The sequence below is a fragment of the Leptosomus discolor genome, chromosome 10 (assembly GCF_034619465.1).
Source record: "Leptosomus discolor isolate bLepDis1 chromosome 10, bLepDis1.hap2, whole genome shotgun sequence".
Taxonomy (NCBI): domain Eukaryota; kingdom Metazoa; phylum Chordata; class Aves; order Leptosomiformes; family Leptosomidae; genus Leptosomus; species Leptosomus discolor.
In genome coordinates, this window is record NC_141400.1 from 18,265,580 (window position 1) to 18,324,463 (window position 58,884).

Sequence of the window (58,884 nt, forward strand, 5' to 3'; positions counted from 1 at the left end):
TTTCGATGGCCAAGGCTTCTCCGGCTGCTTCAGGAACTGCTTTGGAGTCCTATGAGCTTTTATTAAGAAGGATCTTTGTGGTTCGCAGTCTGCACAGGTAGTAAACTACATCAGAATTAATCCCAAATATATTTTTAAAGAAGTAGAAAAGTTGATTTTTTTCTTTTTCTTTTTCTTTTTTTTTTTTTTTTTTGTTTTTTACAGAACAACCTGGCATTTTTAAAGTTTATTTTGAAATTGAAATAAGGATGAATGGGGCCTACACTGAAACAGGGATTGCAGCTAACAGAACGTCTCTGTATGGAATACAACAAGGAAATTATTTCCTCAAGGTGGAAATTTATTGCTCCAAGGTGGAAGGCAGAGTGTTTTAAAGAGGTTTTTAATTAATAAAGGGAAACGTGCCAAGAATGTGTTGCATGTTTGAGCTCTCTGCATTAAATACTACAAACCTGTTGAGGGCTAATTTAGGCTTCAATTAATAAATTACAATACACACAGAGGCATAAACAGCCTCCTGCACCTTCAGCAAAATGCATTTAGACAGCCCTATCGCATTTTAAAACAAATTTTAGGCAACGAGGTGTTGTCTCTCGGGATGCCAAGCAGCTCAAGGCACTTGTCCCTTCAGGTCAGGACGCAAAGGCAAGTACCAAATGCCCCTGGAGCTGGAAAGTAGCGTCGCGGAAGGGCGTTGCAGGATATTTATAGCATCCCTGGAACAGGAAGGGACTGTGAGAGCTCAAAGAATTTCCCTTTTTGGTATTTTTTTTCCCCCAGTAATGCCATTCTAGGAATTCTCACCCAAAGCCAGGCTGTTATTTCTCAGTGGCCCCAGTCCCTTAGGTGTTAAGTCCCACCAACTTCCATCAAAACGTAGTGCTGCACGGCCCAGACTTTCAAAGGCATTTAGGCTCTTAAACTTGCAGATTTGTGCCGAGTGGGATTTTTTTTTTTTTCAAAGCACCTCAACATTTTAAGTGTCCCAGGGGGAAATGGTGCCAAATCTTATCCTACAGGTTTTCTTCCTCGTGGTCCCCAGACGAGGCATCTCCTGGCTGTGAGTTCCACAACTGCATAATGTGAGGCTCAAACCAACAAACACACACTTACCCGGATTTAAATGTCTCCCCATTTTACCATGTATTAGTTTGCTTTCTTACAATCAGCCAGACCAAGCTGGAGCACCTGATCCCCCCCATGCCTAAACCATTCATTATTTCATACGCTTCTACACGTCCTCCCTTCTCCCAGCGACAGAGAATAATTAACATATAAAAGTCTGGTGATAAGTGAAGTTTACGATCCAAACTAGAGGAATGAAGGCTCAGAAGTGAACATTATAAGAGCCCTGTGCCCATAAACTTCCCACTTCTGGTGGGCTACCCAGCCAATTAATTACAGGCAGAAATGCTGGCTGAGCATTCATTGCCCACATAAGCTTCTTGCTGAAAAACAAACCTCCAGAATCGTCAGGAGAAAACTAAGTAGGAGATGGTGTGCTGGAGAGAAAAATACACACAGACCAAGACTAGGATGTGACCTATGTTTTATAGTTGGGGTTTTTTTTGTGTGTGTCTACTCTGCTGTAGTAAAAAAGATCTCTCCTTTCCTTGGGGGAAGGAGAAACGGGGCAAAAAACCAATGGCCAAGCCATGGGCTTCTTAAAAATTCAGGAAAGAGCAGTTTTCAGCTTTGCTCATGAACTACCACGAGCATCAGCCCCTCTCGGGCCAGGTGGCCCCCAAGACCTGGGTACAGCAAAGCCTCCCCCGGCTCCTGGGCTTGGGATCCCCCCTCTCTGCTGTGACTTAACTAGGGAGCAGTGCTCAATCCTTATCCCACTGCTGTACTTGATGAGCTCAAGTACGCAGAGGGTCTGGAGACCTTTGGTGATCCTCTCCAGGCAGGTGCCTGTGGCAGTGTCCCCAAGCAAGACCTGCGGGATGAAGGCAATGAGGAGGATGGTGGCGCCCAAGATGTTGTAGCCGCTCTTACAGTAGGGGACAGGCTCTGTACAGACCTTCAGCAAAGCTTGGTGGTGTAAACAGCAATGAAGAAAGTATCGATGACCTGGAGAGAGGAGGAGGTGAGCCCAGGCAGCTGCCCGTGGCTGCCAGACCCTATGCACCAAGCCAGCACTTTCGTATGAAATGTCCCCAACAAGGTCACCCTCTGCCCACGGGGACCGTTTCAAACGTGAGCCGAGATCACCCCACCACAGTCATCATCACGGGTAACTGCCCAGCAGAGGAGGGTCCTGGCCCTATCCCAACACATCACACACTCTATCGGCCCCTCGGAGCTGGGCACTTCCCTGCACGGAGCCTGCTCCTGCAGCCAGAGCTCTTGAAACCTCCGACGCTCATGACTGGGTTTCTTGACATTAGCCAGGCCTCGCTATATATTACTGGGATATATAATTAAGGCTCAGAGGTTTGCGTACAGTAGCTGGCTTGTGTAAGACAAGAAAATCAAGGAGTGTGACCAAGAGGGATTTTTCAACGTGAAAATTGAGTATTAAAAGGGTGCTTAAACCAGCTGTGCTAAAACCGCGAGGGGGGGAAAGGGCTGCCACGGGAAGGACCGAACAATTGCATTTTAAGAACGATAATTATCAAATAAGTGAAGGGATCTGAAGCTGAAATGCATTTCACCCAGGCCCTGGGCTGGTGCAAGCAATGGCATGGGGCAGGACAGCGGGCTGGCAGCCACCCTGGGCGGCCATGGAGTCTGGACCCCCACCCTCTCCATCCGTTCTCTGCTGGCTGTGGCACGTGGGAGCGTGCCACCACGCCTCACCTCGAGAAAGGTACTCCGGCACAACCGGCAGCGGTAGTTGGTCCCCACAAGCAGGGAGATGGCATTGATGGAGGATGATGAAGACCATGAGAGTCGCGAATTTGTGGGTGCTCAGCAGCCTGCACAGGGAGGCGCAGAACTCGGTGTCCTTCCTCTGTCAGAAGCAACAGCAGAGCTGGTGGGAGCTCGTTCAGTGTGCTGTCTTTTTTTGGTTGGTTTTCCCACCCTGGCAGGCAGACACAACTGGAGATCTTGCTCCTGTCCCAATCCTCCCTTCATCCAAGCAGAACTGGACCTGAACCAGCAGGTCCAGCGGCACAGGCATCACCTGGGGGGTAGCTCTGCTCCAAAAGGGCGTTGCTCCACGTGCACCTGAGCCAGCAGAAGGGAGCATGCCTTGCACCGGCCTCCAACAGATGCTGGAAGGATCCAATAAGAAAACTGGAGGAGATTTGTCCATTCTGGGAAGAGTCTGGATGCTCCACGTGTCGCTTCCATGATGGCTCCGTGAAATAGCCGGGTGCTCCTTCACTTTCCCAAGTGACCCTTGGGCGGGTGAAAGGGTGGAACTTGCCATTGTCTCACCCTGGCACTAGTGTCTAACAGCAAAAAAATGCTGAGTGCTCCTACAATGAGGTGTGCATTTGAGCTTTAGGTGGGGTAATCCTCCTTTGTGCACCCACCACCAGCCTGGAAATGGTGCAGGAGTCCATGCACAGACCTCTGCTCTTTCTGGGAACCCTTCCCGGGGCTCCAGCATCCCTGCAGCCCGCAGAGGCTGGCCTGGCTCCAACCGGAGGACCGCTGGCAGCCGCAGCCATGCCTGGACTGTTTCCAAGAAGCTCGTTTGCAAATGAGTTGTCAGTTCCTCACCAAAGGGTCCAACTCTGCCACAGATCTTCAGCACGAGCAGCGCTTACGTAAACACGGCCTTTGATGTCAGTGGGATAACTCACATCCATGTTTGCTTCTTGCCTTGATTCTTTAGAATAAAGAGTATTAACAACTGCCAATTTATTTCAATGAGTCAGCATCTCTGTGCTTGCTAGCCTGGACGCTCCGTGAGCACTTGTTCCAGGACACACACATGTTTGGCTAATCCCGAGGTGCAGCTTTGAATAAGCCACAAATATTTGTTTCTTGGAGCAAACAATTGTGAAAAACTGAGACTAGCTCATGCAGAAGAACTCATTAGCTTTGGTTAACTGGCAACCCCTTCATTAACCCAAGGCTGCAAAGGCCAGAGGAGATACACGCACCTATAAGAAGATGCAGAAAGCGTGGGGCTTCCAAAATTGTGTTTTGCGTGATTTTGAAAAGCACTTGTGGACGAGGGAAAGGCAGAGCAGGGCTGAGGACCTGGCAGGCTGCGAGGCTGAGTGTGAAGGCAGTGCTGGAGCAGGAGTAGGGGCAAACCCAGAAATTGTGCTCATCACTGAAAACCAGGGATGCTCGGAGCATCCCTGACCCAGGGCCAAGCCATCTGGGGGACATAAACCAAACTAAAAACTCCAGTCCAACGGGATCTGCTCTGTGGTTTCACTCTGCTGAACCCCCGGGGCTCCAGGTGGGGCTGATGTGGAGCCAACAGCCACCAGCATAGCAGCCTGGACACATCCCAAGGGATGCTGTGATCCCTCCAGCCCCATCCTGGAGCCAGGGACATGTCATAGACAATGGGGAAGCATCTGAAAAGTAACCACGTCAGTTTGTCCTTCCAGCTTCGAGAATGAGGATGAGGACATGTCCTCGTTAGCCTTCAATGTCCAAACTGCCCCGGAGGGGAGAGGATAATTAACAGAAAACCCTCCTCTTCTTCAGCCACTCCACCCCCATGCCTCGGCCACCAGGCTGGCCAGCCAGGAGGAGGAGGAAGGGCAGGAGGAATCCCAGCGCAGTCGGACTGAGCCGTAACTCACAAACCAAGATAGACTTTTATTTTCCAACACGTTCCTGCAGAGCTGCCTGTGGGACCCCCTCCCCAGAGCCCCATCTGATGCCAGTGCCGCCCCTTCCAATATGATTTCTGCAGTTTACTGGACCTGAGCTCCCACTTTGGGGAAAGGAAAGGATTATTCACTGGCCCTGTTTCAGAGACAGTCCGGTGAAGGTGTGATCTCCAGCCTCGCAGGACCTGAGCAGCGATCCCAACCATGTACCATGCCGCAGGCATCTTTCCTACTCTGCTCTCTCAGCCTCGAGTTTTTGCTTTTTAATTTCCTGTGGCCATGGAGCACCGTCGGAGGGTCTCCCAGGCACAACGTTTCCCACACGCCATGGACAGGGTTGGTGGGGGGGGACACAGTGAGTTAAAACAATCTCAACTCAGGGGTTACCTGCAAGGACAAGGCTGTTTCATGATGGATTATCCAAATACTTCAGCCTTAAAGTAAAGAAACCCCCAAACACTCCAGGGGAATACCTCACCTGGTGGCTGCCAGCCGTGAGCTGAACCTCGCAGTGAACAGGGAAACGTGATTCATTGGCAGGAGCAGCAGCATCCCGCATCGGGGTGCGACCTTGCAGGCCCACGGGGAGCAGGCACCAAGGAGACACCGGCACAGCGGAGGAAGCACATGTTTTGTGCAGCCGCTTGAGCCGTATCACCCCAGAGCAGCACAGCTCCAGCAACACCATCACCTGGAAAAGACCCAAACCCTGCACTCCGGCTACAGAGCCGAGCCGATGATGCTCTTCACAAGAGAAGGTGCCTTAGGCTGAGTTTCCTGGCTCCAATCCAGTGCCTGTCATTAAATCCTTGCTGTATAAATGCCGCTGTGAAGTTCCAGCTCAGCTGGGGAGACTGTGCATCCCCTCCCTGTGGTCCTCAGCATCCTCCACTCACCACACACCAGCAGCCCACGTGCAGGTGGAGAAAAGCTGGGGAGATGCAGGAGCACGGAGCGGCTGCGAGCTGGCTGCCGTGGATTTAGGGAGCGACGGGAAGGGGGTCAGGGCTCCTCAGCATCATGGGGCTCCCCTGCCCAGCTCTGCGGAGAGCAGCGAGTCGGGGATACTGCTGAGACGGGGTGGGAGGTGGAGTTCAACAGGGGTTCATCGCAGAGTGGGGATGCATTTCAGAAATGCTGGGAATCCTGTCTGAAAAAAAAAACAAATCCGAAACAAAAGGTGCTTTTCGAATGAGAAATCCCCGGTGCCTGCAAGGCAAAGCAAAGCCCAGGAGAGCGGCACCGCTTCCTGACCCAGGCAGGGAGCAGCCAGCAGCAGCCCAACAAAACCAGCGGGGCCAGGGGCAAAGGCACTGCCTGGGAGCCCCGGCGGAACCCGTGGCGTGAGCAGCCCTCTTCACGGCCTCAGCGGAGCCAGGACTGCACTTGTGAGGCTGCCTCTGCAGTCAGCCCTCGCTGGAAAAGAAAGCAGAAACCGTTTATTCACGATTTTTATTTTATTATTATTAGTGTTGCACAGCAATGCTCACAAAAGGCACTCGTAGGTCTGTGGGATGCCCCAGAATTTAACAAGAAATTGTGGCTAAACAACTGTTCACCTAGAAACTCTGAGCGTTTCCAAGCCGTCCTCCTCTTACCTGAGTATTCTGGCCTCTTCGCCTGTCAGGGATCCTCAAACCACCACGGCTGCACAGCTCTATGCCATAGCTGGACAGTGCAGCTCTCCGGGCTAAATTAGTTGGTGGGGATTTTTTTCCTTGGAGTATGTAAATAAACATCAATATTCTAAACCAAAGACCTCCCAGTAACTAAATATTATTTATCTTAAATTTATCTTAAAACTAAACAGCCTTGTCACATATGTACAATAATAAAGAAACAAATTACGAAGGGGGAATTTGATTTCATTGGTTTTATTCAAAGCGCACGCATTACATATCAATTTCTAACAACAGAGTTTTCACAGCTCATTAGAGATGTTGTCAAAACTTTGGGTGAAGTTCGTTTCACTTCCCCACCAGTAACAGGAGACATCACAGCCTGGTTAGTTGTTTTAGTTTTACTCATTCCTCACAACAGTGACCATTTTCAAACCATATCAGGGAAATCCACCGCTCCGCTGGGGAAAGGCACTTGTAAGCAAAGAACATCTGAGCACGTAGCCTGAATTGGGGTCTTTTTAGGGATTAACTTGACATCCCAAGTAGGGTTACTGACAATAAACCCCAGCACCTTCCGTCTTGCTTCCTGCGACCAATTAGCACATGACAGTGCGCTTGCTGAGGATTAACCAAAAATACCTTTCTTATTTTATCGATGCGAAGACTGGCGTGGCAGCTCGTGGCATTCTGCATCCCAAGTATCCGAGAGACCACCCACCTCGCGCAGACACCCGATACGGATTTTGGCACCCGCGTCCCTCGCTTCTCGGTGGCTGCGCTGCCCGTGTCATTCGAGCAATGCACTCCGGCATTTTGGAGGTGTCAATCTCCCGGGAGTTCCTCACCCAGAGCTGCTTGCAGGGCATGATGGTGCACGCTGGGGACACTGGATTGCAGAGAGAGAGAGAGAGGCCCTGCTGCAAGCCTTAAAGCAGGTTGAAATCTCCCTGCCGGCAGTGGAAATCTGCCTCAGTGAGGATCACGGGATAAAAACAAAGACTTCGAAACCACGGAAGAAATTATTTCAAACCTTGTCAGTGGGATCTGCAGCCCTTGGAACAACGTTTGACATGAGTAAGTGTAACTATAAAAAAAAAAAAAAGGGCGAGCATAGCTTCAGGCGAGCCCAGCTTAGCAAGAATCCTGCTAATGCTGCTTCCCTCATCGCCGGCAGCTCTGGCCAGTGCTGCGGGCGCCCGGCCAAGCCACCCCCCACCCCCCCCCCCCCCCCAAATCGGGCAGGTACGGGAGCGTTACAACACACATATTGGCTCAATCCTGCGAGGTGCTCAGCACTGCTTTGGCCCAGCCAAGCACTTAAAGTGCGTGCTTCCTTTAATGGTGTGAGTGCTGGGAGCTCACGGGGACTTTTTTTGTATTTGCTGGGCCAGAGCTGAAGTTTTCAGCAACTGCAGGATGTGGTTCTGCATCTCAGATGGGGGAACGCTTCTCAAGCATGCAGCAACAGTATTCTGCTCCTTGAGGTCCCTTCCAACCTGGTTTTCTACGATTCTGTGACACTTTTGCTGGATATAGCTGCTAGGTTGCGGATGCCAGAAGGGCAGATGTGTTCAAAGAGCTGTCGGACAAGCCCAGAAGAAACACTGAAATGCAAAGCTGTAACTGCTGGTTGAGCTGCAGCTCCAAGGAAGCCTCAGCAGCAGCTTGAACTGCTCTCCCCAGCGTCCCCTGCACTTGTCACTGGTCACTGGCAGAGATGGAGGTACCAAGCCAGAGGGGACTGACCCGGCCTGGCTGCTCTTAAGTGCTGAGATGTACCAAGCTATAGGGGGGAAGGGGCCAGGCACGGGGCAGGCTCCCCTGCCACCAGCCTCGGCTCCCATCGGGAGCACCGCCACGTGTGGGTGGGCTCCCGCTTTCATTCCAGCTTGTTTTAGTTTGTAGAAAAGGATTGTTCAAAACCTATTTGTTGCTGGTTTATCTGCTACATCCACGTGCAGAGCCAGCGACGGCAAAGGACAAGCACAGGCATCCAGAGGGGTCTCAATACTGAGGTCTTAAAGGCCCACAAAGCTAAGCCACTCTTGTTACAAAATACCTTGTCTCAGGGGTTTTGTGAAATCAGGGTCACCAGGAATGAGGGATACCATTTAAACACAAAATGGGTGGACATTGTGTTTAAGTGTTTTACATCTTGGTTACACTGAGGCAGCAGCTTTGTCAATAAACTGAGCCAGCTTCACATCTCTCTTGGTCAGTCCGCCGCAGTCGTGGGAAATCAGAGTTATTTGAACCTGTCAAAAAAAAGGAAAAGAAAGGGGTTACAAAGGCATTTTGATCTCTGCCATGTAGGCTGAGCAGCAGTTCATCGGGAATGCTGCGTGTCTGCGTAGTGAACGGGTTTGACACGATGCTCCCGGCAAGCAGCGAGCTGGACGCTCCCTGCTCACGTAAACGTTGTAGGTGAGGAGGCTGAACAGGGCCTGAAGTCTCACCAAAGCGAGCCCCCTCGCAGAACCAAACGGGCTTTGCATTCTTGGGTTGCATCCAAGACGAGGTGTCTGATTAAATAACTCGCTCTTTACACTTAAATTCCACGGATCGGTTTCATGAAGAACCTGGGCCAGTGCCCAAGCTGCCAGCAGCCGAGTCAGGGGCTCACGCGTTTTGTTAAAAACCAGCACCCTGAAGGTGAAAAAATTGTTAAGCTGGCTGCAGATTAATTTCAAAAAGAAAAACAAACGGACTGGTGCATTTTGCTATGACGCAGCTGCCTGCATGGGTTTGTTTAGACTAAGCCAGATGACAAGCTGGGCGTTACTTTGTCTCGCCTTTGACTGAGATTTTTGGGAAGAGAGGAGAGGAAAGAAAAAAAAAAAAAAGATAAATTCCGAATCTTCTGGAAAGCAAAGAAAATCATGAAGAGTAGGTGACCAGGACTTTGTCCAGTGATCATTCAGTGTCTCTTTAAACAGGGTGACCTGAAGGGCTGATGAGGAGGAGCCTGTGCTGGGATGCCTCTGCGAGGGGGGAGAGGTGGGGATGTCCTGCCCTGGGGGTGGGGGTTCTTTTCAGCATATTTTTAGCGGGATTGCCATATATTTGCCAAATGCTAAAACAAACATTTCGATATGATGCAGTGAGAAGCATTAGAAAATAAAAACAAAGGGGGAGCAACAATTTCCCCCTTCACACAGCACCTTTCTTTCAAGGGCTGTAGTATTCTTGTGACCCTTGTAAATACAAGACCACCATCAGTTAGGGAATATTATAAACCAATTTTATAAGCTGCTATGTTGAGACATAGGAGCCTAGAATTTTTTAAAAATCAAACCTAAATTGAGACTGCCAGGCTCCTATTTAGGTACCTACACATTGATGGTCTGCTACCCTACACCGCTGGGCTCCCGATTATTTGCACAGAAAGGAACGAGAGCTGGTGAGCAGTTTCAAAACAGTCATTTATTCAGGCTGGCCAATCAAGAGTTTAAAGGCTTCTATTTTATTTTTAGATCTCAGCCAGAGAGGTTAAGCAACAGGACCAAACCATGCAGCTGGTAGCAAACAATTGCAAAGAGCTTGATTCCTGGGGCCATAACACCACCACAAATATCTCAATATGTCTTTGAAATCACAAAAACCTTCATAAAGACAGAACCTCTTTGCATTCCCCTACCTCTTCCCTGTATGTAAGCTATAAAAAAAAGGCAGAGAAGATGGTCCAGGGGTTTGGTCTCCTTAACTTGCCAAGGCTGTAACTAGGGCTGATGAACACGTTACCTTGCTGTAGACATTAAACCATTCCGGGTGGTGATTCATCTTCTCTGCTTGTAGAGCCACACGCGTCATAAATCCGAAGGCCTAAGGAGAGAAAGAGCAAAGAGGAAAATACTCCTCCACCTGCCACGACTGGCAGCAGATCTGCAAGATTCACTCCAAAACCTCAAAAACTCCTAGAGGTGCTCCAGATTGCTGCACCTCGGGCTGGTGTGGGTTGAAGGAGCATTGCACCTTCTCATGCCACCCATGCATTGCCTGAGACTGCTGAAATCATCCCCTTCAGACCCTGGTAAAGCACTGCTCGGTGTTACTTGCTCCAGGACTCAAAGCTGTTGCGCAAGGGCAATGATTTCATCTTTGGCATCCAACAGGGATTTTAAAGATCCATCCCAAACCCTCCATCCCTTACTGCATCTTAGAAACATGCCATTTCTAATTAAGCACCATGCCACAGTATTACTGGTACCGCTTCCAGAAACACAGCCTTTCATGGAACTATTCTGCTGTTTCTTTTACTGGGGGGAGAAAGGCGGCAGGTGGGTTTGCCCCTCTGCTTTATGAGAAAGTATTTTCCCTTAAAATGAGTTAAAATAGGCTTCCCAGTCCTCTGCCCCTATATTCCACACGGCACGCTCCCCCAGGACGCAGGTTTTATCACAGGCTCAAGAAGAAAATAATAGCAGGGCCTTGCCAAAATACCTAGGAGCAAATCACTGCATTATAAAGAAAATTAGAGTGTCCATGTAAATCAAGAATGCAATTACACAGCAGGGCCCGAAGGGCCTCGGTGCGTGAGGAGGACGCCTCTAACTCAGCGGGCTTTGTTCATACCGAGCTCCGTACATCGGGGTTCAGGACGCGAATTAACATGCAAAGCTAAAGTAACATCCACGTTATAGTCTGGTTCGTATTATAATACAACAAGCTCCACAAAACTCTACCTGATTTAGGTAGTTTTGTAGTGCTAATTTATGGAAGAGAATGTATATAGCCCGCATTCCACCAAGTGATGGCCATTTCAAACAAACATGTGGTCAATGAATAACATATAATGGTTGATAATAGTTTCAAGTCTTTTTTCCTCTCACAAATTACAAAAACCTTTAAGTAAAAAAAAAAAAAGAATTGGTGCCTGGATGAAGTATGACTTTGTTAGTCGCTTTGCCAGTCAAATGAATGCAAACGTTATAATCAGGGAAAATCATTCCAATGAGGTTTGTCATTTGGAAATCACCAAACTGTCAGCAATTAAAAAGCTTTTTTCTTTGACCCAAGAGCATTCCAAAATTCGGGAAAACCTAACTTCCCTTGAAGCTCTCGCTCGGTTTAGTTTTACTTCGAGTGAACAATTACTTTTAAAAATTTGCAAATGTTTCAGCAGCACGCTTTGAAGCAGAAAGCTGCAAGTTGTGCATCAGATGTTAGCAATGATTTGGAAAAGTTCTGCATTAATAGCGCTGAATGATATTTGACTGAAATGTTTTTAGGGTGTCCATGGGCTTAATAGGAATGCTATTTCCCACACAGCAAACTATACACAGAAACATCCCCAAAAGCTTAAAACAGCAATGCATCTGCAACCAGACTGCCTTCGTACAAACAACAGCAAGGGAAAAAAAATAGATTAAATTTATGAAGACCCCTCCCAGCTTCACATATGCTCTACCACTGTCTGTCTGTCCAGGCCAGGAACTCACCCACCTCTGTGTATACGCAGGTTACGCTGCACAAACACAATTCACTGATTCTGTGACAATAACCATCGCTCCAACAGAAGGCAGACAGAGCAAACTACGCAAGCAAAGAAGTCTACTAAATTAATCTGCTTTGCAGACCTTCCTTCAGGCTTTGTGACGACAAATCCTCCTGACCAGTGGACCACCAAACCCTCACCGATCAGTGGACCACCAAACCCTCAGCGATCAGTGGACCACCATGCCAACCCACTGCCTCTTCCCCTGCAGAGTTGAAAAAGTCTCCAGCTGGATAAAATGGACATTGGTCTTAAAACTCTCCATCTTCCTGAACAGTGCTCAATTTGGGGCTATCCAAGTCATAAAAAGGAATTAATCCTGGCGTGGAGGACCCTCCCCAGGACAGGTCCTGCTGCTCGTTGCTCCAGCTGACCACGACTGTCCCAGCCAGGGCCATCTGGTGTCACAGTGAAGGAGGAAGCACACACCCATGAGCCATGCCCGCCTTCGTGCATGCCCTGCTCTGCTCAGAGACGTTCTCTGTCACTGCACACTACTCAAAGCAACTTGCTTCTTGCAGTTTAGTTTATTTTACTTATACACAAAAAGTATTTCCCACTAAGAAAATGAGCTACGGTTCTACTGAGCAATTTCACCAACGCAATCTCCATTAAGGTCCTAAATACTTCCTTTGCTAATTAAATGAATTGGGACGCTATTGTTTATGAATCACCTTCATATTTGTAGAGCCATAACCTTTCTTCAGGAAAACACAATTGGCTCTGGAAGGAAACGATATTTAGGTTTGATTAGATATGAAAACACTATTACATAAAATCAGTTTGGACATTTCTTCACGTCTTGAAACTTGATCGGTAATTTGGTCTAATTGGTGATCAAGGAAACTATCTTGTGATCAATTAAAGTAATTACCACATTCCGGCAACACAACCAACCTTAATTTGAGCAGGAGTCTGCACTTCTTCAACTTTAATTAAAAATAATGAAAATTATTATGCAGTCTGCAGTGCAAGATCATTGTCAAGATTGCACTGGTGGGCAGAGTTTATCAGACCATCACACATTTCTTGATGAAAGTGGGACAAGTACTTTACTCAGGACAGTAAGACCAACACAGCCTTAACTTTCACTATATTAATAACAGAGATCTGCAGCCTCTCGGCCACTAACGAAAACTTTTTCAGATTTTTCCCTTAAAAAATAAAAAGAGAGGAAAAAGAAAAGATTTGTGCATTTTCTAGAAACCATAAAGAAGTATTAAAAGAGGCTTTGTTGTATTAAATATTACAAAGTATTCTGATATTTCAGTAACAGGCATATTAGGCAGACATTTTCATGCTAATCCTTTTAGGACATTTGGGCTAAAATAACATCCAGACATACAGGTTACTCTAAATAAGCACATGGTGTCACCCAAGTGATGGCAGACTGCAGAGTCCCTGCGACGAGGCATGAAGAGCAACAGAAGCAGCAATGAGTGAAGCAACCCTGCACAGACACGGCGATGCCTTGGGTGCGCCAGTACGTTCTTCCCTTCATGTCTTTTAAGATCATGCAAGGAGGAACTAGAAAATACTGGAGTTTCAGTCAAAACATCACTTCTAAAACATTTTTTAAATACTAGCAGCCATTGTATGTCTCCATGAGATAAAAATCAGAGCTACCCCTAGAAGAACAAGTTAACCTAATAAAGTGAAAAAAAACAACCCAAACTTTAAAAAAATCAATGTTTCGGGCCTAGCCAAACTGCTTTTGCAAGTGACAAAATACGCTATCACAAAATAAGACTTAATGTGCCTCTTGTTGCCTGAGAATGGGAAAACCAGGGCCAGACATTTTGCTGTCAGCAGTGGGAGGAAAGCTGAAATTCCATCCGCCCCTCTGCACCGCACAGCGCTGCACGGCTCCGGCAGAACTGCGGGATCCCGGAGCTAATCTGCTATTATTCTTCCTTTCACACTTCTTAAGCAAGGAATCAATTCATCTTAACACTTTTTAAACACGCTGCTTTTGTACAATGCTTGCCAACATTATCTTGATGAGTTATACATCAAAGGAACACAGGTCGATATGTCGTGCTAATACATCACCCACCCGTGAGTCCCCGGTGATGGATTACCTCGGTGCATCTCCAGAACGGAGCAGCTGACAGTACTTGACTCAAAAGTGGAGATATTCAAGAAAAACAGCTGAAAGGCTCAACAACACAACGACGCACACTTTGTATTTATTTGTTTTAAAATGCGTACGCTATGAAGCGCGGACCCGGGCTTCTTAAATCCTTCGGACACTCAGCCAAGGAAACCATATGCTAATCACAATTTCTGCCTCCCATCTGTCATTATAATGCTGGAGGTAGCATTAACCTTGACCTTCTGCAGTGTGAGGGCTACCTGGCTTCCCTTCCCCACCCACCCAGGCTGCACCTCTATCATTTATCAGCGGAAAATGAAAAAATAAAACAAGTTATAGCGACATCGTCATGCAAGGCAAGAGATGACTACGCCTCACACATTTGCTTTCCATTCACCCAAATAAAAAATACCCGGCACGTAGCACGTGTTCTCCTTAGCAGTTTGACACTTAGAACAACAAACTCAACTCATTAAGGTTCACTTCCAAACTCAGAAGCTTTCACATACCCAGCTGACATTACTACCTAACAGTGAGCTACGGGCCAGCAGACAAAAAGGAAAAAGCTCTTTAATGTCGAGCTATTGTAAGTTATGTTTAGCTAGTCATGAGGGTTTAACTTAATCTCATGACATTTTCTGTTGTGCTCTCAAGAAAAATGCAGGGTTTCTTTTATTTTAATTCTATTTACTCCATTAAGAAAGACTTTTACCTTACAAATCTACAAAAAGCATCTCACAAGGCCACATTCTTCATCTGAAAGTCACAACGCGGTTAAAACACAAATAAAAAGAGGAATCCAACCGGTATTTAGGAAGGTGATGGCAGCACAGGAGGACAGGTATTCATCCTCAAAACCATGTGCCCATTTTGGGATTCTTCCCTGTTGGCATCATCGGCCTGCCTGAACCATCCCCAGGGACACTGGGTCCATGTGGCATTAGATATTTTCCTCTTTTCTTCTTTTTTCTTTGGCCCTGTCTGGATTCATCCACGACATAAACCAGGGGAACACCTTCCTATTGCTCTTCCCCTTTTTACTATCATTCCAAGAACAGCAGGACGGTCCTTAACAATGCCACCAAATCATGCCCCAAAACAGAGCTAAACTCAGGTTATTCACATCCCCATCTCTCCGGTGAGAGCCCAAGTCACGGCCAAGCTGGCTCAGGCATTGTGCCCACGTTTCCCTACTCCCTCCATCCCACCCCATCCAGGCATGGGCAGCCAGCAGGGTCTGAAGGTGACCAACACCTAACAAACCACTGGTGAGGATTTGGTTTTCTCCTCTTGCTTGAGCAGCAAAACACTGTGAATGCAGCCAACCTTCCGATTCCCCAAGCATCGCTCGGGACTGGGGAGCGCAGTACTCCTAGCTCTGGAGGGCACTAATAACGGGGAAGGATGGAAGAGGACTACTACACATGTACTGGCATGTACCGAGAGGCCATCTCTGTCTTCCTAACAAAATGTGCAACTGTAAAAAAACCCCCCGACTACAATTTTCAACCTAACTGCCTATGTTTTTCTGTGTTTACAATATTCTTTTAAAATCCAGAGCTGACTGCTCGCATCCCCCACGCTGATCTGCACATATCATTTACACAAAAGTGAAATGCTGCATCGCGCTCAGAAAAAAGTTACCTATTTATGCTCATGTTGTGGCTGTAAACACTGCTCTCCGTGTTAGCTCTGCAGTGCCGAATGTGCAAACCTTTACACCATGTTCTACAAAGAACGCTGTTTCTGTCTCCCAACACTTGTTTACAATTATGTCGGTGAAGAAACTAGCTCGCCAGCTCTATATCAAACATTTTTGACAGCAAAAGCACAAACACTGATCTATTCTAAGTAGTTTGCCACTCTATGTAATCTTGGAAAAGGCATTCTTGCCTTTGATTCTAAAATTGTTTATACTTCATACATTATGCAAATAGTTTTTATATATTAAGAAATAATGCAAGCAAAGCTCAAGCTAAATTAAATTCTTCAACAATAACCTTGCCAAAGCACTGATTTTCCTATTAAAAAAATTATTCCAATTTGTTGATCTTACACTGGATGAAACATACTGTAACAATCTTCATAATTTATGTCCTGTTGGGACACTATGATTTAAAGTAACATAATACAGACCAGCATCACTGCTAATCTAAACCACCTGACCAGATAAACAACAGTTTCCTCTTCTCTCTTCATTGAGGGTATTTCTGTTTATTGTCATATGATTTACCAATTTGAAGAACATGAAGAATAAATGGAGGCAAAGAGAAGCGGAGCTGGGAGGCACGGCCTTTCCTCAACGGGGACGTCTCTCACACAGGTACCGGCACAATGTCAAGAGCGGCAGGAGATGACAGAAGGCAGTTTCAGGAATGCTGTCCCAGGGAAAGCCCAAGCCGCTCACGGCAGAGGGAGGTTTACAGTCCCACAGCACAATCTAGACCAGGTGCAGCATCAGACACAACACGGTCCTGATGATGCTCGAGAGGCAGCTCTCCAAACGAGGTCTGAGTCAAAGGCTTCATCTGCCAAGCTCAGCAGTGACCTAAGCTGGGGCATCACTTGGTCACAAAGCAGGTGCCAGCGTAATTCGCCCCATCTGAGATTCAGCTGGTCTGAAAAACAAAGACTAATTTTCTGTTAAGGCCACGGGACATGGATCAGTGCAAGAAAAGGGACTAGGAGGAAGGCAGCGAGCAATGACCTGCTCTTAAAGCCTTCTCCTTGCTTTGCTCTCGTCTTCCCCTTGTGCTCGCTGTGTGAAACACCCTCACATGCAATCTCCACAACAAACCTCGACTTTATATTTTCTAAGCCTGTTTATATCAGGATTTTCATACCTGCTCAATTTAGACCTATTTTTCTCTTATTGGTGATAATACGATGCAAAATGTTACATCTATTCCCTTTTTCCTCATCACATCTTGACTTTTCCAGCAGCCTCGGTGCTGAGGATCCTTTTTCCTATTCTCGTTTTTATTACAGTAAGTGATTGCACCTGGATTTCATGGACAGAAAGCAGATAATATTCTCAGTGATTCAACGAACAGACTTCACACCAAAATTAATCACCTGTTCCACCAAAAAGTTTTATAGACTTGACGGAGTGGAAGTGAGAGAACATGGAGATGTCTTAAGGCAGCATAAAACCTGCTTTCTGGGAATGATGAAAGTCTCAAGCCTAGACTCCACTGGGTCAGTACAACCATATCACAAAATACATTCATTAGTTACAGGTAGATGAAAATAATTATAGCTGCCCATAAAGACTACTGCAAAATAAGTGGACATCCTGAATCCCAAACAAACCTGGAACAAGGTCGTATGGTGGTTGTGATATATAATTTCATATAGAAATATTCAAAATAAATGTGGGTATTTTTTCTTTTTTTCCCAGTTCCAGTTCCTTAGCTTTCTAGTAAACATAGACTCATAAATATGATTTTATTTATTTAAAAATGTAGATCTCTAAATTAGATTTTTGAGAAAAAGAAGGAAAATAATCCCAGGTTTCAGGACTGAACTAGAATATGGAAGAAATCCTACAGCCGCGTAGTCAGCTAAATGTGGCTCTCCACCTCCCAAGCCACGTTTGTGTGCTATGTGCTCAAAAATTGAATATAAAGGTTGTACTTAGGAGGTTTACACCAAGTAAAATAGCTATTTCAAGAAACATGGCTTTTTTAAATGAGCTTTTTGCACCTTACCTAAAAACATACAATAACGCAGCAAAGCCTCCATTAACTGAGCACCTGCTAAAGCAATCAGTCACTTAAAATAATAAACTCTCTTGGCTGCGCAACTGAAAGAACAATGATAATTTTACTTGTTAAAGCAAATGTTTGGCCCAGCAAATCAAACTGCTGGCTGTACTGTAATAAAGCCATCACACAAACCGCTATAAAAATAAACTGGTAACAAGGTGCAGTTAGTCCCCAGTTCCAACCCTCTGAATTCAGACACCTGAACCCTCTGCTAAGGCACTCCGCTCGCCGACGCGCTTCATGCTGCTCAAGGACGCCGCCGCTCGGGCAATGAACCATCCTCGACCGCACGGTGCCAGCCCACGACATGAAGCTATCGTAAACCAGGCCAAATCAGAATTAATTTACACGAATGCTCCACTTCAAAAAGGTGCTCAAATCCTCTGACGTTTACAGAGCTCAGGTACGGTGTAGAAGAACAGAGAAGTTCATTATCCCATCGCACCACGTTTTGGACGGAACAGATCTGGCTACAGCAGAACAAAACACTACTGTTTTCCCCAGTGTTTCGTTTTACTCGCATGCGAAGGAACGGTTTCATTCTGTAGACACCAAAGTGAAGTTTGCGTGCCATACACGGTGTTTATAACACAGGGAGCGCTCAGACAAAATTCTCCTTGGTCTTCTGGCCAAGATTACACACACTACCAGTTTAATATCCAAGATCTTCTCTGCGGAGTATCCAAGGGCAATCATATCCTGCCTCTGATAATCCTCTAAATCTCTGCCATTTATGATCCTAAGAAAACATCAAAGAGTGATAAGAAAGGCATTGCTTTATGATGGATTAAGAGAAGAAGCGGCTGGTCTCATGATCATTTCATCTTCCACTATCCTCCTACCCGCTACATCGTCAGCTTTTTTGGTTTGGTTTGGTTTCTTTAAAGACAAGGTCAACAATTCACACATGTGACAGAGGAATCACGATGGGGGTGTGAGGAATTTGGAGAGGTTTTCTGATCACCCTCCTGGCCAAGCCAGAATCTAAAAAGCCCTAAAGCTGTGAAATAAAGCAAACTGAGGCCGATTTACTGCAGATCCAGTCAGGGAATCGTTTCACTCAACTGAGCTGCTGAAAGCGTCCTACTGTATTGCTAGAATGGGTCCTCATGTTCGGATGCCTCTTACAGTAGAAGAGAGTAGATGATACATGGGGGCAGTGAACTCAGCAGGAGACTTACCTGAGCCAGCACTGGCAGGCTTGTAATTTATATTGCACTATAAAATACAAATATTATTTTGCAGACAGACATTTCAAGCCTAGAAGTGACAGAGCCTTTGGAAAAAAAAAGAGTAGGAGACAGCAAGCATCTTCCCAGACAACATGTTTCTCTTCGGAGCATCCTTCAGCCTCCCAGCAGTTGGGCACCTCGCCTGGTCTGCCATGCCCACTGTTCCCTAGGGGATCTGTAGGTCACCTGTGCTTCATCTCCTGCCTCTGGTATTTGGAAGAATGGCTGGAGCAGGTCACGGAGAAACGGACAAAGGCTACGTTAAGTGACATTATTAAGAACGAGGGTCACTTAACTGCCAACAATTCAGATGGACAACCTAGACTTAACACTTCCAACTGTCTTCACACCTCCACAAGCTCCAAGCACATGTCTGGAATTGGCAGAGCACTCCTGATGTGCGGTATTTTGAGAGGTTCCATGAGGGGTTTTGTTGGCTGTTTTTTTAGTAAGACACAAGGGTTCCTCAGGGCAACCCCCTGTACATGGGTACATCTGGAAATGGAGAGGTGGGCTCACAGGGGAGACAAATACTAATTCTGAGTCTTCCACTGAACATCATATCTCTTTTAGAAATTCATATGATCACACCACAAAGGGAAACCCTTTGTACACCTCTGGTTGTTTACTAGATTGGGCATTACAAGACACACGCACAAACACAGCATCCTGGGATTGACAGCTAACAGTGTCTCTGCTTGCTGCAAGCACCCACCCACTGTGTCACAGAATAAAGACTCTCCCAACCAGGGACAGCTTGGTCATACCCAGACGTATATTTAACTGCCTACTGTTATTCTCATCACAGCACGAGGAAAATCACAGTAGATCACGAAATCAGGACTTTCCCCTCTGATCCTAGGAATAAAAGTGTATTTTCCTACAAACCACCCTTAGCAATAAATAAACCAAATGGTGTGGTGCTGACTCAGCACAGGGCTCCCCACTCATCAGCACATTCCCCACCAAACCCCTCCAAGACACCACAGCCAGCTTTACGTTTGTCCAAAGCAATTTTTATCTCAGCCCAACAAAAGGGCAAGTGGAAACAGAAGAAGGGAAGCACTCCCCCAAAAAACCTACGTGAAGAGGGTTTGCAGCTTTATAAAAGAGGAAGAAAAAACGTACACTCGCCTCACCCTGATAAACTGTGGCCCTGGCAGTGGCTTTTCAGAGCAGATGTAACGTTTTAGCCAAACGTGATTGTTTGTGAAAGAAATAATTCTGATCAAAACCCGAAATTGCAGCCAGCAGAAGCGCTGCACTTCGTCACATTAATCCGCCCTGACGGGGAGCGGCGAGCGGAGATTCCTACTGCGAGAGGAGCAGATGCGAAAGGTCAGCGCTGGCCCGCGACTTCAAACCCCTTAACGTGTAAAACAGTGTGCATTAAAGCCTGAAACGGCTCACTGCAGGATTAACGGATGTCCGCTAAGTGGGTTTGATGTGCTTTTGGTGAGTAATGGTTAATTTTTAAATAGGGGCGTTGTAGCTTTATTTCAGTTTATTCTGCCAGCCAGAGTCCATTTTTAATCACAACAGCAAAGAATAATATCCCAAAGCACGTCCCTCCTTCATGGGAGCACGAGAAAGTGAGAGCTACTGGGGTAGAAGGCAATTTATGGTTTGAAAACATAGGCAGGCGTTACTCCAAAACCAAGAGGATGCAAAAGGTTAAACAACCAAGACAGAGAGATGTGTGCTCTTTGCATTCAGTCAGCGTCTTTCCAGCACCCCCATAAAAATAAATGTTAATGCATAAATAGCTGCAAGACGCGCAACTTTCTTAACTGAAAAGGTGAAAAAATTATTCTGAGTGACCATCTTCTTCAGAAAACGCAGCATCAGCCTTACTTGCATTTTCCCAAACAAAGCTGTCCAACTGAATTCAAACCCACTGCATTTTCCATTCCATTTTCCAAAGGTGCTTTTAAGAAGGAAAGAGCCCAAACTGCAGTTAAAATCAAGTTGACCTGCTCACATTTGCTCTCTTTCGGCACAAATGTACAGCAGCCCTGCCCGCGGGGCTGATAGAACGTTTGTTCTGTTTAATTCAAACAGTGAACAACCGATTCGTGCAGCTGAGAAAAAAAGAAACATTTCTTCTACTCCAAATCTACATGACAGCTCGTGAAATCCAAATGGCATTTTGACAAATAAGTTCTTTTGCACTTTCAGATCAATGCATGGAAGAAGCATAAGGAAAATGCTATAATAATTTTTACTCGAGTGATAATAAATCCATCTTTTAAGGAAAGCATTTGTATTAGAGCCAACCGGAGAGCAGCCCAAAGGTCAGCTGAGCAGATTTAAGCAGTGGCCTGCTTAAATGGAGATACAACAGGTCTACTTGGTGGAGCAAACTCAGCAATTAGAAACACCCCCACCCCCAACAATTATAAACAGTAAAATAATGGTTTAGGGAGAAATCTGATTTAGCTCATCAGGGAAATGAGCATCCCTAATTACAGTTAAGTCACAAGAAAAATTAAACCGATGCAACTTCTGCGACACCTGGGATGGGACATCTTGCATGATGGAGATGAAGGACACATGCCCACTCTGAGTCTTCAACCTAACCACGATTTATTTTATTCAAATACGATTAATGTCATGACATTTTCAATAAACCTGGTGACCCAATACTGGTGGCACTGCCATGATGATGTGATAACAGTGACATCGGTACTGTAACATGCCACAAGCAAATGGGACACATGGGTGGTGGGATCTGTACACCCAGACCCTGGCCAAAGAGGAGACGAGATACCCCGCAGCACCACGAGGAGCAATCACTGCTCATCCCCTGCCTGACCTTTACCAGGGATGAATTTCTCATGTGTATTACAACCATGAGGTTTTAATGAAGGGCCTAAAGGACAAAACGATGGTTCCCAGACATTCAAGGAAAGGCTAATTGTGAAGAACTTTAAAAGATATAAGAGGCTGCTGATGTGCTAAAGCAACTCTATGTAAGACTGAAAAATGTTTCCAAGTGCAAAACATCAGTCTGAAAACATTCTGGAGCACTGGCTGACTTTACATATGGCTTTGTACCCTGCCAGCCATGTTGGCCGTGAGAAGAAAATAAACCCTGTATTTCCCAGCTCCTCGCACCAAGGATTTAACTTCCACCTAGACGCAACCCAGTTGCATATTTCCACCACTACAGACTTCCCAGCTTTGCAGAATTTCCTACCACCGGCTGCCAGTTAACTGGAAGCATCGCTGAACAGAGGACACACTGACTAGGGCACTGGTGTCATCTCCTCCTCTTCCTCCAAGGCCAGGGAAGGAGACTCATAAGCTTTCAAACGAGCCATCTCCCCAGAACGTCTCCTTTCGTTTCACCCAGGCCCAGAGCTCCCTGCCTGCCGCGGGCAGGGCCAGGCAGCGGTGCAGGCGGGTGGACTGTGTCCAGGTCCCGCAGCTGCACCTTGACCCACCGACTCAGAGGCGAGAGTGTTATTTACTCAATCACAAGAATAAACTCAAGGAAGGTGTGACCATCCAGGAATCATATATTTTTACTGTGTTCCGCTCCAAGACACTTGAGCCAGTTCATTCGCTCCATTTCAGCCTGCAGGTTAACCTCTGCCAGTCCTGAAAACTTCACTATCAGTTTCTAATAAAGGAAAATGTCAACAGGCAGATACGCCAGAAATTCATTATTTTCAGATACAAAGATTTTCTCAACTCTGCAAATCCACCCATAAATAATTCTGATTTATTACAAATTGGTTATTGTATTCATAAACGCGGGGAAGTTAGTGAACACCATAACTACCAAAAGAAATACTTTCATAACTTTGCAGGTGCACAAATCATAGCATATGGGAGAGGACTCAAAGGATAATGGAAAACGAAGCAGGTTAGGAAAGACTATATGAAAACCAGCACCTACCTAGGTGGATAAAAATAATAATTTATTTTCATTTGACAGGCAATCTAACGCAAAACGCTAGCAAAGGGAGCAAGTAGACCACTACTACATTAAAAATAGCAATTCCAAACAAATGAAAACAGGTTCGTCTTTTGATTAGCACAAGTGACAGTCAGGGGTTGAGGCTGCTCAGGCTTTGAGGTTAAACACAACTGACATAAGCTGCATCTGAATCCAATCAGTCCCCGGGCTCTGAGAAGATTCACACGCGAGGACTAGATTTGTCACAAATGGGTTGGTTTCCGATCCTCCTGTAGCCAACTTGCTTGATTCTGACCCCCATTTAACAAATCAACTTAATGGGCACTGGGAGTGCTATAAAACTTAACAATGGAGTGATTTTAACTTTTAAAATATAGTTATGAAGCAAAATGTTGGAGAGCTCCTTCAATACTGGAAATCAAATTAAATCTAGACATTTTTTAACAGTCTTGACAGATATAATCCTAGTTACCATGTAAATTTATGGTAAGCTGCTGTGATATTAGCCACAGGTGCTACTTTTAATATATGGCCCGCATCTGGCTGGGAATAAAATTTCTCAGAGGACTGAAAATGACCTCACTATCAGACAATGGAGAAGAAAAAACCCACAAGACCACTGTGGCATATAAAAAGCTGGAGATGTGGTCCACAACCAAATATTTAACATAAAATTCATTTTAACTCTGCAGATTGTAGGTTAAAGGATATTATGTTTTCAATACGTAAAAGGCGTGGACGTATTTCAGCCCAACAGGCGAAAGATTAAGTACATAAAGCGGCAACGAAATACGTCGCCTGCGTATATAAAGACAAATTTTTCAATCTTTGATCAAGGCAGAAGACAAAGCAACGTGCCAGGAATAGAAAAAGGAAGTATTGACACAGACTAATTACAGGGGCTGGCACCAAGTACCACCATCAAAACAAATAAAAGAGTATTCACTGCATATCCTACCAAATTCCTTCAGATGTGTAACTGTGATAATACAACAAGGACGATCAATTTAAAGGGGCAAATCTGAGCACGTGTCCCTACAGCTAAAGGAAAATAATTGGCATCTCAATGAGAGGGAAAAAAAAGGCATCTACCATAACGTGCTTTGCCTGATTTTTTTTTTCCCCTGGATTTCAAGCAAGAAAGCTTGCAAATTTGGAAAGGAAATGCAAAGCGAGAATAACAATTTCTTTAATAGTTCCAGATATTTTGCACATCTTTAAATAAGTTCTCAAAAACAAGACTCCCCAATTGCAACAAAACACATGTGCTTCTACTCTCACTGCACATCGTCCTCCAAAGCGTTTCCTTGCTGTCCCCTCCACTCAGGCTCATCTTTCGCCTGTGTCCTGTAGCCCCAAAACACAAAATGTATTTAAAATAGCTTTTAAAACTCTTAGAGCATTTGATTTCCTGTCATTTTATAAAATGACGTTAGAGGTCTTACGGAGACTTCCTACATGATTTTTTTTTTTTTTAAAAATAACCTTAATTAAAAACTTACCCTATAAAAGAAAGCAGCTGTAAACGCTGAACCTGACGACCAGCAAACATGTCCACCTTTGTAATTTCCTAACTGCATTTTCTGCCTTTGCGTGATTACCGAAGGAAACGCAATCACACAGGCAGTTGCCCCTTAAACCCTCTGGTCAAATCCAACCAACTTTGACAAAAGACATGGAAGTCTCACAGTCAAAATGTTCCTGCAAATTTGGTGAAAATGAGCAGTGGGGTAAGGGACCCGAAAGGAGCGCTCAGCACCCCGCACCCGGAGCCCTCCGCAGCCGCCTGCCGCCTGCCCTGCCTGGGACCAGGCTCGAGATGAGCCTGAGGGAGAGTCAGATCTTTAAGCTGGGTCTGTCCCCTTTGCAGGATCACACCTCCCAAGGTGTACTGACCAGAAATGCCGAGAAAATCCCAGGAAATTCCTGAGATACAGGCCAGGACATCGATGTTCCTCAGCAACCCTTCCCTCCCTCAATGACCGACTTTTTAACATTAGTCCCAGCTTTTCTGCAGCTTCTTCTCTGAGTTTGCAGAACGATAATTGGGAGAAGTTATCGGCATGGTCTGGAGGCATAAATTAACTTTCCATCCCAATTCTGAATTTTGCTTGGACAGACTGGAAGCAGAGGGCTTGCTCCACAGCTGAAGGAGAAACGTTTTGCTTCAGTAGCACAAAGACATGAACAGATGACAGCACGCCTTCTGCACAGCGGCCCAAAAGCCTCGCTAGCTGCTTTTCTCTGCCCTGCAGACAGGGAAGGAGGCCCTGAATAAGCTCCCTGATGTGGCTGTGAGGTTTACAGAGGCTCACCGGCACCCAGACGCATGGCAGGGCTTGAGACTTGCCATGGACTGGTCCGAGCCGACCCGTTCTTCAAGACCTTGCTCACAGCCAGAGGTTTCTGCTGAGCACACGCTCCTCAGGAAAAGGGACTCAACCACAGGGCACCTGAGCAAGCACACCCAAACGAGGGTCCTCGAGATAAAACACTCCAATTTTAACCCATCACTGCCTACCTGCTGCTCAACAGTGGCACTAACACGTGGCAAATGCAAGACGGAACAGCACAGCTCTTCCAGACAAGGCGCTCTCCTCTACAGTTGAGTCACGTTTGCATTTTTTCCCCCACCACGGGTGTATTTTATATTTTACACAAGATTCAGAACACACACCCGCCCACCAGGAGCCTGTCTCACGCTAAAGGGCACTGTGAACACAGAGCAGCAACCACCACCCAGCACCAATGCCGCCCAGTCCAGTACACCAGCAGCGGTGCATGGTGGGCACCCACAGCACTATAACTAACCAAGGGCTTCCAGCTGGGACCCCAGGCTGGTTTCCAGCTTGTTTCAGAGAATTGCACCTCCAAAGCCTATTTGCATGAAAATGTATCTTCAGACAAACAAACAGCACCAGCGCTTTCAAGTTCTGGGTTACAAACTAATGCCATAAGCCAGAAGTGTCCTTAGCTTGTCAGCCGTACAAAGGCAGCCCATTGCTGATCGCTTTTAACTGAGCTAATCTCAGCCTGAAAGCTTCAGGAATCCAAATAACTCTTGTTTCACAGAAGTTTCATTTCATTCTCATGCTGAAAATAATATACATAAACCAAACTCATGTCTACACATTTGCACGACTTTATAATAAAAGTTGTGTTTATATTCTTAACATCTGTTGACATACACAGACTTTGTAAACCTGGCATCGATTTTAAAGCCACAGAATTTTCCATGCATCATGAATATTATCTGCGAGAAGCAATAAAAAAAGCAATGAATACATTAATCATACCAATATCATCTGCAAAACATAAATCTGAAATACCTTTCATGTCAGCTCAACTACTTTTTTCTTCTGTTCACACACCTGATTTTACGCCAAGGGCAGCAGGAAGATCACCAAGGAAATGATATTTCTCAGTCCTTTGACTTTTACTAAATACTTGCACTTTAAATAATATAAACATAATATTTATTACGTGAAATGAAAGAAGTTGTACCTACAAGCTCATTTTGTTTCGTTGCAGGACTAAGTTCTCTCAAAGTACAATGTCTATAGCTCCACTTTTGTCATTTGTTCCCTAAGCCGCAATAAACACAATATTTACTGATTATAAACATACGCATCAATAAGCACACATGCACAATTTTAATTTACTTTCAGCTTCAACTTATCGAAAGGCAAATACTTGCTCTCCAATACCAGCTCTGAACATCCCCTCAGGATCTCCACGTTGAGCCCGCTCCTGGACTACGGTAACAGGAACAGCTTCTGCCCTCCACAACGGCCAACGGGGAGAGTGCAGCTCGCTCCTACAAACCAGCAGGTGGAATTTTGCTTTCAGATATCCGCAGATAACCTTGATCCCACCAGAGCTGCACAGGCGACCCACCCTGGCTGGGCACAGAGAGTTCACTTTTGAAGCCAATTCCCAGCCTCTGCTCTCATTTCTGCCTTACCCGACACCCGTGAAGGGCAACCAAGAATGAAAGCGACTGTACCAAAACCTCCCAAACAATTCAAGTGGCAATTTTTTTTGAGCACCCTTTCTAAGATGACATGTACTAGAAGTATAAATGTATACCTCATCATTTACTAATGAGCGTATTTAAATATACTCAACATCCTATACTGGTACATGCTTCATCAGTCTTCAAATTAGGAAGACATTTACCTACGTTGTAAAATAAATGTACACAGTCAAAACCCCACAACTTGGCAAATTTTTGCCAAAGCAATGGGTTTTCTCAGTATCTGCTGGTGTGGCACGCTGATTTATCTCTTGACCCATCTGGTGGCACACTGCCTAAGTCCATCTGATCAAATTGACTTATTTATTTATAGCATGCAAACCCACTTTTTAATTAGCTTTGGGGAAAAAAAGTCATTTCTAGTTGTGCTGAATCAACAAAGACTTTGACCATGCCCCAGCAGAGATACCACTTCATGAATATTCAAAGCACAAAGGCTGAAAATCTCAGCTCTTCTGAGGGTTACTTCTCTCTCAGCAGTGTCAAACGTGCTGGTCTCTCCTGGTTGCTCCAGCTCCGAGCTGCCTGCACATCTCACCAGGGTTTCATGTGAGCTCCCTCTCACGGGCTTCCCTCCTTCGTTGCCCTCTGAATTATCTGATACGGTTCTATCGTTTCTGTATCAACATTCAGGTTTGAAGGGTAATCCAGGAAAAAAGGTACCCAGGGTTCTGGACGTGCTCCCTGGACCAGCACCATCCTGCTCATGAGCTGGATTTTTCTGCAGTTGTTTTCTCTTTTGCTTCCACCCAGCTCAGAGGGGCCAGGAGCACCTCACCCACCTTCTCTCTACTGCCTGGGCTCTCCTTACTGTGACAACCACTGTTTGAAATGGAAAAAAAAAAAAAAAGCCAGTCTTACAAATTCCTGTTTATCTAGCTGACTCTGATTTCCTAAAAAAATCTTGGCATAGCTGTGTAAATAAGCATCTCCCAGCACAGCTCCTGGTCCCTACGCACACCAACAAAGCCTGGTGCTCGCTGCGTCCCTCCCACCGTGAGGGAAAGAACCAGCTCAGCGACAGCCATCGCCCAAACAAACCCCTGGGTTTCCCCTCCCACCCGAGAAAGCGCCCACCTCTCCTTCAGAAATAAAACAGAAGGCAAATGCGTGCTCTTGGAACGTGACTTTTTTCTAAGCAAGGCCATGATTCCTCAGAAGGCAGTATTTTAGGAACGTAGCTGACCGCAGATCTCAAGATAAATTCAGTATTTCTCAAGCAAATTTGTAACTGATGTCCAGGACACGCTCTTGTGAGGTCGAGATGTGGCTCAGGATACTGACCCCATATAAAACCCCAGAGAGGTCTAACCAGGAGCCTGCCGTGCCAAAGACCCTGCGAGATCAGCTACTACAATTTGTTGAAGAACACACTAGAACTCTGTCTTCCTGCTTAGAAGGTGAAACGCATCGTATTTTCCTCACCCTATTTGCCAAAAGTTTCTGTTCTTACATATACACCCATTTTTCTCAAGTTTTTCCCTGGCAAAAACGAACCCCACTGTCCTGCAGTTACATATTTCCAGCATTCATTTATGAATGCAAGTAATGAAAAAAAAAAAAATCAGAATCAAATAGTATTTGTCTAATCCCATAGGACTGACCCTGACCTTGACCCTAATATTATAATCAAGAAATTGTAATATTAGACCAAATCTACTTAACAACTACAAACCGGAATTAATTTTCTCCACCTAATGAGATCAGAATCAGAAAGCAATCCGTCAAGGCAAACCCAAGAGGGTTTGGCCTCACAAGGATACTCCCAAATTTCTGAATATAAATATTTTCCCATCAGAATCCCATGGAAATCAAAGCAATATTAAAAGTGGTATATAACAATAATTACCTGATTAAAATTTTTGAAATTGAACTCTTTGTAGATGGCATCTCTTTCGCCTAACTCAGACCAGCCCGAAGCTTTGAGATCAAGTAAAACTTGGTTCCTCTCCTCTGTCGTCAACCAGTGAGACTGCGAAGACTATTGAGGAAAAAGCAAAATAAAAACATGACATGAGTGAGGCTGAGGTTCTCTTTTGTACAACAGCACGAAAACCACACGATGAAACCACAGTTTTGTATTGTAGAAAGGCAAGGAGGTGGGAAATCCACTGGACAGTTTCTTACTGTTGATAATTTCGCAGACCAGCTTCGCTCAAAACAGCCAACAAACACCGTTTCTGTTTGGCCAGTGAAGTTTGGCTCAATGCTTTTGTACAAAACAAAAGTAACAGGCTCTTTCACAGGAATGAACGAACACGGACACCAGCACACCTGTACCCATCCCTTGTTCATCTGAATTATCCGGCTGCTGCAACACCTGAGTCAATTTTCAAATATTCCACTCTGTCATATAAATACAGGATTATTTACATTACATGCTAAATGTACAATTGTAAGGCTAAAAGGGGTATCAGCGAGTATTTGTTTCAAAAGACAGAAGCAAAATGGGAGATTGTATCTACCTAGATTGTATTTTACAATTCCTAAGAAAGCAGAAATGGATTTAAAGATAGCACGAGCTGTGGAGCTCTGCAAAGAGGTTTTAACTAACAATAAAACCAAACAAAACCAACAGCACAGGCACAACTATGAGAAGTCACAAGGTATAAGCACTACATTCTGCAAAGCACCTGTGTTTAAATCTGGTTTATTTGAAGCAAAAAGAGTCCTGAAACCACTGGGAGCACAGATTACACGATCTGCTTAAATATCTGAATCTGTGCCTGAACCACGCACGAGGCCAGAGCCAGACCCGGAGGAAAGTTCTGTGGGGCGTTTGGAAGAGGTCTGACATTTTTCCTAAAAGCAGAGACGAAGAGCCTGAGTTGATTACTTAAGATAGAGACTAAGGGCATAAATGATTACATAAGATATTTTACCAGATGGGTCTCAAACTCATTATAAACACAATGCTTCAATGGGAAGAACTTTTTCCCCCAGTAGAGCAAAATTCACGTTGCTTTAGTCTTTTTCTTAGCAGCCAGCACAGCTTTGTGAGAACTTCCAGAAAGGGGCTGAGCAATTTTGCTCCAGAGCTTCACTAAGGCCTCGAAGGGCTGTGAAAACCCAGCAGCTCAGGGTACTTTCTGCCTTTGCCAGTCGGTGCTGGCAGCTCTGCTCCAGAGCCCGGCCGGAGCCCCAGTGCCACCAGATGGGGCTGTGAGCCCGAGCAGAGCAGGAATTAACGCAATTAATGCGACCTGAGCCAGGCTTCGAAACGCAGGATGGCCAAGGAGCAACATTTTCATCAAGACAAAGGACAAAAAACCCCAAACAGGGTAAATAAATCTCACAGCATCACTGCCATCGCCTGCGTTCAGCAGGATGCATCCAGTGCAAGAGATAGGTTTTACAGGTCCCAACCCGAACTAATTTTGGCTCTTTAAGCTTCAAACACAACTTTGGACTTGCAAGAATACAAATATTGGATTTGTTGTTGCTATAACTCACAGTCGCAGTGAGGAATTTCTTATATTCCTCACTTTCTAAGCACATTCAAAAACTGCCAAAGCTAACGGCTGTCTTGAAATGTATTATTTTATCTGGCACAAGATTAAATTATTAGGCTAATTTACAAAAAATCGTGGGGGGGGGGTTGAGATAGCAAAGTCCAGGGCTGCGACCAGGAGGCAGCACAAAGTCCATTCCCCTGGCTGACAGCAGAGATGTTCTCTGTTAGTTTTAGGGACACTGCAGTCAGTTTTCGGGACACTGTAGTTAATTTTAGGGTCACTGCAGTTAGTTTTAGGGTCACTGCAGTTATTTTTAGGGTCACTGCGGTTAGTTTTACCGACATTGCTGTTAGTTTTAGAGTCACTGCAGTTAATTTTACCAACACTGCTGTTAGTTTTAGGGACACTGTAGTCAGTTTTAAGCACATTGCTGTTAGTTTTAGTGACGTTGTGGTCAGTTTTAGGGACAGTGTAGTTAATTTTAGGGACATTGCAGTCAGTTTTACTGACATTGCTGTCAGTTTTAGGGGCACTGGAGTCAGTTTTAGAGACACTGCTGTTACTTTTAGGGACATTGCTGTTAGGTTTAGGTACACTGCACTCAGTTTTACTGACATTGCTGTTAGTTTTAGGGACACTGCACTCAGTTTTGGGGACACTGCTGTCACCTTCCTGAGGCCTTGCCTAGACACAGGCGTTGACAATGCAACTCCGTGGCTTGGAATCAGATTATACATTTTTACCAGAAATACAAAGCCCGAGGCTGTGCAGGCCCTGGGCCACCCCGAGGGCAGTACTTTGCTCAGGGACGGGTCGCGAAGGCCACACGGCCCGAGTTGGCCTCTCCAGCGCATCGCCGCCACAATCCGACATGGAGCAGAAAGCGGCAGGAACTTGTCCGCAAAAGGGCAAAGAGACGGTGGGAGCTGCCATTTGCCTCCGCACAACCACGCACCCGCAGCACCGCGCCACGGGGCGCAGCCCAGACCCCCCCCCCCCCGCCCCCCGCCAGGGAGAACCGCGGGGCGAGGGGCACCGACCCGCCAATACACCGGTAGCCGCGCCTGGCCGTCGCCCGGCGCGATCCATAACCTTCACCTGAGGGGAAGAAGACCCCGGGGGGTGCGGGGGGAGCGGCCCTGCCCACCCCGCGCCCCCCCAGCCCTGAGGGGCCGGCCCCGCCGCCCGCCCGCCCTCCCCGCCGCGCCCCTCACCATGGCAGCGCGGCTCCCGCCGGCGGCTCCCCGCCGCGCTCCCAGCAGCACCAGCCGCAGCCCGGCCCCGCCGCCTGGCATGGCTCCGCGCCGGCCGGCCCCGGCCCCGCCTCCGGGGCAGCGGGAGGAGCCGCCGCTCGGTTCGCCCCCCCCCGGCGGAGCTGAGGGCGCCGGGAGCGATGGCGGGAAGGGCGGCGCAGGCCGCGGCGGGGGGGCTTGTGTTTAAATGCGAGCGAGGACGTTTCGTTTTCGGTCCCGGGAGCGGGGACGGGCAGCACCGAAATCGCCACTTTTCCGAGCGGACAGAGCTTTAGGGGTATGGAGAGAAGCACCGGGAAGAACCCAGCCCTGGGCCTCTCCAGCTACCCGTAAGGTAGAGGCGGGAACGCTCCCATTTATTCAAAATCTGGAATCTTTATTGATAAAATCCTTCTTAGCTTTGCATTCAGTAATACCAAAGCGCAGTTGCCCTTTAACAGACAGAAATACAGGACCTCGGCTTTCCAGCGGGGGAAGATGTGGCCACCAGAAAAACACCTGAAGAATTACTTTGTCAAACAGCAAATCTTACACCTGTCTTTGTTTCTTCTTAGCCTAATTCACACCAAAGCTTCCTAGCAGGGTACTGCGGCAAGCCTCCACCACGTCTATGCAATCAAATAACGAAAAAAGCACACAGTCCGTACCTTACTCAAAGTCTTCCATGCTAATTATAACTAAAAAACATATCCATTCTTTATGTGGCCTTAGCTGTAGACTATGCAACCAGCAAACACGCCAGTAGAAACTCAAATCTCAAGACTGGTCTGGCTAATTTAGGCAGGTGATGGGTACTTCAGAAGTTGTGTAGTTTTAGTCCTGTAAGAAAGCGGCTTAAAAGGTTACACTAGAAACTTTATTTATTTAAAAAAATAGTAAGGACAACAAGTGCAATTTAATTCTATAGGAATGTGGCAAGTAGGTTGTATATGCGCGCACACACACGAGGTGAGCTCTGGAGTTATTTTAAATCTTACAACGGGCTGCCACTAGCCAAAACTCACAGAACACAGTGCTCAAGAAAATCAGCATTTAAGCCCAGCACCAAAGGTGGGAAACAGTCACCCTGTCAGGAGCTGTATGAGACACTTTGGAGTTGTTCCTCCTGGCCCACAACGGAATAAACACATCTCAAGTGCGCTGGTTTTTAAAACATCTTTTTCTTCATAGTTCATTTTACTGATGGTCAAACTAATTTAGCAACATCACCATTCACCAGTGTTTCCCTTTAAAAAGTTGTATTTTGGGGATGCATGAGCCAAAACCCGAGTATGATCTGCCTGGACTAACACCTCCTAATTTACCACATCGTCCACAGAGAAGCTTTAGTTCGTACACCTGTGGGATCTGTAAAAGAAGATCCATAGATCCCACCAGCACAGAAGCAACTCTGCTCCAGTGCCAAGCAGTGCCACGCACACAGGCCAAAGTGCTGTAAAAATCCTACTCGATCCGCAAAGTGCCAGGACCTCTTCAGAAGAGCAAAGCAGAACTGTGTCACCTATTTACAGTAAAGTTCGTGAAAAATAAGCTCATCAGAGCAGCTTAATAAATACTTTTAGTTTGTGGTTTTTTCAGTTTTGTTTACTCACCACATTCATGGCCACAAATTTGCTTCCTGCAGATTCAGTAGTTGATAAATAAAGCAGATTTTTAGTCACGATTATAAATTACAACCACGAATTCAACAGTTCATTCTCACGTACTTCTAGTCCATACAAATCCCCGCTTTGCCAACAAGTGGGAAATTCTGTCCCTGTTTCAGCATCTCAACCTATTCCTGATGCTCGTGCTCCTGCCCCGGGATCAGCCACCGAATGCTCTCGGTCCGAACGGTGGCATATAGGACAAAGCTGGCCAGGAAGAGCAAGGAAAACAGCAGCAGCCAGTCCACGCCCTTCGTCAGCACGCTGGGCAGGGGGCCTTCCCAGTCCTCCTCGGTCACGGCCACGTTGCTTTTAGCTTCTATACCTGAAAAAGCAAGCCCTTGCTCAACACCAGTGCTCGTCATCACCTACAGAGGAGGTGGTTCTACGTGGAGCTTTGTTCCTCTTCTCAGACTAAGGCACATGCACAGTTAAGGCTTACATTTGCATGTTAAGTCCTTGTATGTTAATGTATATCTAGCATACAGTTTAGTTCCATCAAAACTTGATATTTATGTGTGTTTTCATAATAGCAGAAAGCTTGTCCTGTCCTTCCACAGCACAGCCTTGTGTAAGTCTGTGGTTTGGGTTTTTTTGTTTGTGTTGTTTTGAGTATTTCCGCTGTGTTAGCAAACATAATTTCTGGCCTCTAACGAAGGCCCTCGTAGGCCTGTATCTGGTTTTTGTTTTGTTTTTCTTGACAGAAGCGCATAGGACCAGAGAGCTGGTGCTGAGCTCACAACGTGGACAGCCACACCATGGAAACTGGAATCCTTTTGTCTCCTCCAGCACAAGAACTGAAACCGCTGTATCCTCCAGCTGCTGTCAGCCCTACCCAGCCCTGGCAATGAGCCCAAGGTTCAACTGCCTTTGTTCCCAAATTACATATTTGGGCAGGAAGATGTGCTCAACCCTTCTAGCACCCTCTCTAGCTAAACCCCACTCTTACCCCCTACCAGCAGCCCCATGAGTTGAGTTCCTGCTTTCAGCACTCCCTGAAATCCAGCTCACTACAGCAACTGATTAGATAAACTTCTGCCGGGCCCTCTCAGGGCCTTCACGAAATCCATTTTAAAGAACAAAGAGCAGGGAGAGGAAAGGCCAGTTTGGAGCTAAAAGCCAGCCTGTTCTTCCTACTGACACATCAGGGCTGATTTACATACCTGTTTGGTTAAAAATGAAGTCTTTCAGTGTTGCCAGTGTTCTGTCTGTATGATTAAACCTAGCCATAGGTTTAGCACCTTGGAAAAGGAGGATATTTGGTACAGCCACAGTTCCAAATCTGGTTGATAAACTGGTGGACATAAAGCAAATAAAAAGCATGAAGGGAAAGAAATCCACTGGAGGAAGAAACGACGGTCACAATATAGGAAGTGTCAGTTTTACTGAGTTAAATTGTCACTTTATAAGAAAAAAAAACCAAACAAAACCGCTCCTGTTTTTTAAACACAAAGCTTGCCAGCAGAAATGAACTGATGCTGGAGCACAGGAAGCGTAAGTTACCTGCTGTGCTGAGATGCATCCAGTGCCAGGAAGCGAAGAGTTGGAAACGCTCGAGGTAAAGAATTAAAATGAGGTGCCAGACTGGCAGAAAAGCGGCACCATGGTGTATAGAACAAGACTAACGTACAGTCACTGCTGTTTGGGTTTAAGAATTCCATCAGGTCCTTAGAGAAAGCAGAAGAAAAACAATCATGAGGAGTTACATATTTCACAGAGTCAAATTCAACATAGGAATGGATCATTCAGCGATTGATCAGATACTTGGCAATATTTATCAAGTAGCTGCACATCCGTTTAACCTCTTCAAAACAGAAGGAGAATTGTAGTCAACCTTTAAAAAGGTTGTTTTACAAGTTTATTACCTAAAATATATGTAACCATTACAAGAAACAAGGTAGAAATAGGCCCTGGCAATAAGTGTCATTAACAGTTTCAGAGAGAGACACCAATCCACACAGCATGGCTCAGGCAGGCAGACGACAGACACAGCCGTGTGGACTGAGCTCTGTCTCCCTTTTGTTTCCTGCTCAGAACGACACAAAAAGCTGCCTCGCCCAGACGTTTCCTCTCTGCAACAGCCCCGAGGATGTTCAGGAAGGAAATTTCCCAAGTCAAACGCGGACAGAAACAGGCACACGGTGCCGACGGAGCATCTCCCACTACCCTCCCGCGTTCAAAGTAACCCCAAAGCAGCGACCGGGGCGACCCGCTCACCTGAGACACGTTCAGGATCTGCAGCGTGAAGCGCTCGATGCCAGTAGTGTTCCTCTCCTCACAGCTCACTTTGGGAGCTTTGGCGCCGTCGGTGCCGTTCGACTCCTCGGCGGGCACGGGCAGCACCGTCTCCAGCACCGCCTGCTCCCGGCCCTGGCTGCCCGCCTGGCCGAGGGGAGCCGCGGGGCCGCTACCCCCGCCGCACGCATCGCCTCCGACCGCCGCATCGCAAGTCCCCTTGGCGTCGGCGGAGGCCTGGCCGTCCCTCGCCTCCCCCGGCACCACCGAGAGCCCCACGGCCTGCTGCACCGGCAGCCCGCTGCCCAGCATGGCGTCCGCCATCTCTGCAGTCCGGTACCGCACCGGCTCGCCGCCGCTTTGCCCGGAGCCGCCCCCGGAGGAGGGGGTCTGCCCGCCAGCGCTCTGCTCCGTCACCGCCCCTGCAGCGGGAGGGAGATGTCAGCTCCGCGCTACCACCGAGCCCCGGCCGCCCCGGGGAGGCCCCGCACAGGCCGCCCGGCCCCTAGAACCCACCGCGGCTGCCAGCGCCCAAACCCACCGGCCTCACCTGCAGGAAGGGCCCTACCGAGCCACGCCAGCGCCAGCAGCAGCCACCACATCCTCGGCGCGACTCCGCTCCCGGCCGCCTCCGCAGCGCTGCGTCTCCCCGGACAACAGCCACTTCCGCCGGAGCGCTGCCTCACTTCCGCTTCCGGCGCGCCAGCGCCGTGCGTGCGTACGTAGGGCGGTGAGGGCGGCGTGCCGCCATCTTGTCTTGGGGCGGGGCTGGAGGGGTGGAGGCAGCGGCGGGGCCGGGGCGGCGGTTCGGGCCCGGGCCGCGCTCCGTGCGGTTGCTGGCGGCAGGACGAGCTGCCCCGGCCTGCGCTCTTCCTCCTCCGTCCGCTCGCCGTGTCTGTGCTTCTGTGGCCGCCGGGCTGAGAGGGGCGGCGCGGGCAGCGCAGGCCGCAGCGGCGGGGACGCGATCGCTGGGCCGCGATCGCTGGGCCGCGTTCGTCTGCGAGCTCCAAAGATGGTGTCAAGGGAGAGGAGAGGAGCCTGCTGGGGCTGAGGGAGCAGCGCAAGGCAGCAAAACAGGGGTTCGGCTCGTGTTGTCGGTACTAAATACAAACCGGTTGGTTTGTAACCGAGTTTCCTCCTGTCCGCCCCGCCGAACCCCCTCACGGCGGCGACACACGCGCCTTCGTGCCGCCTTCGCAGCCCAGGCCAAGGCCACCGCCGAGCTGCGGCACGGGCTGGCGGGACACCCTGCACGGGCAAACCTTCGCCCTGCTGACGCTGCCGGAGGGCGGCGGGCGTTTCGCTGTTGGTTTAAATTACTTCAGGGTGAACGCGGGAAATGTCACCCGGAGGGCTCGACGGGATGTTGGGGTTGGTCACTGAGAGGGCAGGCAAACGCACCCTGTGGTTTATTCCAAAAGCCTGTTTTGTTGTAATCCGGGGTGACCAGGACCTCCCAAATGCCATGCCTGCCCACCGCAGGATTTGCCAACTTCCACCCACTGCAGAGCAGTAGTGCCGTTTTCACATGAAAACCAACCAAACCTACAGCTAGGCTGGGCTGAGGGTCAAAGCTGTCAAGCTAAAGGTGTCTTTTTTAAAGCGAAAAAGAAAAGCTGAGCTCTTGTCCATCAGCTTATCAACCAAAGCCCCCAAGCTGAAAGGTGAGATAAATGCTCTGGTATTTCTTTTTTAGGAAATGGAATATTCCTCCTGTCACAGAATTAGTTCTCACTTGCTCTCAGTTTAATTGTGAACCTTCAGGACTATTTGGGGCATTTTGAAATGAACTTCCAGTGCCAGTACCCCCTTTGTAACAGTGTTCCTTAAAACTGCCAGCAGTGCGCAACAAGATTTTGCCAAAACTGTCAAAAAATGAGTTGAGAATTATGACCTAGGAGGGTATGAGCCATACACACACTGGAAAAACGCAAGAAAACCACCCTATGTGCACATGAATGAAGATGGGTGTCAGTTTTATCACCAAAATGGGACTTTTGTCTTTGGTTCTATTAGGGGACATTTCAACCTGTCCATCCTTACAGCGCACGTTTTCTTGCTTGAAATTTTTTCTTTCAAAGTCCTATTTGCATAAGTGTTAATATTGAGGATGTAACAGCCTAAAGATACAAAACATGAGGTTTGCACAGAGGGAAAACATTTAATTAGACCAGCAGAAACTGACCTGAAAGCCAAAGGAGCGGATGAGTCAGGAAAAAGCTGCCCCATTCCCCCTTGTCCTTATCTTTGGGTTCAAAGCGGCGTTTTCCACCTGAAAACAGTTTTCCTTCCCCCAGCCCGGGGCTGTGCGTGGTTCCCCGTGTCTCCCCACCGGGTGGTGTCAGGTCTCGCCCGCGGGGGAAGACAGTCCAAGCCTGTGCACTCCCAGAGAGCTCTCATCATCGGAGACACTCCTGTGGATGTCATCCTAACCGAACAGCCTTCCTACCATAACACAGAGCTAAAGCTTTAGGCAAAATTGTATTTTTTTGGTGTGCTGACTGTAAGGAGTAATTATCAACGGCACACAAATGAGCTCCCAAGAGTTATAAACAGCCAGGCTCGATCATACGCAACTCACAACAAAGGCACCATCCCCGTATGACCGAGAAGGCACATTTCTTGCAGTCCCTGCCAGCGTGGTTGCAAAACTATTTTCAGCAGCTTAAATTTTTCTGATTTTTAATGCCAAATGTCTGTTTTCAGGAAAAAGTGTCTAGTAAAAAAATACATTGGTTTGCATCTGTTCAGAATTCTCAGACGCGTTAGGAAAGCTCTGTTGGCTCGGGAATGACCTGAAATTTAGCAAAGAGGGTGATTTGCAAATGACGAGGTTTTTGTTGCACCCACGAATAAACACCAGAACTCGCTGGTCATTTGTGCATCGCAGATTTCTGCAGCCAGATCTCAGCCACGCTGGGCAAGCTCCTTCACGGCGAGAGGAGGAGCGGGAGAGGACATGGACGGGGACAAAGAGGCAACGCCAGGACCTTCGCCGAGCCCAAGGCTTCCACTCGTGTGCAATCCTGACGTCCTGGCAGTCAGGCCACGCTGCGCTGGGGAGCGCCAAGGGGAGGCAGAAGCAGCCAAGCCCAGGAGCGCAGGCTGCGATCTAACGGGCAGCTTTAACCTACATCCAAATCTGGGGGGTGTGACTGTTATCTTTGTTTTCTCAGTGTGGTTGCTGTTGATTATTTTTATTTAAAAATGCGACCACTTGAAGCAGTAAATACACATTTTAGATTTATGCCTATCTCAATGGCCTACTCAAAGTAATCAAACTTGCACTCGTTACTGTGATGTTTTTTCACTAATTAGAACAAGGTTTTGTGGTCTGAAAAAACCAACGTGAAAGGCAAGATTTATCTGCCTCAGATCATTTAAACAACGCTTAAAAATTCCACAACATTTTGCAGCTTCAAAGTAGTTAAAAGTTGCTAACTAACGATTCCTTCCAGCAGTCCTGCAAGATAACCAGGTATTTTTGCTGCATTTTTACCGATGGGAAAAAGGAGACGTTGCCATCCCTGGGCCACGCGGGGAACCTGGGCGAGAGCCGGCTCCAGGCGGCTTTTGGGCTCCCAGTTCTGTCTGGTCAGGCCACGCCTCTCTTCAATGTTCAACAACAAACACAGAGCCACAGGCAGACCCCGGATAAAAACAGCATGGCAGCGTGTCAGCCGTTTCCTTTTGGGCATTACAGCTTTAAATGGTTTAACTGCCAAGAACAATCTTCATTTGTCTTGGTCCAGAACCGCACTGGTGTATTTAACAGGTATTTATCGCTCATTCACACTGTAGATTCGCCCTGCTCTAAGAGATCACACGGAGGAGGCACGAAAGCATAAAAGCGCCAATCCAGCCCCAAAGCAAGCCTTGGTGTCTCATCGTACACCTAAATGACATTTTAAAAAACCAGAACCATCTTAAAGACTCCTTCCTTGCGTAGCCAACACCCCAGCGCTGTGTGAATCAATCACAAACCGACCCTGTCACCAGCAACTGCCCCTGAATCGAGAGAACAAACTTGCCTTCCAACTTTTATCACTCGGGCACTACTTGGCAGAGAACGCAGCAGCCATGGAAGCAGTTGAGCAACTTCCAACACATTTGAAAAGCCCGTATTCCTGTATAATACAATTTATGACCAACTTAGTTATCTAATACTTAAGGTTTCATTGCAGCCAAGAAAATAATCTGTTTTGCTCAAGGAATCACATCCAGGAACCGATTTTTAGACCAAGACGCAGCAGACTGTAGTTGAACTCTGTTCTGAACATACCCAGTCACCTTGAAAGCCAAATATTTAGAATTACCAGAATGGCCAAACAAAAAGAAATGTAAAAAAAGGCATCAAATGTCTTTTCCAGGAGAAACCAACTCAAAAATCTGCAACAGACATTTAAAACGTTTCAACCCGAGATGGATTCAAGGCCTCTGAAAGTACATGGAAGAGGAAACAGAGGGTGCTGGAGAGCAAGGGGAGGAGCAGCCCCAGCAGCTGACGGCAGCGCTGGCAGCCAAGACTGCCCATCTTCCCCCAGAGCTGCTGAAAAACTTCTGTAGAGGAAGGGGAAAAAAAAAAAAGAGGGGGTGGTGGTACGCAGAGCACATCTTACCAACAAAGATAAACTGGAATATTGCTAGGATACAGGGATACCTACATCTCATTCCTCACAGGATGATGAACAATGACCACCATTCCATGAAAGGTTTAGTTTATGAGTACTCTCAGATTTATTTCCCTGTGCAACAGAGGAAAAAAAAAAGTTAGCAGCTTATTATTTATATGCACATGGCTGTAACTCCTTTCCTCCCCTTCTCTCATATTTGAGTGAAACAATTAAGTTACTGGAGCAGCACTTCCAATTCGTTAAAAAATAAGCAACATTCCTCTATTTTCTGACACCCTGCGATTCCTACAGGCTTTTTTGCCTTAACTGAACTATAGGGGCCGTGCCTGTAACAAGCAGCACCCGTCTGGCACTGAAATGCAGAAAGCCAAGGGTACGGAAGGGTGGGCTGCTTTATTCCGTTTAAAAGTCACACAGTGCAGCATCTCCCGGCTCTCACAAACCCAGTGTGCATTTTGAAGGCACGAACACACTCGGTCTCCTGCAGTGGGATTCAGTTACGCTTCAGGGAGGGATGGGACAAACGTAACAAGCCGCCGGATTGCAAGGGAAAGCGGTACAAGGTGTTACCAAAACCTGCACCAAAACCTCTCCATGCCAGCCCGAGTGCCTCTGCCCGAGGCGTCAGGCGGACGAACAGCACTGGCATTCCCCAGAGAGAAGGGCCAAGGCTGTCAATAGGCCCCGACAGCCAGGATTTAAGAGATATTTTAAAAAAAAAGCCCAGAGAAAAAATGGTTAGGTTTTAAAGTATTAACTTTATTAATAAATATACATCCATATGATGATGTAAATACAGATCATGAACACTACTCCATTCCCATACACATAATTGCACACGAGTAGCTCCAGTTCATGGACATAAAAACATACACAGTATCTAATCAGGCTTTGTACAGCAGAGGATGGGGTGCTGATACTAGTTATTTAACAGATTACTGTTTCCCCCAAAGTAAACCCGTGGAAAAGCAAATGGTGAAAGATTAAAATATCAGAAAGTGGTTCGAATTTCAGAATGCAGATTTTTCTATTTGGGGAAAAGAAAAAAAATCACAAGGAGAAAGGTCTAGTCTCTACTAAAGTCATAAATATATTTAAGCAGTGTTAAAATATAAGCATTAAAATAGAGAAGAATAAACTTTTGTGGTCAGAAATGAAGTCTGCAGTTCAAAGTATTTATGATTGTTATCAACTGTTTTAAGTCTAAAGATAGCGTGAAACATTATTATACATATAACAAAGAACAGCAGAGTCACAGCTAATGAAACCATCGGACAAATGACTTCACATTGCTCTGCCTTTTAAAGCTCTTCAAACATGGGGGAGGGAGTTAAGATTCTCATCTGAACTACTCTGCGCATTGTAGTTCCAAGTAATTCTTCTCACAGACACATCACTTTTCACTGACAAGGCTTGGTTTTGTCCTGACTGAACTCTAAGATCTTTCAGACAAAATATATTCATTCACAACAGAGATCTTTAATGGCTCTCGATACAGTTATTTCGATCGGTTTAAACTAAACCCAAGATACAAAGAACATTGCTTTAATGACAAAGCTGACTGCTGATTTTAAAAATACTATCTTTGATATCAAAGTCAGCCACTTCTGATGTTATCTGATTTTCTTCCGCCAAAATATGGTGCTAGCATCTTGAATATGTCCAGTGCAAGACTCTATAGTAGCAAAATTATTTGGTTTTAAAGTTTAAGTAAATTTCATCAGAAACTCAATAGTAGTTACTATATGTATATTAAACAGTGAACTTGTATAGCATCGTTAAGGAGTAATAGCAAGCTAATACATTTCATTTATGTATAAATAAGACGTTAGAAACTTGATAATTAAAAGAAATTATTAAAAACCCAACTTGACATGTAGATCTTCTGAACAGTGTTAACACACAACAGTGACCCTAGCTTATGAATAGCTGAATTATGATATAGAATATAAAATAAGCGATTTACCTTACAAGTAACGTTTTCATACTATGGGGGGAAAAGGCCAGTTTTCCCATTGGTACTAATAATAAAGTTTAGGCATTAACATGCTGTTTCAGTGTTTCTCATGGAAAGGAAGTGTTGAAAAAAGCACAATGTATTCTGCAGATTATACATAGGAAAAGCAGAAGTATTTGAAAATTCCATTTCTAGTTCACTTTGAATCTCTTCACTTCTTTTTCTTCCCCTCACTGCACGGCGCCAGCAAACCACGGTCAGGTATAAAACAGACCAGGATGCGGAGACGCCCAGCAGAGCACATCTGGTCTCCCTGCTCAAGCTGGAGGGCCAAGCAGCCCAGTACAGACTCTCTGAACACCCTTCTACTTTACGCTCATCATTTCACAATTGACAACGATAATCGTTTTTTACTGGGATTACATTCCATCCGATAGAATTAATCAACACTGTAATGAACAGAAATTGCTCAGATGATTTCATTATTTCATCAAACCCATTATACTAGCAGAACAGCAAGACATCTGCATCGCCTCCTGACGCACAGCGCAGCACCACTGGGCAGATGCACAAGTGAGGAACGGACCAGGAGCAAAACCAGGAGGAGGTAAGCAGTGGAGTTTCTCCAAGGTACAGTGGTGACATGCAACACGGTCCTGGCCGGTGAGGTGCGACCCTCCTGCAGCCCCTCCCTTCGGCGGAAGGGGACTGCTTTCCCAGCGGGGTTCAGGAGAGGACTCCAAGCAGTCTGTGGCTGAAAAATCATCTGATTAAACACGGCCACTACAACACAGATCCTGAGGGTGAATGAACTCACGTTAGCATTTTGTAGGTCAGAAGTTACATCCTTCTGAGAGAGACTGCTAAATTTCCGACTGGCGAGTTTGTTGAGGAACAGAAGGTGTGACTGGATTTCAGAGCTTCGGCACGGAGAAACTACCTTTTAGTAGCAGTTTAGCTGCCATTAGTTCATCTACCGACTAAGGAGCCATCCAGCATAGGTGAGGTTCATTGTCTCAGCTGCCAGTGCATACACAGTTCCCCAACACAATTCAACCCACCTATTGTAAAGTACAGCCCAAAGTCCAGCTCAATATGTGTTAGGCATCACTGGAACACCTGAAGGCTTGCTGCTTTTTTCCTGACAAAAAAGGTACGAAACATGACATCTGTTTCTTAAGTTGTCATCACTGCAATCAAGAGTTCTCATCAAAATGACAGCAGGCCAGAATAGCATTTATGTTAACAAAAAAATTATCAGCATCATTACTCATCCAGCACAGGCTCAATTAACCTGAATTTTTAAGCTTCCCCAAATCAGCAAACTCTATATAGTCCCCCTCCCCAGGCATTGAAGCCTCAAATTTATCATAATGTTGTATTATACGTGAAACGACTTAAACGTAAACTTTCTTCCATATGGAAAAAAAAAAACCCTTTCATTCCAGTAAAATAACTTTAGAACAAACAATATGCAACATTGAGGACTGACTTTTTTGAAGTCTAGAATAAAGTATTTTACACACACATGCCCACACGCTCTCACACTTAAAAAAAAAAAATTAAACACACCCAGTTGAAAAATGGAGCATTTCTTTTGGAGGGAGGGAAGGTTTTAGTACGAGTCAAGAAAGGTATTTATAGTTAACCAACAACATTTTTTTTTCAGCTTGCATGCATAGATGAATTACTTCATATCTGGGGTCTAGCAGTGCAGTAAACTGCATCCTGTTTGCATCAGCTATACAGTTTGCTTTTATAAATCATGAAAATGGTGTCCTTTGGTAGATAGATAAGCTTCCATAACTTAAATACAGTATAAGTGTCAAGACAACAAAATAACTGTATTTCCAGGAATATCTGGGAAAACTAAGTCTGAAAACTTGGCAACAGTGTCTATTTAAAAAGTTTCATTTGTAAACATTATAGATTAATACTTTAAAAGCTATTAAACTGTTGCCACCTAAGCACAGATTTTAAAGGCAAAACCCAGCGTAAATAGCTATTTACAGATGTAGGAACATACTGTTTAATATTAACCAAGTGTGTAACTAGAATGAACAGTACTTAATTCTTTATAAAATATTTCAAATTTCAAAGAATTATTTGTGGTTTGGTATTCATACTATTAGGCATTTCAAAATTACACAGCAGAACCCTGCGACAGCGTAACTAAAAGAACAACTATCACCTAAAGGCAAATTAGCTTGCATTAATAAGGCGCTGTGAAGCTGTAAAAATGCTCAGTTTTCTTTCATAGCTTCAAAAATATTTTTGGAGCATTAGCTGAAATTGACTTAACACTAAAACTCCAGAAACAAAAGCTACCTGAAATCAGTACTTTTAAAAAAAGGTTGGGTTTTTTTGTTCGTTCGTTAAGTTTTTAAGTATCTAGTTGAGGTCTGTAGAAGCTCCTGCAGGAGTGGACAATGCAGCTTGCTGCTTGCTTTGTCAATTTTTCTTATCAAGTAAGAAGTCGTCTGGCTGAGTTCCTTATGGCGGGACAGGCCACATCACGAACCAACAGGCAGCTAATTCTGTCCTCCTTATTTCAATTATTTGATGCACAACCACACCACTAGATTTACCGGAAACTGAACGTAAAACTAGGAACATGGACATTACTTAAGTATCGACACCAAGGCATAATGCATCACTTCAGACTTTCTTATAAATTAGGATTTATAACCAACAAAAAAACCCTTTAAATCAGTGCCTTCTCAACATTGCTTTAAAACTTACTGAATTGCACCCGTAGGCTATGGCATTACTTGAATAAAAATAAAACCTAGAAACTCGGACTTCGGCAAACACTACAACAAATTGCAAGAAACATGCCAAAATTCAGAGTAAAGCGGATTAGTAAGGAGTTACTAATTCCCTCCTTTCACTCGTTAGGCTGTTTGATTTTGCTGCTAGTTTCACCAGCAGCATGTACTCCTCTGTTATGCACCATAGGATAGGGAAAAGCTGCATTGCCACAAGTATAACTTAGATTTGCAAGCCGTGATAGAGCTTTAATGCTACCTGGAGGTCTGCCTGGGCTGACTTTGTATCCTGCCGCTTTAGTTGTACCCAAGGGTCTGCCTGGACTTGTCTTAAATCCAGCTGCTTTGGTGGTCCCCAGGGGTCGACCTGTGCTGGTTCGGTACCCTGCTGATTTTGTGGTCCCTGACGGCCTTCCACGTTTCCCAGATCGGTTGAGGTTTTTCTTTTTCTTTAGTTCATCTTTTGTCTCTATACTCCTGCCACTCGTGGTCTGCAAGTGCGATTCGTTCAGCGCATCTTGTCTCTGGCACGCGATGGGTTTGTGGCTCACGGCGTGGCTGTATTTGCTTTGCTGCGTGGCGTACAAGTCAAACTGATCGGCAGATCTCACGTTGTCTTCGTTAAGGCAAGAACTCTTGCCGGTCCCACAGAAAGCTGTATTGCTGCTGGCAACAGGGTGCATCATTTTCTACCAAAAATAAGAGACAAATATGTATCAATATACAATAATACTGGCGCATTCCACAAGTGAGAATCTTTCCAAAGCCATCTCTATTTCTTAAGATTAGTCCGAACTACTTTAACTATTTTTAGTAAACACTATTGATGTTAGAATATATTTCTTTTTTAAATGAGTTTTATTAAGCTTTCGCTTGAGGTTTTGCACGGTAACCTTCACACATAGTTAAAAATGACAATTTAAACTATGCGTTATTCAGATAGGTATAATTAGGGAAGAAGTACGCTAAAGAACTGAACAAGAGCATTTCAGCAACCAAGATATACAATATCCACTCACCCGCTGCGATTTCAAAACCTTTCTAACTGAATCTCATCTAAATTCTAGCCATTGTACTTGTAAGATTAACCTATCACCTGTGAGCCAAGGAAAAACATGGTATCACTCTCTCGGTTCAGTAGATAGAGGATCCTAAAGGGTTTTTTTGTTTAACTGCAGCAAATTAGTAAAACACTAATCAGTTTTGTCATTTCTTGTCATGATGTGAAAGAAAGAAAGAGGTAAGGCATTCGGCAAAGACAACCATAGCTGGGAAAGCAGAGGTGTGGAATGAGTCTACTACAAAGTACAAGACGCTAGACCGCAGAAACGCCACTGCTGTCCTAGTCAGAAGAGCAGGTACAAACTGCTGGTAATGCCAACTCCGAGATAACAGCTTGGGGAAAAACAACACAACTCCTGTTACAGATGTGCACGTTGTCACACGCCTCCTCTGGAAAACAGCCGCCGGTTTGTATGGCCTGCTCTTTTCGTTAGACAAAACCAACCCGAGCTGTGCTGTTTACAGAGGTTTACTTGTCTAAACAAGACCCAAAGCTCTATTTTCAGGATGGCAGAAGGGTGACTCTCACCTGCGTTACTGCAGGCTAACCCTGGTTCCAACGGGCAAACTGACATCCAGCTGCTGGAAGCCCCGTATGATCATCGTTGTAATTACAAGCAACTATTTCTAAATAAACTGGTTATGCTTCTATCCATCATATCAAATCCCTGCAGCATAGGTACTGGGGAAGAATCACAACAATTAACCATATTACTGGTATTCTAAAACTTTTTTAGTATTAATGCTTCTAAATACCAACTGCACAGATACTGCCTCAGGGTTCTTAACAGTGGTGATACCATAAGAAGCCAGCGAGCCACTGAAAGAGCAACATGATGATATTTTCACCCATTCAACTATACTGGTTCTGCAACTTAAATAAGCTGCAAACACCCAGTTTGAGATAATAGTATTTATCTGTGCTGAAGACAAGATTAAGCCAATCAATACCTGGCACACCAGAGTATTTCTGTGCCCTACAGTCATGCTTAGGACACCAAATATTTCTTCCTGTGGTAGATTTTTCTAGCAGATAAGGTCTGGAAGATTTATTGTCTTTTCCCCGCAGCAGCTCTGGAATATCACCTACAGCAACCCAACAATTTAAACTCTACCATTGATTACTGAATTTATTTGGCAGTTATGAACGGCTCCTCCCAGACCAGCCAGAGAGAAAGCACACAGCAGAGATGGTCTGTTTGCCCAGGAGTAAAGCCCCGTGCCCTTTCCTTCTGATTACAACGGATCCATTCCCTGCTGTAACACCCAGTTTACCTTGGCTTGTCAAACGCACATTACAGCGTATGCATTACTCTTGTGCAAATATATGAATATGGTTTTATGTCAAATAGTGAAATTATGATAGCAATATAGTTTAAATATTAGATAGTTCTAGCAGAGATTTTCTACAACTGCGGTGTGTTCAACGGGATACAGTGGAACAAACATGAAACCACTGTTACTGCAGGTGTGGACCAGCAAACGAAACAACTAAGAATAATTAGCAAGCCTGCGCTCAGCAAAGAACAAAAGTAAGCTACAGGTCAGGAGACCAGACACTTTTCTGTGCAGCAACAGAAAGGAAGCTTCAGGTTTCCTACAATTAGCAGTCAAAAAAATGTTACCTTCCTTTAACCCCACTAGAACAGGGCCCACAATAGAACAAAAAATACCTGAGATTTTTCATGAAACGTAATTGCAAATATAAGGGTTCTGATAATGTACTTTTGCTGATGAGAGAGTAAGCCCGGCGGCTCTGAAGGGCCATTCATCTGTGTGTTGATACGCTAGAGGACCCTTGGAGCGTTCGCAGCATTCTTGTCTCGGTAGTCACTTTAAATACAGCAGGAATACTGGCTTCTGCCCCAAAAAGCCACTCCGAGCTCAACGGCCACAAAGAAGGATCAGTTCAGCTGCCCCGTATCCCAGGAACACACCAGAGCAGGGAGAAAGCACTGAATAAAGTGGAGGCCCCATGTACTCCTCAGGAGACCAACCACTGCTCAGACTTGTTTCTGTCTACATTACATTCTTATTCTCTGGTTTTCCTCGTCCTTACAGTCAGGGTTTTTTTTTCCTACAGACACCATCTATCTTTCCTGGGAAGAACCATCGCTGGAGCTCCTAGACAGTGAATATATCCTGCTGTAACTGCCACAGGTTGGAGCTTCCTCACCATGTGCATGTTTTGTGTCTACTGTAATATCCCCGAGAGCCCTCGACAAACACTAACTTTACGTGCAACCTGGCTGACACTCGCTTGCCTTCCATCTGGCAACAGCCAGTGACACTGTAATTGATAAAAGCAGACAGACGTACAAATCAGTAACTGTTAAAAATTTCTTACAAGAGGAACCGTAAAAATCTCCCACAATCTTGGTGGAAGACTGCCAACAGGGGGTTTTTTAATGCTTCTACCCCCCTGCATCGTTTTTCATCAAACCATGAAAATTTCAAGGAGTAGCCAAGGTTCATATTCTGTGGTTTTTTATTTAAGACTTTTTTTTTGAAAAGTTTTAAAAAGGAAATCTGTAATTGAGCTTAATTACCCTAACATGGACATCTCCAGCATAATTTTACTTCGTTCACATTACAGCAGGGAATAAAAGAACGTAGTGAGTCTATCTGTAGAGTGGAAACAGGTTTCTTGGCAGGGAGATACAGAGTATAAATGAGAATTAGTATAAAATGCAAAGCTATGCCAATTTAAAAATCACACTGTAGCTAAATTGAATAGCCAAACATATGCAACTTCGTGTGCAAGCATTCTTAAATTAAACCAGCCAGGAAAGTGTCCAGCAAAATAAAACTTACTTCTTTTAAACTTGTAAATGGATACATAAAAGATATTTGCAATTTAAGATATTAGTTAAATCAGTTTTCAAACCGATTCAACTGACTGGTTGAACGTTGCTGTGTAAACAACAGTTAAGGTGAGGCACCGTAGTAAGGAAATGTAGTTGTATTTCAAAAAGATTTTTACTGGGAAGTGGCTGTAGAAGGATTTTCTGCACAGATCCTTTTCTATCTGGTAATTTACTTCTATACGAAGGCTGGGAAGGGAGGAGACAACCAGATAAGCTACCTTTGGGAAAAGAGTGGCAGCCTTAGAGCTTCCCATGCAAGGAAGCACAGAAGCTCCACTGCTGCTAGAAATAAAGAAAGAGACAGGACCATCCACAAGGGACCAGCAAAGCTTTGCTGCGGGGGGGATTTCTGGACATGGTAACGATCCCTTGTTTTGAAGTGCAGCTGCACTGCCACTCTGCTGCAAAGTTAACCTGCTTTAGCACTGGCGAGGCGAGCCTGAAGGTTTGTTTTGCTCCAATGACAGCCAGGCCGCTGATCGGTCAATACACAACACATGAGCTGCCTTAAGATTTTTGTGTATTTCACAGTCAAGCTCAGTGCCGTTTGCTTTCTTCTGCTGGGAGATGAAACAGAAACCACACCATAGGCAATACAGACACAGCAGGAAACATAAGAAATTTCACCTAATTCCAGTGATATTGCAGATTTGGGGCAGACAGAGGGCGTGCATCCTAAATACAGGTTACCATACCACCAGCTGCTAAGGCTTCTGTTACTGCTATGGCCCATCTCTCTCTAGGCTTGAAGCTGCTCGGAAAATCCCCATTCATGTCTCGTTCACTACGCAAAATTTTAAGCTCAAAGCTACTCGAACCACATTACATAAAAACACCCTCTTGGGCTGTGACATGATGCTGTCTTTGGCTTTCAAACATCAGGCCTTTTGCCTTCTTCACGGGCAGAATTTAGCTGCCAGCATAGACAAGATGAAAACTTTGACAAGCAGAGAAGTACGCAAGCCCCCCGGAACAGGCGCTTGCTCATTCAATACTTTATACTGAGTATGGACCAATGACCCATTCTCTGCATTAAGCAGAATCATCAGTTCCAACATAAGCAGCAGGCAACTGCTCTGGTCGCACCCACCCAGCCTGTCTTCTGTAACTACGGCCTGGTTAACGCCAGAACAGACCTGGCTCAGCCAAGGGCTTTTAACTTCTGGTAAAATATGCTTGAATCGGAGCAAAACTGCACAACACTGCAAGTACACCTGTATTACAGCCTTTCCAATGGCAAACACCAGGAAAGGCAAACTCCCATCACCAACAGGGACAACTTTGCTTTTAATGAGGGTTATATATAAACCCCACTCATTTTTCTGAGGCTTTTCACTACTGAGCTTGCAATAGTTTCTGCAGTACTGACGGAGCTGCAGGAGGCTATAGCAGTACATTTTCATCCACATCCAACACACACAAAGTATATGACATAGTACTTAAAACCACAAGCAGCTACAAGTATTATTTCTGCACTAGTACTCTGAACGGCACTTCCACCAATGAAACCGCTGGAGCGGAGCACAGGACCGGCTCTGTTCAGGATCTCTGCATAAAGACCGCTCTATGCCACGTACGACAGCGACAGCACAGGGACTGCAGGCCCTGGGGAATACCAAAGGGCTCATTTTCTTTGCAGGGGGGAGTTTAAGCAGCAGAGATATTTTCCCTTTCAACAGAAATACGGTCTTGGTTCTGTTCTTCCCTCTTAGGATAGCTGGTGTGAAAAACACTTTAATCCCTCAGCTAAAAGAATGAATTATATAAATGTAAATGTTCTTCAAGTTTCCCTTTTCTTGTCAGCTCCTTTTCTACACGTTAAGTCTGGCTAAAGTAGCCTTACTCAATTTTTAAAAACCTCTAACTGCTTTTTTTTCCCAGTGTTGCACTTTACCTTGAGTATTCCCATAAATGTAAATATTTAAAAAATACTAAGTATGAAATCCTATCAGTGGCACAACACGCTGTAGCACCTGAACCTACATGTGAAATCTAATCTACCTCTGAAGCGAGATAACCAGTTCTCCAAAACATGCTTATGAAGCACTTTCCGCAGTTGATTGCATAATGCAATTTTTCTCATCATTTGACATCACGTAAAATATATGAAAACCAGCCAAAATATAAGAAAGAAATAAAAATAAGAAACAATTTCTTTACAGCGATGACTCTGTAGAACTATACATAACAACGTAATTTTGAAAATAGTTTCTTTCTCAATCATTCTTAGTGCAAAAAGACTAAGGAATTAGGAGTTTCCCAAGCAATACAAGAACTTACAAGCCTGGTCCTTCCCCCAGTGACCGAGGGTCATTTTCTTACGTGACAGAAGTTCAACGAAGAGTTATTTGGAGCTGATATACCCACCCCCTTCACATTCCTCTTCTCCAGATGTGCCAGGGAGAAGGAGAGCCTTCCCTTGTAAACAGGCTGTGACTCCTGCTCCTTACCAGAGAGCTGCAACCTGGGTGCACCCCTGTGCCTCCAGGAGTTCAAGTCTTTTGCCTTGGACACCCTTGGAGAAACAGTGCTCACTAAAGCCTAAGCACCAGATTTGTCTTAAAGACAGAGATCAGCGCTGCTCTCACAAAGAGATTAGACATTGTCAGGCACAGCGTCAAGTAAACTGAACTTTTCGGGATCATTCACAATTTAATTGCAAAACGAGGCAAACAAGTAATTGTTAAGACTTTCTAACCTTAAAAAACAAGGAAGTCATATAGCTAAGGGCAGAGTTTTGCTAGATGCTAACATCAGCAAGAACATCAGCTGACTTCTTCCCACCCCAAAATTAAGATATATAATCATGTGATGGTGAGAAGCAGGACACTTGAAAGGGTTAAGACAGGTTCACAAAAATGAAGGAAGATCACGTCAAGGATTTAATTAACTGCATCTCCGGTTACACTGACACAATTGACAGTTTGGTTTCATAATCAATCGAAACCACTCTGTACCTGCGCTTTTTCTGAACGGGACAATCTTGCCCTTTCCTCTTCTCCCACGTTCCCACTCCTTGTGCCAACACTAACTGTTGTGCAAGAGCAGGACAAACCAACAGCAGGAATCTGATCCAGGTGAAAACTAATCCAACAAGAGAGCAAAAGCAACAGTTGGCTGGCATTGAGGCAAGAGAGGAACACAGAAACACGCAATTCCCTTCAAAGCACAAAGACAGATCGAGGTCCCAGGTCAGCCTAAGCCATGTTACCCACCGGCTGCCACTGACCCACTCCCCCCTGGTCCCAGTTACTTAAAAAACTAACGAGAGCACAAAAAGACGAATTTGTCAACTTAATAGACTTAGAAGACCTGAATGAAGATCCCAAACACAGCACAGGGAATGGAGGCTGGGGGGAAAAAACCCCACAGCTGGGGATGGGGCAGCGCAGAATCAAGGCAGCCATCAGGCCAGACAGACTGGCTTAGGAGAATAAGGCTGTGAAACTGCACCCCGATTATTCTGTGGTTCGGCAATTACCGAACTTCAAGGCAACCCAAATATGCATATGAATGATGGAGCAGGTAGAGGTAGATCTTTACAAAGGATTATTAGTGTTTGTGAAATTGTCCATTCACCTCAAGGAGCTATTCCTGGGTAAACAGGAGCAGACCTTGCCATAGCCTAGAACAACGGCTTTGAGGAGCTGGAGATGCTTATTCATCTCCGTGGGTGTTCTCGCCCACCCGCTCTTCTCCCCAGGGAACAGACCTCGCTGTAGTCTAGAACAATAGCTCAGAGAGGTAAGAGGTGTTCACTCATCTCGGTGGGTGTTCTTACCTACCCTCTCCTCTTTCCCCAGCCTCCTCCCACAAAAGGATTTTGAAGCTTAAGAGATGGATCAAACATCTCCTTCCTGACGTGCACTTCCACAGTGTTTCTCTGCGACAGGACTAGTGCAAAAGGCTCCAGGTACCTGTCCACACACCCAAGCACAGCCACCGCAGCACACTCATGCTAGACTGCAGAAAGACAAAGTCCACTTGTTGAATCTGTTCAACAATGGCCAGTGGACAAACACATGGGGCTTTTTTTGTCTAAGGTTGCATCTAAAACCTGAAGGATACAGACAGAAAAAAAAAAAAAAGTTGTAAGAGAAACTGTAGCATCTGAAGACTGAAAGAGAAATAAACTATAAATTAGCCAAGTGTCCTCCTACTCTTTCATTTTATGAAAATAAAAAGCACATGGATCAAAATAACTGTTACTTTCTTTTGAGAGACACCCAGAGAGAAATGCATGCAAATCAGAGGTGCAACTGTTCGCTAACTAATTACCCCAGAAGGGCAATGCCCAAAGAAGGATGCACTAAACTATCTGTAACTATCCACAGGCAGGTACACCACTCACATGCCTTATGCGAGAACGCAGAGAGGCACAGAAGGAGCATATCGGAGGCTCTCCAGACACCCTGACGTGCAGGTGACCGAAGGCATGCACCGTGCAGCTATGTCAAGGAAATACATCCACGGATGGTATGCATGCATCAAGATCCCACACGCTAATGGCAATACGTTCCAAGTAAAAAGCACTGCACATCCACCATCCCCACGCAGGAAAGCTGCGGGTGCTGGAGGGAATTAATAATTCCTGAGCACAGCGGAGCGGCCAGGCTGGGGAGCACCGGGAGGCCCCAGCTCCACCTGAAGAGGCCAAGGGCCAGCTGAGGGGACAAAGGGGCGGTGCAGCTCCTCCCTGCCCCGGCCCGCCGCCCCAGCCGCCACCACAGCCGGCGGGTGAGGGGGTCGCCTCGCGTGTCACCTGTCTCGCGCGGGTAGAAAGGAACAGGGCCCGGCCTAAACCCCGCCCCGGCCCAGGGCACGGCCCGGCTCCCTCCGGCCCGGGCGGGCGGACAGCGGGACGGGGCGGCGATGGCGCAGCTCCCCTCCCGCGGCCTTGCGTGGCAGGGCTTCTGCACCCCGTAACGGCGCGCAGGCGGCGCCCCCCGTGAGGAGACTGGGGGGATCCCCCTCAGCGGCGGGGCTGGAGGCGGCCGGCGGGGGAGGGGAGCGTTCCCCTCCCCTCCCCCGCCGGCCGCGTCTCCATCTTGCCCGCCCGCCGCCTGCCACCGCGCGGAGAAGGGGCCGGGGGACACAGGCCCGGCCCGCACCTACCTGAGGGGATCGGGGCGGCTGCAGGGCGGCGGACGGGCGGGCGGGCGGGCCGGAGGGAGCGGGCGGCCGCCTCCCCCACACCCCGCCGGGCAGCTGCAGGGAGCGGCGCTGCGGCGAGCGCGGGCGGGAGGGCGGGGCGCGCTCCCGAGCGGGGCCGCGCCGCGGGGGCGCGCGGCGAGCGTGCGCGGGGCGGGGCCGGCGGGGGGCTCCTCCCGCCTCTGAGGCGTTCAGTGTCGGGGACCCGCCGCCATTTTGTCCTGCGGGCGGGAAGGTGGCGGCGGGTGGTGGGCCGAGGTGCGAGGCGCGCAGGGCGAGGCGAGGGGCGAGGGGAGGGCGGCCTCCCTGTCGGCACCGTGGCCTCCCACACGGGATGAGGCAGGGCGGCCGGGCAGGCAGGGAGGCCAGCTGGGGCGGTGTGCAGCAGCCTTGGGTGCAGGTGAACGATCCTGATCTCCCTGGGCCTCTGAGAGAGCCGTCACTCCTATTCTTCTCCGCCACATGAATAGCATTATTCACATTCGTCTTTCGTCTGGCTCCTAAGGATGCATCACTGGTTTATTGTATGGTCAAATAAATCATAGAATGTGTCCACAATATTTTAAATATTGTAAATGGCTACAGCCATTCCTGAAAGCCAATTCAGGATTCCTGGTGTTTACATTACTTTCATCATGATGGAGGAATGTGGTATTTTTTGTCCCAAAAGTTGCAATCCGTTACAGAATAGTCAAGCTTTAGGACTGTGTTAAAAGAACGTATTAGGTTATCTTTCACTGATGCCTTTGCAATGAAGATGGCAGCCACTTCCAACGTAGCTTATACGGGGTTGAGCCCATGTGCCATTAGCCACAGGCATCTTTCAGTGCCAGCTGCAGTGAAGCACTGTTGATTATTAAATATTTTGCCCTGTTTCATCCATCTATGTTCTGAAGAGTTTAGTATTGCAATGGCACTTCACTATAAACAAGACTTTATACCTTTGAGCAGGAATAGCAACTTCAACTATTTCCAAAGAGATTCCATAGAAACAGGAATTTTAAGTGCCCAGCACTTTTCACAATCTAACCTTTTGTTGTCAAGGTCAGTTTTAGTGAAACAATGGGACAGCCCATTTTGTGGAGGGCTACAACCAATGGATTTTTTAATCCACGTTTGTTAATGACTGTAACAGCATCAGTGCTGCTGTATATTCATCCAAACCTTCCTGCCCTCTGTCAGCACCCTTGGGCCATTGATAGTAGCATATACACCTTCAAACCACAGGGTCTAAATGAGCATGTTAAGTCCTTAAATGACTGACATATGAGAGAGTCTGGAAGATGTTCTCTGTTATCCAGATGAGGTCTTAGAAAATAAAAGCAAGACAGACCAGGCAAAAAAGAACCTGCAGCTTTTACAAATGGCTAATTCTGCTTTTTCTAAATATTTTCCTCTCCTGCTGTTGTTTGCGGAGCCGACTGCCGTACTCCAACCCTGTGATACTCCATTTCTACAATACTTGGAGCTCTTCAGGCCGAAAATTGCTGTGAAACATCCTGCCAAGACGATGGTTCATTTTTTTGCCAGTGCTTCCTAATGCACGCAGGAATCCTCACTTGCAATATAAGAAAGCAGCAGGGAAAAGCAGCATTTATTTAGCTTAATTTAGCAAATGATTCAGTTTATTTACGAACTTCATCTTTCTGCTGTTTTTAACTCATTGGAAATGCTGCCACCAATCGAAAGCAGTAGAGTTCGAAACCTCTTTGGTACCCCATTATTTTCCTTTTAATATCTTAGTGAAGATATTAAAGGTGATGGAAGTTAGGCTGGGCTCAGGCTCCTGATCTATCTAGAAGAAATGGCAATCTCGGCAGAATCTCAGCAGAATCTCAGCAGAATCTCAGCAGAATCTCAGCAGAAGTGGGCAGGCAGTAGAAAGGAGTGAACTTGTAATGTGAAGCAGTGAAATGTTCCATCTCAAGAAGCTGTGAAACCTGAATCGGGCTGTTGTTGAGGCTGTCACTGGCAGGCTCACGGAGCGAGATCTAAACGTTTGACCTTGGATGTGCCTCCGTGAGGGCACTGGGCCTGTGTGATTGCTCTGTATCGTGCTCCAGGCAAACCCACGCCAGATGAGCCAGCTCGGGTGCCCACAGTGCTCAAATATTCATCTGGTAGCAACAGGGTCCGGTTTCCTCATCTGCACGCTGTGCTAATTAAAAGAGGAACCAAACAAAAGATAAATTGGTCTGCGAGTGTCTTGTTTTCTGAAAGCTCCCCAGGGCCTGAAGCACTTGGGTGGTGAATCTGCTTCCTCCTTTCTCTAAAGGACTGCTCGTGCTAGCCGTAGCAAATGATTACATTAATTATCTGTAAGGTAAAAGAGGCAATGAAATGCTGCCCCTTCCTACATCCGGACCGCAAAGTTCCATTCTCCTCCTCCCTTACTGGAGATCTCACCAGTGAATCCAAAGGTTCAAGGAGAGGAAGGGCCTGAAAGCACAAGTTCCTCTTTCTGCCAATGCAGAGGCTTCTTGCCCGCCCTCACCTACGCGGTGTGCTGAGCGAGCCGGGAGAGCTCTGTACCGCAGCTGCCACAACCTCCTGTCTGTTGAACTGTGAATTAGCGGAGCCGATAATTTCTACAAATTCACTTGCTTGCTACCCTGCACAGGCAGAGGAAACATAGGTTTTAGTTAAGATTAAGGATTTTTGTCAAGTATAGCTTTTCCTTACTCGGCTGTTAGTTTCAGAACAGTTATTGTTCCAAAAAACGTGCTTGTGATGATGAACTTCGTACTTAGAATGGCTAAAGTATAAAATAACTTAAGAATCATGGGCTCACTCCACAGTAGGTTATTAATAATTTCTTAGCGCAGTAGAACTACTTAGTTCTGAGAAACTAATTAATTTACCTCTACTTATGCTGGTCAGACTGACAATTTTCTATCTCAGTTTGTCTAAAGAAAAATATTTAAATCTGTTTCAGATGAGAAGCCTCAGAGAAGCAACGTTTGGGCAGCAATCACTCAGACTAATGGTCATTTATTTAAAAACAATTGTTTCCACTGTAGCTAAAATTATGAAAGCAAATCTTCCTGGCTAGCATTGTATAAACATTTTACAAAATGTACATTTTGGGACAAATTTGAGTCCAGCTGTGTGCCTTTTATCTCTACATTTTTAGGTTGCTATCCGCCTCCACTACCCCCATACAGCCACAGTGAGCTGGAAGCCAGAATTTCTTCTGCAAATGCCTGAGCTCTAAGAACACAAACTTGTTTAAGCTGAGACCATATTTGGAAGAGATCTGGGTCAAGAAAAATAATCAAAGGAAAGTGCATTCCTCGAGCGTCACGTGAGGAGGCCAGAACGCACACACAGGGCCCGGTGCTCGGGTGAAGGGAAGGGGCCGTGCACGACCTTCACAAGTCACTCGCTGCGAGTAGGCATGCGGCAAGGGCTGGTTTCACACTAACATTCGCAGAGAACCACCTCACTGGCCTGTTTAAGGGCATCAGGCGAATTCTGAATATTTATAGAGGTGTTCAGCAACACACCATCGATAGCACGTGTCTGTGGCAGAAATTAAAAGCTCATTCTGGCAAGCTACGCAGGCTCCCTTCTCACAGACACACATACCTGTCTCCAACCCCGTCACTAGTTTCACCATTTCTTATGAATGTAAACATGTCCGAAGGACTGAAATACTGAAGCACACTCTCTCTCCCCGAGACGCCAGCATTCTTTGCCTTATTTTAGGAAGATTCCAAACCCAGCCTTTGGTGTTTGTTTTATATTCGGCTATTACAATTGCAGAATTTCAGCAAAGCTTTGCTTAAAAATATTTTTTTTTTTTTCTGTCTTCCACTTGGAAGACTTGAGTGAGAAAAGCTCCTACAAATGGCACTTTGAGCCTCAGAATCCTTTATTCAATTGGCAGCCAGATGCACGTCAGACAGACTGCACGGCGTTAACGTACAAGTCAAATCTCAAGCAGCCAGGACAGGGAGCAGCTACAGCACGTGCCGGGCTGTGATCTACACTCGTTGCATTTCGGTTACAACTTTTACAGCATAAAGACCAACCCTGAAAGTTGGCCTTAAGCTGCCTATTTAACAAAACAAAAGGTGGCGATGCTGTGCAATATAGCGAGGGTAATATAAACCCTGAACTGTGATTGCACATGGTTTTCATCTTGCTGGGAACTTCCCACCCTTCTGCCCCAGAATACAGAATTTAGTCCTCCTCTCCTCTTTTCCTGGCCAGGGCACAGAGCAAAACCTCTTCCCATTTGCCCACTCACATGCACAGAGAGTAGCTTGAGGTGCTGCATAAGGATAGATGGGATGTCCTCGTTAACCCAGGACAGTGTGGTGAGAAATAGTGCTGTTTGAATCTTTGGTGGGCCAAACGAGGGAGCCAGCAGGGCTGTGATCAAGGCTTGCTCTCTCCTTCCCCTAACCTCTAACTGATCGGACCTGCTGGGGCCAGGACCAGGACCTCAGGCTGTGGGGAGGTTGCCGTGGAAAACAGGGCTCCCCTTCTCTGCCTCCAGCCACTCTCGGTGTTCACCCTCTCTTCCAGATTCACATGTCGCCTCCATGGCAGTTCTCTCCCAACTCCATGGCGGTTCTCTCCCACTTCACTGCCACCTAGAAGTGCTGGTGTCCTGTTCCCTGAGAACAGCAACACTCCCAGAATTATCACTCCTCGCCACCATGTGATGGCAACACTGTGTTACCGTGACACGTGCAAAAAATCAACCCAGTATCAAGTACTTGTGTTCCTTTCCCACCCAAAATACCACCCTTTGCTCAAGCACTGAAAGCGTAAGGCGATCTAGAAAGCTGGCAGCGTATCGCCTCGGGCAGGTAACGGAACAAGCTCTGCTTATGGGTATTAAAAGAAAATTAAAAAGATACAGCATCCCTGTGCTCCTCTAGCAACCCGTGAGAGGAATCTGTCCCGGGCAGGTTCCCTGGAGA

General features: G+C 46.2%; 3 protein-coding genes across 8 annotated transcripts; all 3 read right to left on the reverse strand.

Annotated features, from left to right (window-relative positions):
• Positions 1 to 8,248: 8,248 nt before the first annotated feature.
• Positions 8,249 to 33,245, reverse strand: PCBD2 (pterin-4 alpha-carbinolamine dehydratase 2). Of its 3 annotated transcripts, XM_086470907.1 has the most exons (5): positions 31,525 to 31,672; positions 30,289 to 30,293; positions 28,772 to 28,903; positions 10,115 to 10,195; positions 8,249 to 8,628 (listed from the first exon to the last, which is right to left on the reverse strand). In XM_086470907.1, exons 1-5 carry the CDS (start codon positions 31,670 to 31,672, stop codon positions 8,533 to 8,535), a joined length of 462 nt encoding a protein of 153 aa, XP_086327033.1. In that variant the 3' UTR covers positions 8,249 to 8,532. The 3 variants fall into 3 exon arrangements, with proteins under 3 accessions (XP_086327033.1, XP_086327035.1, XP_086327034.1); XM_086470909.1 differs by lacking the exons at positions 30,289 to 30,293; positions 31,525 to 31,672 and adding an exon at positions 33,223 to 33,245; XM_086470908.1 differs by lacking the exon at positions 30,289 to 30,293 and having other exon boundaries at positions 31,592 to 31,672.
• A 157-nt stretch (positions 33,246 to 33,402) lies between these two features.
• On the reverse strand, positions 33,403 to 36,134 carry TXNDC15 (thioredoxin domain containing 15). Of its 3 annotated transcripts, none has more exons than XM_086470906.1 (5): positions 36,043 to 36,134; positions 35,494 to 35,869; positions 34,780 to 34,943; positions 34,440 to 34,570; positions 33,403 to 33,601 (listed from the first exon to the last, which is right to left on the reverse strand). In XM_086470906.1, exons 1-5 carry the CDS (start codon positions 36,111 to 36,113, stop codon positions 33,405 to 33,407), a joined length of 939 nt encoding a protein of 312 aa, XP_086327032.1. In that variant the 5' UTR covers positions 36,114 to 36,134; the 3' UTR covers positions 33,403 to 33,404. The 3 variants fall into 3 exon arrangements, with proteins under 3 accessions (XP_086327032.1, XP_086327030.1, XP_086327031.1); XM_086470904.1 differs by having other exon boundaries at positions 35,494 to 35,933; positions 36,062 to 36,113; XM_086470905.1 differs by having other exon boundaries at positions 36,049 to 36,113.
• Positions 36,135 to 40,883: 4,749 nt separating this feature from the next.
• Positions 40,884 to 53,932, reverse strand: C10H5orf24 (chromosome 10 C5orf24 homolog). Of its 2 annotated transcripts, XM_086470968.1 has the most exons (3): positions 53,915 to 53,932; positions 45,130 to 45,559; positions 40,884 to 43,243 (listed from the first exon to the last, which is right to left on the reverse strand). In XM_086470968.1, exons 2-3 carry the CDS (start codon positions 45,554 to 45,556, stop codon positions 43,203 to 43,205), a joined length of 468 nt encoding a protein of 155 aa, XP_086327094.1. In that variant the 5' UTR covers positions 45,557 to 45,559; positions 53,915 to 53,932; the 3' UTR covers positions 40,884 to 43,202. The 2 variants fall into 2 exon arrangements, with proteins under 2 accessions (XP_086327094.1, XP_086327093.1); XM_086470967.1 differs by lacking the exon at positions 40,884 to 43,243 and having other exon boundaries at positions 44,990 to 45,559.
• Between the last annotated feature and the right edge of the window lie 4,952 nt (positions 53,933 to 58,884).

Coding starts and splice junctions, on each gene's coding strand:
- C10H5orf24 (XM_086470967.1), bottom strand. CDS start 45,556: ATGATGCACCCTGTTGCCAGCAGCAATACAGCTTTCTGTGGGACCGGC.
- TXNDC15 (XM_086470904.1), bottom strand. CDS start 36,113: ATGTGGTGGCTGCTGCTGGCGCTGGCGTGGCTCGGTAGGGCCCTTCCT. Junction 34,944..35,493: donor AGATCCTGAACGTGTCTCAG/GTGAGCGGGTCG, acceptor GCTTTCTCTAAG/GACCTGATGGAATTCTTAAA. Junction 34,571..34,779: donor GATGCATCTCAGCACAGCAG/GTAACTTACGCT, acceptor TATGTCCACCAG/TTTATCAACCAGATTTGGAA.
- PCBD2 (XM_086470907.1), bottom strand. CDS start 31,672: ATGCCAGGCGGCGGGGCCGGGCTGCGGCTGGTGCTGCTGGGAGCGCGG. Junction 10,196..28,771: donor ATTTCAAAAATTTTAATCAG/GTAATTATTGTT, acceptor TTCTCTCCTTAG/GCCTTCGGATTTATGACGCG. Junction 8,629..10,114: donor GGTTTAATGTCTACAGCAAG/GTAACGTGTTCA, acceptor TTTTTTTGACAG/GTTCAAATAACTCTGATTTC.